This window comes from Chinchilla lanigera, unplaced genomic scaffold (assembly GCF_000276665.1).
Source record: "Chinchilla lanigera isolate Chin_1 unplaced genomic scaffold, ChiLan1.0 scaffold00026, whole genome shotgun sequence".
Classification (NCBI taxonomy): domain Eukaryota; kingdom Metazoa; phylum Chordata; class Mammalia; order Rodentia; family Chinchillidae; genus Chinchilla; species Chinchilla lanigera.
This window is the reverse complement of record NW_004955427.1, coordinates 14,194,299-14,266,387: the sequence shown is the minus strand read 5'-3', so window position 1 is coordinate 14,266,387 and position 72,089 is coordinate 14,194,299. Positions and strand designations below refer to the sequence as shown.

At 40.6% G+C, this 72,089-nt stretch overlaps 1 protein-coding gene and 2 long non-coding RNA genes across 7 annotated transcripts in view; 2 read left to right on the top strand and 1 right to left on the bottom strand.

Moving 5' to 3' along the window:
• The first annotated feature begins 14,209 nt into the window (after positions 1-14,209).
• On the top strand, positions 14,210-46,869 carry Drd3 (dopamine receptor D3). Of its 2 annotated transcripts, XM_013515045.1 has the most exons (7): positions 14,210-14,479; positions 24,790-24,902; positions 32,010-32,152; positions 40,794-40,990; positions 44,970-45,113; positions 45,195-45,252; positions 46,598-46,869. In XM_013515045.1, exons 1-7 carry the CDS (start codon positions 14,210-14,212, stop codon positions 46,792-46,794), a joined length of 1,122 nt encoding a protein of 373 aa, XP_013370499.1. In that variant the 3' UTR covers positions 46,795-46,869. The 2 variants fall into 2 exon arrangements, with proteins under 2 accessions (XP_013370499.1, XP_013370498.1); XM_013515044.1 differs by having other exon boundaries at positions 44,970-45,252.
• LOC102009084 lies at positions 21,990-35,116 on the bottom strand. Its single transcript, XR_261275.2, has 3 exons — positions 34,245-35,116; positions 23,547-23,820; positions 21,990-22,049 (listed from the first exon to the last, which is right to left on the bottom strand). It is a non-coding gene; the product is annotated as an uncharacterized LOC102009084 (long non-coding RNA).
• Positions 46,870-59,405: 12,536 nt separating the features above from the next.
• LOC106148687 overlaps positions 59,406-72,089 on the top strand; it is a 32,164-nt gene continuing 19,480 nt past the window's right edge. For all 4 annotated transcript variants that reach the window (XR_001234339.1, XR_001234338.1, XR_001234337.1 and 1 more), the window contains exons 1-3: positions 59,406-59,595; positions 71,139-71,221; positions 71,763-71,832. This is a non-coding gene — a long non-coding RNA (uncharacterized LOC106148687). The remainder of the gene's footprint in view (positions 59,596-71,138; positions 71,222-71,762; positions 71,833-72,089) is intronic.

Sequence of the window (72,089 nt, the reverse complement as noted above, 5' to 3'; positions counted from 1 at the left end):
GGGAAAACAGTCTTTGTTCCTCTCCATATAACCTCTCCACAAGCTCCTTAAGCTTTCTCATAGCAAGTGAGTGAGTTCCAAAAACAAGTATCTCAAAAGAACACTGGGGACACATGACTTTTTTATGACTTGGCCTTGGAAATCACAAAGGGTCATTTCTGTCATTAGTTAATACAATTACAATATGAGGCCCACCAGATGCAAGAAAAGAGGTCTTGATGGTGGAGGGTCAGTTAGAGAAGAGAATAAAGGATGTGACATATAATTGAGGTTATCGCTAGAAAACACAACATGCTATACCTATCAATATCAAATGCTTTTTCAACAAATGAAAAATAAGATACAAAATTGTCTTGTTCTAGCCTACCCTTATTTCCATTTGGAGAAAGAAAAGAAGTAGAAAAGAGATTCAAATAAATTGAGTAAAAGTTAGAAGAATGAAATATTATCTGATAGAAGTAGAAAAAAACAAAAGGATATAAACTGAAAATGAAAATGAGAGGAGAAAAGGTGAAATGCAAGCACACAGAAAAGTAGATATAAATATGAAGATGAATATCATTTACTCATTTCCTTCCATACTATTATCCTGCCACCTATAAAAGAGTGAAGTGGGTACAAATCTGGTTAGTTGAGACGCCTTCTTTGTTGTTTGCTGCCAATATTTGGTAGAAAGGAAATGAGATTGGAGCCTGTTACTAGACAATACGTGAGTTGAGCAATTTTTCTTTCAAGTACTGCATTCCAGCAGCAGAATAAATTCAAATGTAAAACATAGGCTTTCTCAGGCAGTTCTCATCCATCACAAGATCCCACTGTGGAGGAACGAGGGGCTAGAACTAGGAAGAAAAAGCCATACCACCTGGTTCACTAGTTCACATTTGCCCTCTTAAAATTTAAGGTGTTTTCAGTAAAGCACACACTGAGAGATATTCTTCAGGCTAGATCAGTATTCCTGCCAGATAAGATCACCATGATACTCAAATCTTCCAAGTCACAGTGAGAAATCCTACTTATAATGACACAAGGAAACAAAATATTTCCATGTTCATATATTGTCCTGCAAACTAGCTCCTGACACTGGTTCCTTTGGTCTACCTAGTGTTTGGAGAGGTCTAAAGTGAAGTGAGAAAGTCACGTTGCACTCAATGGCTGTTGTTCAAAGCATTGTTTTCTGTGTTGTTATCCTGGAGCAGCATTTCAAAGATCAAAAGAGAGTAATTCCATCACAAATTGCCTTTTGAACAAAGGTACTGAACATGGCTGTGAATCAGCCACTTCTCCACTCCTGCTTTGACCTCCCACTTCAGGTTCCAAAGTTAAAGACTTCTTGGATGCAACCCCCTTTGGGTGGTACTTGAGATGCTCCTGACATGCTATTGAGGTGTGTCCTTGGAAGAAAAATGAGGTAAAAGGTCTGTATTTCTTTTTACTTCTGCCCAGCCATATCTGTTCTGTAGACAACCTGGAGTTCCTCCCAGAAAAAAAATCTCAAAATCTTCAATGCTAATTATTAATAAGAGCTTCATTTATTTAAAAGAGTGAAACCTAGTCAGTGGGATTAGTATGAATTAAAAGTATCAAGTTAAAACAAGCAATTGCTGATCTAAACCAACTCTAAAGTCCTGAAAGTAAACCACCTCATTTATTCCCCTCCCCTTCTATTTCCTATACCGATCCCTTTTCATTCCCCAAGGAGTTTAGATCTACTGGAGAGGTAGCTGAGTAGAGATTTAGTTGATTTCTTAGTTGTATGACTTTGGGCATGGCAGTTAATTCCCCTGCCTGGTGCTTCCACATAGAATTAGAATAAGATTCTTTATCCCTCTTTATCTTTCTTTGAACTTTGCCCCTAAAAAAGCACTACAAAAAAATGTAGGGAAATTCTGCCAGCATTTAGAGCTGCCCCATGAGGATACACTGTACATTCTCTGTACAGAAAGTTTAGAAATTGGGTCCTTCCTGTTATATTCATGCATTATATAGACAGTATTATCATCTGACAAAGTATCTTCAAATATTTTTTAAAAATCTAAGCTACTGAACCTATGATGTTGAAAATGAATGATATGAGTCCCTGAACTTGCAAGAATCCCTCCACTTCACTTTGCCTGCACACTACCCTCCCGTTACTCCCTGCTTTTATATATTAGATAAGCCTGGCTCTAGCAGTGGTCTTCTAATACAAAGAAAGAAGAGACTGGAGTTCACATTCAAATTGGAAGTTCTAGTCTCAGTATCAATATAGTTATGCCACATTTCCAATACATCTGTGCCCAATAAATGGTGAGAAACCTTGGATATAACTCTCTAAGCCTCTGTATTAGTTTGGTAAGGCTGTCATAATAAACTACCATGGACCAAATGGCTTAAACAAATTTATTTTCTCACAGTTCTGGAAGTCAAAGTCCAAGATCAACATGTTAGTAGATTTGGATCTTCCTAAGGCTCCCTTCCTTGGCTTAGCTACCATCTTTCTGTGTCTTTGTGGCCCTTCCTCTGATCATTCCACTTCTTCCTACTAGACCACCAGTCCTACCAGACTAGGGCATATTCTGTCTCAGTTACTTTTCTCTCATTGCTGGGACAAAATACCTGACACCCAGAATTAAAGAAGGAAAGTTTTATTTAGCTCACAATTTGTGGAAGTTTCAGTCCATATTTGCCTGGCTCCAAAGCAGAGTGGCACATGGCAGAGGGCAACAGTTCATGGTGGCAGAAGACAGCAAAAGCAGCAAGAGCAAAAGGGAGGAGCAGCAGCAAGCAAACCTATTTCCTTCCCTTATATTGTATGCAAGCTACCCACCACATGGTGGACGTAGCACTCACACCCATAATCCCAACATTGGCCATGAATCAACCATAAACTCTAGAAGCCTGCCCCATGACAGCATAAGGCTTTGGGGGGACATCTAGGTACAAACTATACCATTGCACCCTCTGACCCCTCAAATATTTATGTACATCCCTTTATGCAAAAGATATTTTAGTCTGTCTCTAAGCGTTGCCAAAGTCCTAACAGTTTCAGCATTGCTGAAAAATCCAAGTCCCAAGTCTCCTCTGAGATTTAAGGCAAATTCTTAGCTGTGAGCCCCTGTACAAATGAGAAATTAAACACTTCCACCATTCAATGGCACAAGGTAAATATTACCATTCCAAAAAGTACAAACAGGGAGATACAAAGCATTGAGACCAAAGTAAATCCAAAATCCAGCAGTGCAAATATTAAGTCCTGTAATTTCAAGTTCAACATCTGAGGCAATCTGTGACAAATTGTAAGCTCCGTGTGGCTCCACTTCTATGGCACTTCTGGTGGTTGTAGCTCCCATGACTTCTCTCTTGGGCCTGAGTTGCTGCCTCCCTGCAGCTTTCCTCTGACAATGCATGTTCCTGGCTTCTCCAAACTTCTGAGGTCTCCACTGCAACTTTGGCTTCACCCTCATAGGTGCACACATTGCCCTCTCAGAGGCACATTGCCTGGCCTCCCAGGCCTTCTTCTGAAATCTGGCTGGAAACCTTTTTAACCTCAGAACTCTTGCATTCTGCATGCACCTAAAACCAGCATGACATGGATGATGCCAATGTCTGCTGCCACCTGGAGCCAAGCATCCCTCTCTCTGGGCTGTAGGAGTCAAGAACCAGGATTGCTGAGCACTCTCAACCTGATTCTGAGGAACAAATTCTCTGTGCCACTACCATTCTGGAACCTCTGGTGCAACCCCTGCCATTTTGGAACACGGTTTGGTCTCTGCCATTCTGGAGTATGGTACTCTGCGGCTTTCTCCTCAGAGCAAAGTCTTTCACTTTTGCAACTTTGAGACTGCAAAGGGTGGAGACTTGCTGCTTTTTGTGATGCCTTCAGGCCTTGTTCTCCTGTTCCTTCTCATCAATAGAGACCTCCTCCACTCTATCTTTGCAGTCCACAATTTTACTGGAGTTTCCCACTTGGCTAAACTCACAGTATTTTAAGTCATCATTCTAGGCTTTTTGCTCTTGATTCTCAACATAAATTTGGCTCTAAACCCTCAACAATAGCCATGCCACTGCCTCCACATTCAACTACCTTGAAATTTCTTTGGTCATATTAATCAGTCCAAAACTCTTAATCTCAGTCTTAGTCTCTGGACATGAGCAAAATGCAGACAAACTTTCTGCCAAGGCATAACAGACATCCATCATCTAGAGTGCAACAGCCCTCACATCCATCATCTAGAGTGCAACAGTCAATGCAGTCCTTTCCAGCAGAAATTTTCGGAGCCCAGTCTTTACTGGCAGGATTTCTATCAGCCTTCTGATCTTCTGAGCTCTGACCAGAATCTCCCATACAGAACAGCCAAAGGCATTCTAGCACTTCTCTTTCAGGCAAAACAACCAAACCTTGCCAAACTCTTTCCATGAGCCATTCCCAAAGGCTCTTCAACCACATGGTCAGGCAGTCAGAGCAATGGCCCCACTCCCGGTACCAAATTCTGTCTTTGTTACATTTCTCTCATTGCTGGGACAAAACACCTGACTTCAAGAATTAAAGAAGGAAAAGTTTATTTAGCTCACAGTTTGTGGAGGTTTCAGTCCATACTCAGCTGGCTCTAAGGCAGAGTGGCACATGGCAGAGGGCAATAGTTCATCGTGGCAGAAGACAGCAAAAGCAGCAAGAGCAAAAGGCAGGAGCAGCAGCAAGCAAACCTCTTTCCCTCCCCTATATTGTATGCAAGCTACCCGCCCCAGGGTGTGTGTAGCCCTCACACCCATAATCCCAGCACTGGCCATGAATCAATCATAAACTCTAAAAGCCTGCGCCATGACAGCATAAGGCTTTGGGGGGACATCTAGACACAAACCACAACAGCTTTCTTTTAACTTAGTCAACACTGTAAAGATCAAATCTTCAAATATAGTCACATTCACAGGTTAAGACTTCAATATATTAATTCGGGGGACATACTTCAGTCCATAACAGCCTCTATAAAAATCAGCATCATGAAGATTGAAGTAAGATACTGCCAAGAACATGATTTAGAAAATGTTTTCTAAATAAATCACATACACGTTGTATTGTAAATATCATTATTATTGGCATTGTCACTACTAATCTTTCAGAAATAGATTCAAATGCTGGCCTACTTGTTAGCTGTGTCACCTTCAGAAATTATATTAACTTCACTAAGCCTCATTTTCCCTATCTTAAATTAAGGAAAGTAAAATAGTACCTACCTTGTACTAGTTCTGAGGGTGGTCAAAAGAATTGATACAATACATTAAAATGACTGGCTAATAGTATATCCTCAGTAAATGACAGGTGTTATTAATATAGTGTATAGATCTTGTTATTACTGCTGCTGCCTCTTTCTCAATCAGCAGAGGCCCCCATCAGAATCAGACGAAGACTAGCTTTTGTGCGGCTATAAGCATTGCCACTGCCAATCTGATCTGCTGTTGGCAGAGAAAATAGTGAAAGAATTACTGCCGTTTCTGAAGTAGAGGAAGTTTAAAACAAGAGAACATGGAGTAGTTAAGATTTCATGGTAAAGTTAAATTAACATTGTCTAAGTTCTAATACTGACTTCCATTAACAATGCCCTTGGTTGTGCATTTCTTTAGACTGTTCTAAAACTAAGTTAAAAAAAAAATCTCATATATCACAGAAGAGAAGTAAGAAAGAATAGATCATTTTTGTCAAGTTCTCTGAAAACAAGAAATGCTTCTATATAAACATTTAATATTTCTCATAGTATTAGCTTGTTTCTTTTATCACTAGTTATATTCCATGCCTCAGTTTTGCTTCCACTGTAATATATTTCCTTTAACCTTCTTTTCCCAGACAGCATACACCTCCAAGTTCAATTATTCTGTCAATTGTATTTTAAATCGTACTGATTTCCATTAACCACTTGTGATATCAATTTCTTGATCTGTTCCTTCTTTTGAACCAATCATCTTTACACCCACCAAAAGCTGGAAAGGCAATTAAGTTGAGAATGGTGAGAGTTATTCGAGAGAAATTAAAGCATAAAGACAAAGAGAGTGGAAAATTGAGATTAAAAAGAGCACTAAGGGAGAATACACATGTACTAAAAAGCACAGTAACGAAGCAGATAGAGACATAGAGGGAAAAGAGGAGAGCAAGGTAGAAAACGGATCCTGCTTATGCCTACTCCGTCTCTCTTTCAGCACCAAGGACAGAGCCTCTGAACGGCTGACCCGAACAACGTTCAATTTAGGGTCCTTCCTAAATCCTCTAGGGAAAACGGATGCATTGGAAAGCAGCTATGGAACGTGCAGTAAGGTCTAAGAGTGAAGCTGGAAGAGCAGCATACAAGTAATTTCAGTTTAGAGACAAAAATGAGTGATTTTACTTCTGTTCATTTCCATAGTTTCTGGGTCCTGGGAAAAGCTAAGTTTGCTTTGCTTGGGTACATCTGTTGTCAGTAAATGGCTGCAAGAGCTGAGGTGCTAAACTCCACAATTTCCAGAAATCAGAAGAAATTTTCAGGGTAAGTAGTTTTTCTTTTCATTTCTAATTTAGTACAGATTGTTTTACTGGAAGATTATTTGATTAGGTTGAAGTTCTTTGGTTCGAAGCAAATATGTATTAAAATCCCATGCCACTCTGATTTAAAAACCTGAAGAAACTGCTTTCATTTCTCCTTCAGTAGTTGGACAGTCTAAACCTATTCTTTTATTTTCTTTTGTCCTTCTCCCCCCCAAAAAATTCCCCTGTGGGCTATAGAAGCTATATCAAGGCAGAAATAAAAGATAGAAAATAAAAAGCTGTAATTATTCCTGGGATTTGTATGAAAGTTGACTGTATTTCTCTTAAGTGTTTTACTTAATTGTAAGGGTCTGTTATTTGAAGCTCCCCAATTCACCAGCCTGGTAATCCAGGGCTGAGGGTTTGGAGAGGCACTATTTTCAATGGTCTATTTAAAGTCAGGCTGTTTCTAAGTCAGAATCCAATTATTCCCAACAGAGATATGCAGTACTTGAGATGATGATTGTGTATATTTTCTTCAATGATGCTATATGATTTTGAGGGCATTGTTGTTGTTTAATTGTGGAACATCCATTACTTAATGTAGCTTACAGGGACAACAGAAGTTACTGCAATTAGTCACATATTCCAATTCATGCATATAATTTCATCAAAATGCATGAAGAAATAGTAATGCAGCAATAGTAAAGTGGAACTTGAATTCTAAACTTATTTTGCATGCTTGTTTGCACTTTATAAGTGAAGCCCTTTGCTTACTGATACTAACAGGTCAGTAAAATATCTCTCTTTGAGTAAAAGTGAAGGACAGTTGCTTGACATGGCCTTGGAATCTCTCCTAGGCAAAAATAAGGAGGGACAATATAAAAAGAGTCTTACTTGGGTGACTGCTTATTTGTAGCTAAATATTTTCAAAAGTCTGTATGACTAGTACTGAGCAGGGATATTGAAGAAGAAAAATACAGACAGTATCTAAATGGAAAGGTTCTTACAAGGGCATATACATGAAAGCAAATGCCAGATTGATTCTACCCAATATTAACTTTAATTTGTAATGCATTGAAGTTTTTCATCCATTAATATTTGCTTATTGGTTGATCTATTGAGTTCCTCCATTTTATATCTGATTAAAAGAACAGAAAGCTCAGTCCTGAGAGAATGCCAAGGAAAGTAAAAGTGCTCAGCTTTACTAAGCAGATTTAATGAGAAAAAATGATATTAACCTTTGATCTGAGTAACTAACTATAGTTTTTCTCTGTACATTTACTACCAACAATGTGAATGCACCCAAATATATAAATATGCTATGTATTGCAATGCACTTGTGAATCTTTATTAGGAAAATAAGGTAGGCAGCAATTTGCAAGAATAAAGTGCCATAGAAATGCTAAAGACTACCTCCAATAATAATGACAATATAACTCCCACTGGCTCTATGAGCGGTGTGCACCTGCATTCACTTCAAGGAGCTTATGCCTTGTGCATAGATATTCTAAAAAAGCAAGATCTTAAAATTAGTCCCTGTTTGAAGTTTGCCTGCCTCATGCAATGTTGGACTAGTTAAGAGCACAAGCTCTGGACTCGGACGCATCTTGGGCTGAATCAACTCCTTCATTTACTGGTTTATGGCCTCAGCATGATACTTAATCTTTCCATGACTCGCTTTCTTCATCTGCATAATGAGGATAATAATAGCACCTGCTTCCTTCATCAGGTGGTTGTGAGGTTTAAATATGATAATGATTATAAGTTTAAGCTATTATAATTATTCATTTTATCAGGCAACTCAATATGTCTGAATTGAAGCCCAGACCAGAGAAGCTCTGGAGATACTTGTGTTTAGCTTTGAGTGAGCAAAAGATTACAGATGGTAAGATCCAGGGCCCTGTGATAAGGGAGAAGAGGCGTAGTGGAACCTGCTGCCAAGATGTCCCATTCTGGGTTGAAGAAAATCTATCTCAGCTAAAAAATGATCAATTTCCACCAGCACAATCACTTTAATAAGTTGTGAGTTTTGGATTTAGGGAAACCTGGGATCAAAAACTGACTCATATCAGCCCCTATGCATTGTGTAATCTTGAGAAAGTTACTTAAACTTTCTCTCTCCCTTTTGTTTTTTTAAAGATAATTTTAAAAAACGGTAAAATTGATAAGAAATTCCAAAACAAGGTGATAGGAAATTAACCATGGTTATTATATTGCTATTGTCCTCTTCAAAGTAGTTGCTCAGATTACCAGACATTATACCCCTATTGTCCTGTAGGGATGCTACATGTGACCTGCGAGTGCTGGCGCACAGAAGTAGCCTGGAAATGCTTGTGTTTAGAAGGAGGGTGAGGACCCAAGGTGTTTTTTGATTCTTGCTCAATTCAAAATCCTTAATGAAAAGGAACAAATAATTAAAGCACTGTAAATCTTCATGAGTATGCAGATGCCAAGGAGATGCCCCACAACTGTTTCGGGGAAGCCTTCACTCTGTACCAAGTGACTGACCATCATCAGCACAGCGGGATGTGTGGTGGGGACCTGGCCACTGCCTGTCTCTCTGCTTCTTAAACTAAGTTATGCTCTCTGAGAGATGCTAGAAGACACTATAAAGAGATAAGTCAGTCATGGGTAAGAAACTTAAAGGCCTCTTAACAGTTATTAGTAATTCTATATGTAATGTGTCTTAACGGCCACTGGGAATCTAGCCCTTGCCTTTACTTTCCCATCTCCTAGCAGTCTTTGCTGAAACCACAGTAACCTCCCAATTTCCAAGTCCTGCAGACAGTCTTCAATTGTAGCTTCACTCACTGACCACTTCACTCATTCATACTTTCCTGTTAACAATAAAGATAACCACACTTCAAGCGCTATGGTTCAGACTTTGTGCTAGAGCACTGACTCTCAGGGGGGACAGCAATTTTGCCCTTTCCCCCAAGGGACATTTGGCAATCTCTGGAGATATTTTTGATTACCAAAACTTGGGGGAAGGGTGTGCTACTGGCATCTAGTGGGTAGATGCCAGGGACGCTGCTCAACCTCCCACAATGCACAAGACAGCTCTCCACAAGGAAGAATAATCCAGCCCAGGAGTGCTAAGCCTTTACATATATAATTCCATTTAGTCTTCACAGTAACCCTAGTTAGGTTGGGATGATTTATCCATGTTTTGCTGATGAAGAAACCAGCCTATCGTTATGAATTACTTAGAGAGTGATTATTGAGTTAATGAATTCTTCAGCCTCTCTGCTTCTTCCTACCTGAGACCAGTTTACTGTCTGCTAGGATATTTATCAGAGGGAGAAGGAAAAAAACCTTAGCCCAGCTTTGTGTTATATAAGCAGCTCTGGGTTTAAAAAAAAAAAATCTAAGGAGGAAAAATGTTGAAATAATTAGCAGAGAGGTAGGAAGCGGGCAAGCATCTCATTCATTTCAGCTTTCATCTCTCACACCCACAATTCATTAGGAACTGTCTGGACAGCCATGGCTTACCCACCTGCTGCTGTAAAGAATCTAAGGCAACACAATATCTCAACACAAAAAATAAATCAGAAATTCATGCAATTGTAATTTCAACATCAGGCTCAGAATCAATGTTCCAAGCTGAGGATTTCCCTTCTTATAATTAACCATCGACGCTCATTTGCGCTATGTTTAAGCAGCTGTCAAACCTCTTGGCAGAGTTTAAAAGTCCAGCAAGGTAGTAACAAACATCCTAAGGTCTTAGGCATCCTTCTTGCTTGACATCTGAGATGCGGCCAAGACATCATTAGCCAACTACAACCTCCAGGAAGAGTGATTCTGGCCATTGCTTTCCAAGGCCCTGTTGCAGATGGGAAGGTGTTCTGGGCCTGAGCCTTCCTTTGGAGGTGGAACTGTGGTGAACAATCAGAAAGCATTGTATTTTTCAAAAGCTCTTGGCAGCAGAGATGTTATCTACAGAATAGTGGCTACCCTTCTCTGAATAATGAGAAAATTATAATCATTATCAAGAATTATTATTATGTTTTAAAATATATTGAATGCAAACAATGTGCCAAGAGAAAGAATATTTTTTAAACAATTCTCTGAATTCATTCCAAGTCAGTCACCCCTTTCCAATCATTTGTTCATTTTAATGCTTTCACATTCCAGGCTGAAACACTTCCAAGTGAGGTACAAAATAATAGTCATGGTAAGGCCAATTCCTTAATTCAGGGAAATCTGCAGATACCAAGTTTGAAAGCAAATCCTGGCCTCCAAGCCAGCCTCCACTTCTGCTAGGTCACAAAACAAGAGATCCCAGTGGCCCATATATACCACATCTAAGCATTTTAAAACCATTACCAAATGTAAATATGTTGCAGTGTGGAAAGTTAATCTTGAGTTTACAATTCCAGGGCCCGTGGAATTCCATAAAAAAAATGTGAGAGTGTAACCCTGCTTGGGGATTCTGTCTTCTCTCCTCACCTTAGAGGCATTGAAGCTATTTGTCTGAGCTTAACAAAGAGTACCACATGGGCTCAGGAGCCCCACACATGTGTGGCAGTCTACTGTCAGGGTGACAGGTCCATAGTGAGGCCTAAGATCACTTAGAAACAAGTGCCAAGCAATTGAGTAGAGAATTCTGTGATCTTTGCACCAACAGTGTGGTCTAGATGGGGGTGTGAGGACTCTTAGTGAACTTGCTCCTAGGCACTGTCAGTAGGGTATGATCAGAAGAAGGTAATCTTAGTCCATTCAGGCTGCTCTGATTAATACCAAAGACAAGGCAGACTACAAGCAACAGAAGTATATTTTTGATATTTCTGGAGGTTGAAAAGTCCAAAGTCAGGCTTCCAGCAGAATCAGTGTCCGGTTCATGGGTGGCTATCTTCTCACCATGTCCTTACATGATAGAAGAGGCTAGCTACCCCTCTGGTCTCTTTTAGAAGGGCACTAGTTCCAAAGCCCTCACCAAGACTCCTCCTCCTAATATCATCACCCTGAATGTTAAGATTTCAAAAGATTCATTGTGGGGAGACATGAATATTCAGCCTATAACAGAGGACCAGAGCGGGGCCTACAAACGTCCAGAGCCTGAGACAGGAGTAAGTCTTATTTGAGTTTTAGAGCTACACAGAAAGATGCAGGCCACATTCCTTCCCCAGCATGTGACTTTAACACACTGCTACCCTTGGCCCAAAGGCAATTTCTTCAAGAATGACAAGAGTTTTGTGCCCCTCCACAGAATATACAGACCTGGATCTTTCTTCAGAGCTGGAACCCAGCAGATATGTTATGGGTACAATTGATGAATCCTGGTACCTCTCCTACTCTAAACCCAAAATCTCCAGTTTGAGAGTCAGTTCTTCCCAGTGGGATGGTGACATGGCCATGGCTTTCAGATGCCAAAAGAAATACTGAAGAGCTGTATGCTGGTTCTACCACTAACAAGCCATAGAACTAAGACATGTTACTTATTACTCTGGGTCTTAATTTCCCTGGTTGAAAAGCAAAGACATTTAGAGGTTAGAGGTTGGAAACTAGTGGATCACTGACCCTCAGATGTGGGATTTTGGAGAAAGCGGAAACATTACCCATTTTAGGGGCGCTGATGTCTCCTTCTAGAGGTGGTTTGTAAGTTCTTCCTATCCTGAGCAAAGAATTGGTCAAGACAAGCAGAAATGAGAACAAACTTTCATTAAAGCTAGGAAAAGAAAAAGGCTCTGCAGAGTGAGTCTGGGCCAACTAAAAGTAGGAAAAGAAGTACACCCTACAGCATGAGGACAGGCCACCATGCATGAGCAAACACAGTGGCAAAAACTCAGTGGTGACCATCCTTTTTGTATCATTTACTCCTCAAGCGGACATCAGGCCTAGGCTATCCTATGGAAAACTGTTCAAGTTCTCAAGAGAAGTTCACGTACAGGACTTTAAGAACCATTCTGCACATGTGTCCTGGGATTTTGTCACTCCTTCTTCTCTAGCTAGCTTTGCCACACCTTAATTTCCTGTCTCAGAGGGGAGAACTTCATAAGGCTTAAATGTTTTAGTTGGTAACAAAATCTTTGAAAATTAGGAAGGTTTGCCATGTGTGGTGACACACAACTGTAATTCCAGCACTCTAGAGGCTGAGGCAGGAGAATCTGAAGTTCAAGCCCAGGCTGGGCAATTTAGGTGACTTAACAAGGTTGTTATGGTTTATGTCTAGATGTCCCACCCCCACCCCTGAAAAAACCTCATGCAGTCACAAGGGGCAGGCTTTTCAGAGGCGGTTGAATCTAGAATTTGTGAATGGTTCACTGTCTAGTGCTGGGATAGGAGGTGTGAGTACTACACTTTCCCTAGGGTGGGTATCCTGCGTACAATCTAAAGGGGGAAAAAGGGTTTGCTCCGTTCACTATCTTCTACCACCAGGAATGGTTGCCCCTCTACCACACCTTCCTGCCTTGGAGCCAGCTGACTCTGGACTGAAACTTTCACAAACTATGAGCTAAATAAACCTTTCCTCCTTAACTTTGGATGTTGGTTATTTTGTCACAGCAATCAGAGGAAAGTAACTAACACAAAGACTCAGTCTCAAAATAAAAAATAAAAGGCGAGGGCTGTGGCTCAGTGTAAAGACCCTGGGTTCAGTCCCAGTATCGCCAAAAAAAAAAGTATAAAATAAGAACATTTCAAATGAATCTCTACGTGTGGATTTTCTCTGAATATAAAAAGCACTGTATGAGACTGCTATACTCTTCAGATTTTTCTCCATAATCTAGTCTCCCAAACTCACCAGTCCTTTTGTAAGATATACAGAGAGAGAACAGGAGATTCAAGGAAGTAAAGAGAGACAGATGAAGATGAAGGAAAGACAAACACAGCAATAGAGGCTGAGAGGAAGGAAACAAGGGACTGGGGAGAGGAACCTAAGAGAGACAGAATGATAAAGGCAAAGTGGCTAATGAACATGTATACAGCATGCTAGGTGCAAGGTATGGCTTTCAGTCTTGCATATAGAAAGGTTCATTTAACCCTCTCAAAAACCCTATGAGATTCGTTCCATTATTCCCCTATGTAATAGAAGAGGAAGCTGGAGTTCAAACAGGTGAAGTAAACTTCTCAGGGTCACACAGGCAAGACACAGCAAAGCTAGACCTCTAATCCTGCAACAGCTTCCTGTTTCCCTCAGAGTTCAAGCTCGGTTCTGTCCGTAGCCCCACGCAATCTCTCAGGCTCACCTCCTTCCTCTACTGCTGCCGCACTGGGGCGCAGCATGGTGGCCTCCGTATGATCCTACTCACATGCAGCCGTTCCTCTTGGCACCTGCTGCTCCAACCACTCTCCCACCAGATGGTTTCACGGTCTGCTTCCTTACCTCCCTCAGGTCGTGACTCACTTGCCAGTAGTTGCATGAGGACTTCTTGATCACACTAATTAAAATTACACTCAAAAACCTATTTACATATACACAATCCTCACGCTCCTCCCTGATTTATTTTTCTACAGAATACATGCCTATCACTAAGCACACCATAATTTTTCTTGCCTATTACCTGCCTTCCCTCTGAATATAGACTTCATGAGGGGAAGAATTTTTATCTTTCATTCGTTACTGTATCCCAAGTTCTTACAGCAGTGCCTGGTATATAGGAAATGCTCAATAAAGATTTGCTTACACAATAAATTTTAAAATGTATGTAAACATCCAAGCATCAGAGATTCTGATGTTCCCACATTGTTTTGTCTCTTCCCAGGAACTCTTTTGGGTCAGACTGCTCCCTGTGGACTATGGCACCTCTGAGCCAACTGATTAGCCACATCAACTCCACCTGTGGGCCAGAGAACTCCACAGGCACCAATCGCGCCCGCCCATATGCCTACTACGCCTTGTCCTACTGTGTGCTCATCCTAGCCATCATCTTCGGGAACGGCCTCGTGTGTGTGGCTGTGCTGAGGGAGCGGGCCCTGCAGACGACCACCAACTACCTAGTGGTGAGCCTGGCTGTGGCAGACTTGCTGGTGGCCACCTTGGTGATGCCCTGGGTGGTCTACCTGGAGGTGAGTGGGCCCCACATGCATGCTGCTCTCATAATTGTGCTTGTCTGCCTTCCCTGAGACCCTGGGCTTTAGAGCTCAATGTACTCTGCAGTGGTCCAGGAACTTGGGAAGAAAGGAACATGCCTCATATTCTCCCTTTAATGATGGATGATACTCTTGAAGACAGTCACCATCCACCCACATCAGAACCAGGCAATGTGAATGATTCTGTCCCAGTGTGTCTAGAATCCAAATGACTGGAACTGACTCAGAGGACTTTTCCTGAAAAGACTCTGGGGCAGTCCCATCTCAGTGATGGTGGCGGGGAGGGGGTCAGGGAGCATCTTCATCTATGTGCATCTGTGTGCATCTTCATCTAAGTTCAATATATCCAGGGTAAGAGTGTGCAGTAGGGATACAGAGCCAGGGGAAATAACTAAAAAATAATGAATGGCAGACAATTTAGAAAGAATAGTCTACTAATATATTAAACTTCTCTTGATGGTTAGGTTGCTTTCTGTCTTAGTTGTCTCTTCTCTCCCCTGGGTACTAGTTCTCCATAGTCTCTGCTACTGAAGGGACAGACTAAACTTTCAAATTTATATTTTTAATGCCTCTATTAATAGTACAGACCCTTCACTCAGATAACGCAGCAGACCCAGGAGAATTGTTTTGGGGAGAAACATTTCTTAAATTTGAAAGTATTTTCCTTTGAAAGTGCAAAATAGAGTTAGTAGGTGATCAAGACAAAACACCCATTTGCTAACAAGGAAATCGGGGTGTCTATATCAGTTTAAGAAACAGATACTCCTACCGGGAAAACACACAATTACTGAAAAGTTTTTTTTAAACACCTTAATATGCTATTAATATCTCTCCTCTACACTGTGTGTCATTCTGAAGAGATATCCAATGAAGGATTAAAGTGATTCTATGATTAAGAGAAATTAAGATTCATCAAATTAATATTTCAGTTAATATTAATAGTGAAGGTGACAGTTAATTAAGTATGACATATCATGGGAGAGGAAAAGCCTTGAACATAGGCTGCCTGTGCCAGTACCAGTATTAAAGAATGATTGAGAACTAAAATTAGACTTATGATCTCAAGGAGGGTACATAAAGGAAAGAAATAAATAAAAGAAAGAAAGAAATGAAAAGAGAAGAAAAGAAAAAAGCAATTAGGCTGATTGATGTGGATCTAAAGGCTAAGAGAATACTTGAAGAAAATATGTATTTATTCTTCCCAGTAAGTATAATTCTGATAGTGAAAGATTTTGTAATTATCTTGACTTTTCTGTAAACCCAATTAGGTGGAGTTTCTGTAAACCTAATTAGGTGGAGTCATCCTTGAAGTCAGAAGCTACATCTTTGTTCTCCTCTTCCTCTAGTCCAAACTCACTACCTGACATATAACATGTGCTAAATATCTGATACATGAGTGACTAAATAAATCTGCTCTGTAATGTATGGGCAAATCCTGCTGGTATCATCTCCATCTATGCTCATTGTTATAGGCAGACCTTTAGGGTGAAGGAAGATAAACTATTTATAATTTTATATCCAATAATAATAGGAAAGAGAAACGTTGTATTTCTGTTCAAGCATGAAACACTTTAGGTGCTGCAATCCAGTGTGGGTTGTTCAGTGATTCATAGCTCCACTGCCACCACCATAAAATGTTCCCTTCCCATCCCTATGCATTACAAAATTGTTTAGCTCTCCAGAAGGATGTCAGAAATAAATGCAGGCAAAGGACATTCACTCTACTGAGCATTTCCCTCCCTAGCATACTCCCTCTGAATAAAACCCAGACATTTAGTATCTGTAATAAAGCTACTCAGGGCCACTCTTTGGCTATCCATTTGTGATTGCTTTTAGATTCTAGTTAGACCATATAGGAAAGCCTTCAAATCTATTTGTTTAGAAGATAGATAATGTAACTTTTCCACACTAAAAACCCATGCATTATTTTCTAACCATACCTGCCAATATAGATGATGTCCCCGCTATCCTGGTGAGAATAGAACAACTGAGCTTGTGCAGAGCCACATTAAATGTGGCCAAGAACTTTAATGGAATCTGAGTAGTAATGTCCATGTTCTTGTGAGAAAAGTTCTGATGGAGGTGTTGGTTCCCCTCAAAAAAAAACCACCAGCGGGTTATTTAACATAGGTATTCAGTAATGAAGAGCATAGCCCTCCATCCCCAACCCCCCCAAAAAACCTTCTATATTCAAAAAGAGAAGACTTGGAAAGCAGAGACATCTGTCCACTGAGACATGAATTGGGGGGGCGGTCTCTGGTCTTACAGGTTGTCTCAAGGCCTTCGTCAGTGCAGCTCAATATCTCTGCATCACTTTCTGTGACAGTCAACGAAGAATCTGCCTTGATAAAAGATAGGATACAGTTGAAAACAGCCAGCACAGTAGATAATTAGTTAAGATATTAGAAGTTTCTAGTTCAGAGGAGTAGACCTTCTATCCAAATCAGTCTATATTTTTCTTAGTCTTGAGTGTTTCACTGTCTTCTTTAGGGCATGTGAGGTACCTTAATGGAAAACAAAAGAGCACTTTAAGTCCTTCCAAGGATTATGAGCATACAAGTCTACATGTCTCGGAGAAGAGCAAAGAGCTATTCTTAGAGTATTTGTTCCAGTAACTTCTTCTTTATACCTGAGAGGAAAAGATACAGATTGAACACAAAGATTGTGGTGAGATTGAGGTCCCCAACAAAGACAGGACACACGTGAGAACAGCATTTGAGGGCTGTTCACCAGGTCCATAGTCCCGTGTACTTTGATTTGAATACATCCATCTTCCCTGAAGGGAAATTGATTCTTTTTTCCAGATACTAGTATGTATGAATTAGAAATGTTTAAACTGTAAATATTGGAAAACTGTACTAGCTATGATTTAACCAAACAGGGATTATTTTTCCCACGTATCAGAATTCTGGAGGTAAGTGATTTTTTTGGTGTGCTGGTGTTAATCCAGCTGTTCCACAGAATCATTGTGGATCACATTTTTCTATCCTTTCTCTTCACCATTCTTGGCAAGCTGGTCTACCAAAGCCCTCAGCATCATGGTACTATACAAAAATAGGATGGATGGGGGCAAGAGTGAGGGAAAGAGAGAAAGTGATATAGAGAGAGACAAACAGAGACACAAAGAGAAAGACAGAGACATTTCCCTGGTGTGGCTGGGTTGAAAGCATTCTCTAAGGATTTCATTTAAATCTAACTGGCCAGACCTGAATCAGCAGACCAACTTTAGATATGAAATTAGCAATAAATTGTCACATAACATTGCTGCTATTGGAATTTACTGGGATAAATGTCATTCCAACACAGGGTCATTTTATGGGCTTAGTCCTGAGAGTCAGAAGACTTGTAACTAAGTAAACATAATGGAGAAGACAGCAACACCTTCTATGGTGGGCTGATGCTAGCTTCAACTCCTATCAGCTGAGAGTACTTTGACAACAAAAATATCTACAAATCTGTAAATATCTGTTTAGACACTTTAATTCTAAATAAAAGAAAACCTGATTTCAACTGGCTTGAAATTCTCATGACTTTCAATTTTATGATGGTGTAAAAGCAATATGCATTCAGTAGACACTTCAAGTTTTGAATTCTGATCATTTTCTGGACTAGCCATACGCAGTACGCTACTCCCATGCGATGTTGGGCCTCATGAGCAAGCTGCAGTTCCCAGTCAGCCACTGGATACCAAGGGGGAACAACAGCCTGTCCACAGTGCACTGGGTTGTTAAGCCATGATATTCTGTGGGTTGGTTATATTAAACACATTTTCAACTTCCGATCACCTTGGGGGACTTAGTCCATCACAAGCTGAGGAGCAACTGTACTAAACTCAAGGGTACTTGGGCCCCAGTATGAACACATGAAAAGACAATCAATAGGAAATGCAGGCAAACAAAACAGAACAAGGTTCTGGTCTTTGGCTCGTTCAGTAAAACACACCACAGAAAAAGAGATCAAGGTCAGATGGAAAGGACAGGAAAGATGAACATTCTTTTTATTTTAAAGATTAAAAAACTAACAAAACAACAATGAAGACAAAATCAAAACAACACAAAAACAACAAAAATGATACATGACCTCAAAACAATATGATAGGGATTAAGAATATTACTACATTACATACTGTTCTCTTCAATGAAATTGCTCAGTCCATCCATCAGATATAAGAATGTAAGACTGATCAAACAAAGACAATAACTAGTAATAAAAAAATTGGAAATGATGCAGAGCTTCAGCATACAAGATGGTAGGCGTTCAACAATGAAGAGCAGCGTTTTTTAAGGGAGGTTTTTACTGTAGTTCCAAAAATCCCTAGATGATAGCAACTGAAGACTCCTCATTGGAGAACAAAAGCAAGAGATTCTCACAAAGTCTTCACCAGTCTCTAGATTTTGATAATTCATAGGCTGCTAAAACTAGAAGGGTTTAGATATTATTCTACCATCCTTTCCAAAGTGTGACTCAAACACAAATTCCCAGCCTTTTCCTGGAGACAGGTTTCTCCGGGGATGTGCTGTGGAGACTGCATATTAAATGAACTCCTCCAGAAATCTTATAAACCTAGATTTTGAGCTGCTCTGAGGTAAACCTTCATGGGAGGCAGGGAGGCTGCTGCTTCTTTAAAATACTAGCTGTTGGGTCTACCTCAGACCTCCCTAACAGGAATTCCCACAGTGGGCCAGAAATCTGAAGTCATTGTAATAAGCCTCCAGCCCCAGTCCCACCCCCAAAAAACGTACAGCTAGCTTGTCACCTCTCACACACTTGGGAACCACTAATCTAAAAAACTCCATTTGCAAAGATGAGGAAATTGGGAAGCAAAGGAGTGAAAAATCCTTATTTATTAACCCTATCTTTCCCCACAGCAAACCCTTCTCAAGGCTACAAACGTGGCAAACAAAAATGAAATGAAGAAGCTAATTAGAGAAGAAATTCCGACGTTGCTCTTGAATAGCTCCCTAAAACAATGGAAAATCCATTGCCTCAGACCAGGAGTTCTTAACCTCAGGATTCCATCAAAAAAATGAAATTACTTCTTTCTTCACTAAGCTGGAATTAAACACTTTCTTTAATTATGAATGCAGTCATCAACCCCTAGCAGAAAAAAATCCTTAAGATCACCAGTGGAACTCATAGACGTGTATTTTCAAACCACAGTATGGTTGTTGGAGACATGTTGAAATATTGTTTCTATTCATCACTCCTTTGAAATTAGAGGAATGGTGGGCCTGCCCCTATATCTTCTTACTTAATGAATTATTAAAGAGGTACTTGTTTTTAAAACTTTGGTGACTACATTTCCACATAATTTGTATCCTTTGTGACCCATTGTATTTTTTTTGCCTTATGCGTTTCAAAACACTCCTCTGGAAAGGTGACCATACAGCCAGAGACCCATGGCATAACAAATGCTTAAGGAGCTCTGTTTAGGACATTTCTGAAGATAATGTCATGCCCTCCCGACCAATGTTTCCCCAACCGCCAAGGGTAAAAATCACTTACGGGATTTACTATTTGGAGTGGGGCCTGAGAATGATTTGTTAAACAAGGGCCTCGGGTGATTTGGGAAACGCTGCCTTATGATCAGTAAATTTGGGAAATGCTGCCTTAGGCTGCATCTGCGGAAAATCAATAGCCAGCTTCAGTACCTGAAGACACTTTCTTGCTTACTCCCACCTTCTGTATTGCCAAAGGGAGTTCTATTCATTAGCAAGTGAGAGTAACACCACCTGGCTGCCTATAATTCTGAAGTGAGTTATTCATTAGAATTTGGGAGAAAGAATTATGTCTCTAAAGAGCTTAAATCAATCAGCTTTCTTTTTTTACTTTTTTCTGCTTTAATTTCAAAAATCACTTTACCTTTCATGATCTCCCACACTTTGTACTTATCTTACTGTCAGCACTTACCACATTATATCATAGTTATTTTCTTAGTATCTCTCTTCTGGGTCCTGAGCTCCATCATAGCCATACACACGTACACACACACACACACACACACACACACACACACATGAGTATACTGAGGTCCTAGGAACAAAAAGGAGGTTTATAATTCATTTACACATACGCACTCAAGCCAAATATCAGGCATATAATGGGTACTCAATAAATAGCAATATATGGGTAAACATATGGACAAATGTCAGCTCCTCTCCCTCCTATGATATTAGAATGGAGTTAAATTGTACTCTTCTCAGAAATGGTGTGCCAAAATACTGACCTTCAAGAGATAGAATAATGGTTGATATTAAGGGGTTTAAAATCCATTTCCTTTTTCTAGCTGTCTTTAGCCAAATAATCCCTATGTCTCCATTTACCTATAAGTCAGAAATCTTATTTCCTTCACTGGGTTGCTGTGAGATTATGTGTGAGGGTTACTTGGCCTGTTCTTGGTATTTTGGTGCTCTTTATTGATCCCTTACTATTATTTATGTGGTGTGGAGGGGTGCACCACAAATATATATGTTATGTATTTTATATATAAATATATGTTAAAATATTTATGTATTTGTACTTGAAATATATACTTATATATAAGAAATGAACGCTTTAACATTTCCATTACAAGTCCCACCAATTAGAGAATCATTTTAATGAGTAAGCTCCAGGGATGGCTAAGTGATGGCACCTTAGTGGGAATTACTTTAATCAGCTAATCAGGTTGTTTTCTTCTTGACACTCAACTAAGATCAAGGAGAAAATCGGAATTTTGATGGCAGATTCTGGAGAAAGGCAAAGAGGAAGGAGAGAGTGCAGCTGCTTCCAGTGGGTGTCTGGAATTCAGAGGACAGCTCTAAGGCTTTGGCTCCTAAGGGCTGAGCAGAGGGGTAGTAAAGAAATCCACCCTGTGTGCTCTTTCTCTTAGGCCCCCAAGGCAGCAACCCGCCTTGCCTTTTCCACTGTTTTTTGTAACCCTGACATAAAGGCAACCAGGCAAGTTCTCCTTCTCCAGAAAGGAAATGACACCGTCTGTCACACAAAAATCTCCGATGAGCACCTGATTGTCTCTTTCCCGTGGTGTCTACTCGCTTCCATCTCTTTCTAATAGATATCTCTCCTTGCTTGGTCCCTCCCCATAGCAGGTACAGATAATCTGCATTCTAATGTTTGTGCCTCTGCTAGCCATGTGACCTTGGACAATGTGTGAACCTAAGTTTTAATTTCTTTCTCAGTGATGAGGGTAATGATAATCCTGTCAATGTAAAATAACAACTCCGCTTTATAGAAAATAAGGAAATATTTTATTCTGAGCCAAAAATGAGCGACCACGGTCGAGGAACTTATTCAAGTCACTCTGAATGACATGTTCTGCCGTGGAAGAAGTTACATGAAATTTTGCAGCATACAACAAAGCAGGCCATGAATCAATACACTGAACAAATGTATTGGTGGGGGCATCAGGTGAGCAGGCTACAGCCAGGTGGGGTAAATCTCTTCTATGTATAGTCTATAACTTTTGAATATTATACAAGATTCTTACCTTTAGGGTAGATGAAGGCTGGAGCTGTCTGACTTTAGTGATACATTCCAAGAGATTTACCTAATAGTCATGAGATTGTTAGGTCAGATGCAAGGTTAAAAGTAAATAGCTGTTTTTCTAAAGGTTCTAAGGATAGCCCAAGATAATTTTGGTCTCAGCCTGCAATTATTGAGTCTCAATAACTCAGCCAAGGACAAACAATCTGTTGACTCTTTAAGATATATGCAATTTCTTCAGAGACCTCTCTTGGGATTATAATCAGCATTGGAGGTCATGTATGTAAAGTGCTTAGCAAGACACCAGACATTTAGTAACCGTTCAATAGATGTTAGCTCTTAGTACAAATGCAGAGTGTATCAGGCACCATTCAATCTTTCAGATATACTTGCATGCCTGGGCCCTCCTGAAGCAAACAAGTGAATATCCTTGCTATTATCCAGGTGGTTAAGTAACAGTCATTTAATCTGCAATCAAACTAGACATAGACACTCTTCAAAAACTCTAAGAGCACATACAGCAAGAAACAAATTCAGTTTTCAAGATCTGAAGTATCAAAGTTATAGAAATTCCTGGAATGGGTCAGGTGGGTGGATGACCCATGTGGAGTAGATTTTCAATAAATGCTAGTTTGTATTAACAATATTAGGCTCTCATCCTGATCTTTATTGTATTCAGGAACACCTTGCTTCTCTAGTTATCTTGTGACATCTTCAAAAGTAGACCCTGCAAGTACTTTTTGTAAAACCTCTTAGCACACATAATATACTCTCCTTTTATGGACTGAGTACGAGGAGCTTCACAAGTACTTGCTTTATGATTGCATGATTGAATGAATCAGCACCCAGCAAGCAGCAGGGTTGGCTGTTGTCCTAACTATCCTCTCTCACCTCTACTACCTCCAACACACCCACTCACTCACAATTATGCAAAAAAGTAGTTTGTCACCAATTTAAGAAACAGTTGCACAGTAGACATATGTGGAAATGAAATTTAGTATATAAAATTCTACTTTGGGGAGAATTTATAGCACACAGTGGTCCCATGTAATAATAAGCAACACTATCTTTCATTCTCCTGTCTCCCTTAAATCATTGTGATTATGACTCGTTAGATCAGAATGCTTGTGTCTCCTTTTTAAGCTTCTCATTCTCAAAATTCCTATAAGTTCATTTTAGGCCTTTGTTTGCATAGAGCCAAATGTTTGAGCTAAAAGAAAGTAAACCCACAACCAAGTGAACAAAAACGATGGCTTCCTCACTTGTCTTAACGGCTCATTATGGCTTTGAAACAAACAAACAAAAAAATCTTTGGTCAACATATCTCAAAATAGAGTCTGGAGATGACCAAATATAGGCATAACATGGGAGATTAAAAAGGAAATAACTCCAAGGAAAAGGGATTGTTAGGGAAAGAGAAGAGGCAGCCTTTCAGGTCCCCGCTTTATTGGAACAGAGCAGGGATGAACAGCTGGTCATACTGGAGGAGTCTTGGATGAAAAAAATTGGGCAGTGGAGTAGCACTGTCTTTTGCACATAGCTGTTGTACAGGAGAAGATACCTCAGAGGCTACAGTGCCTGTTTTCCATTCTCCTTCCTCTGAAATAGCCCTTGGGCTTGCTCAGGAGAGACATCAGGAATACACAGCCACAGCCTGAGGCGCAGAGCTTCACACGTTTCTCCTTGAGAACCAGGGTCTCCAGAACGGCAGCCTCACCAGCAAGAAGCTGGCAAACGCCCAAAGCCTCAGGGCCCATAAGTGGAGTTCTGTGGACATTCTGAAAGTGACAATTCCTCTGACACACCTTCCCGGTCCAATTAGGTTATGTAAAAGCCTAAGAAGTAAAACAGAAATGTGCTAGAATGTAAATTAGGTTCCCTGAATCCCTGACTTTTTATAAACGTTACTCAGAGGAGGTGATAGAGCTTGGAACGCATGGGTCAAGCCAAGAGGTCAGGGCCAGCCTCCCTCGTTCTGAGAGTGGCAGAAAGAACTCAGGCTCCTCCCCGGTCCCCTGGACCCAGCCTTTCCGTTGGCCATTGGGACATGAGAGGTAAGGGATCAAAATCAGTCACACTGGCACAGACTTATTTTACGTAAGTTCTTACAGATGTTGTCTCAGGGTATTTTCAAGCTTTAAAATCTGAAGTCAGATAGACTTTTTTCTTTGGAGTTATCTTTTATGAGAAATGTGTTCTTAAATTATTTCCTGGTTACATGGTGAGCTTTCTACTGGGTGGGGAGCTTGAGAGAGGCATTTTTGGCACAAAACACACATTGGGCAGTCACCCAAACTCTTTTACTACCAGCTGCGCATCTGTGGGCCAAAATGCATCTGCAGGCATTGCATCAAATGCATCCACTGACCATTTAGTCACAAGGAGCGTCCCTGAGTTTGAACCAGATCCGTGATTTTCAAACCTTAGTATGTCTAGAGGTGTTTCTTTTTAAGTGAAGATTCATGGGTCCCAGATCCGGAGATTCTGGCTCACTACGTCTGCAGAGGATTCAGCATTCTCCATCTTTAGCGAGCACCCCCACTGTGGACCACTCTGAGAAACGCTGCACTAACTGATTTGGAAGATCTCTTCCAGCACTAACACTCTGAATTTGTCCTTTCTTTAGCAACACGGCTTGGACCTCCTGGTCTTCCCTCAGGGTCCATCTCCCTATGGTAATCACAGGAGCAGAAAGAGTGTGTCGGTGTCTCTGCTGAGCTGCATAGGGAAGCCAGAAAGATTGACGGGGTTTTCATCGCTTTGCTAAGAGAAACACTAACACCCTTCTTGTCTCCAATACCCAGGTGACAGGTGGAATCTGGAACTTCAGCCGCATTTGCTGTGATGTTTTTGTCACCCTGGATGTCATGATGTGTACAGCCAGCATCCTGAACCTCTGTGCCATCAGCATAGACAGGTAGGGCTGGGATTCTCCTCCCTGGGAGAGAGATGACCCAAACGGGACGGGGGAGGCACAAGCTTTGCCTGGGAGGCACTGGGACCACCTCTAAGTAGGACTTGCTGCAGGGACATTATCTTTCCCCTTTTTCTTTTAGACTCTGGTCTGAGAAAAGCCCATGTGACAGGAGAGAAATAGTAATTCTGTAAGATTTCCTAGGTTTTCCTCTCCTCCAGCCTTCTCAACAGGATTCTGGGTTTGCTTTTCCACCCTCCTTCGGGGGTTTTTGTGATTTGTAACTGGAAGGAAAGTGGGGAGCTCCATAGGTGAGCTGACTTGGTTGGTAGGAAATTCTATACTTGTCTTACTGGTTTGTTTCTTTTTTGGTGAAGAGAGGGAAGGAGGGTAGGAGAGGTAGGAGAAAGAAAGGCACAGGAATGAGTGTATTTTCCAGGCAGGAGAGAAGAGAAAAGAAATTTTAGAAAGCATGGCTATAATCTATCAACTTCCCATATAGAGTTTAAGAAAAACAAGTAAAACTTTTAAAGTTGCTGTTGGCCTGCTGAAATGGATTTCTGTGATTCTGGCTCTGCTGTCTGTGTTCCACACAAAACAATCTCACTTTCTATCCTTAAAAGTACCCCAACTCTCTGACCTTGGCCTGGGCCCTCTTGTTTGTCTTCCTTTTCTCTTTCCACTCTGGCCCTCCTGAGCCTGAAAGAAAGCACCCTGAGGCAAAGAAAGATCCCTGGGGGTCCCTGGGGAGCCTATGGCCTCCACTGCCAGCCCAGAGCTTTCCACCTGTTCGAATCCTCAACATCTTCTTCCCATCTCTTCTCTTTTTCCAATAATATTATCCGTGCAGGTGATACCTGAAAGAGGTGATTCCAAATAAGGTCTCCTATTTACTGAGATTTACCACATTGGGCTAAGTTTTGACATGCACGACCTCATTGCACCTTAGCAACTCTTAGGTGCTATTATAATTGTTATCTCTGTGCAGAACTTACCTAAGTCACACAGCTAGTCTGGGACCATGCCAGCATTTGAATTCATGTCTATTTGACTCCAAATTAATAGTGTGTTAAACTTACCACATCTCCAGCTATTCCTACCTTCTCCCCTGAAATACAGATCACATTACTGCCTGCACATCCTGTTATAGCTCCTACAATGCTGTTTAAAAGTTTAAAAATCAAACTATCAAAACACCAAACCATCTGGATTTGATGACCTCTCACAGACACCATCTTTGTCCTAGAACACTGGGTTTTATACGCCTCCTCCTCTGCCTTCCTAATCTCCCACACTCAGACAATCTGTGCCTACAGACTGTACTTTCGTGATGCTTTCAGATCTGTCTCTCTTTCCTTACTTGCTGACCCTTCTTATTTTAGACTTCCATGACCTCTCCCCGAAGCCCCCACAGCATACTGACTGGTCCTTCACGTCATTAGAATTGGCCCACCAGGACTATAGCCCTGATGTCCACTGTCCTACTCACAATGCTTCAGTGTCTCCTTGATCTATGGAATGAAAGTTAAAATTATCTTTACAGTCTGGGATTCAAGATTTTCCACCACATGGCCTCAGTTCACCTTTCTAGCCTCTTCTCTTTCTGGGCTTCCCTAAGACCTACCTTCTCATGTTCGGAGTCTGTCCCGAACCACTGTCCCAGTGGCCGCCTTTCCCATAAAATCCTTCTAAATTCCTACAGTGTGATTCTGTCAGCCATGAGCCAGCACGGCGCGCTCCTTCTCGTAACTCTCGTAGAATAGCCAGCTGCCTTTGCTCACACAGCTCAGTGTCAGGCCCTGGACAGCAGTGCCCCAAATTTCTCCTCTACACCGAAATGGGAGTGTTGAAAAATAGCCAAAGAGTGAATGTGGAAACTCTTTCCGGTGGGGGTGTTGCAAACCAAGCAACCAACTGGAGGGTTTTTATTGTATCACTTGATTAGCTCTCCAACTGAGAAGGCAAATTAAAGAACATGTCCACAATTCTGGAAATAATGCCAGTAAAGAGTGTGTTTAAAAATAGAGGATATGGTTGTGTAATTCTGTAAATACAACAAAAAAAATTAAATTATACATTCCAGAGGCTTGTATGGCATGTGAATATTTCAATAAAATTGTTTTAGAAAATGGAGAGATAGGCGGCCCACTTGGTGGTACACTGCCGTAACCCAGGAACCCTAGGAAGCTGAGGCAGGAGCATCCCAAGTTGGAGCCCAGCCTGAACAAGTTAGTCAGGGAGACCCTGTCTCAAAACAAAAGTTCAGGAAAAAAAAAAGGGAAGAAAGAAAGAAAACAATGATAAGGATCTTGTAACATTTTTAGCTCTAACATCTAAGCCTGTTACTTAATTTCTGGACTTTTAGTACCTGTTTGAAGACTATATATCGCTTAAGGAAATACTGGGCTGCAATTGGTGCAGCCTCCAGCACCCCAGATTCTTACATCAGACCTAAATCCTTATCACCAGTGCATCTCTTTGCTGTGCCCATACAATCTTTAAACAAAAGACTGAACTGAATTCACTGGTCCTTCGCTGAGGGCAGCCAACGGTTCCTAAGACAAATAAGAATCTTCAGAAAAGACACGAGAGGGTGGGGGAAGGTTAGCCCTGGATGGAAGGAGAAGAGGGCACAGGGAAAGTCTAGGCGAGGGGCTGGGACACTCCCTCCCAGCCCTCCTCTCTGCCTTCTCCGAGTGTCTGTGTCCTCCATGCTCTCACCCACCTTCACACACCTTCACACACACACACAGGAGCTGTGGGAAAGGCTGAGGAGGAGGTGCCCTGCGGAAAGGTGGGGAACAGAACTCAGCCAGCACTCGGTTTGCCAAGCAAGCCCTGAGTCAGCCATGAGAAGATGACATTTTGCAATTTGCCAGCCAGGAAGAGGCATCTTTCTCTAATTTGCACCAGAGGACCATTTTCCTGGCGGCAGCCATGCTTATCATATTGCTTCTCTTCCTCCACTTCAAACACAACCAACAATAAAATGTGAATCAGCCTCTGTCCCATCCAGGAAGACCCCCCACATGCTTGAAACCCAAAGGGACCAGCTTAGCCTTAGTTCCCAGGGGAGAAGGATACTTCTCTGGGCTTGTATTTCAGTATGGACCAATCCTCCTCACACCTCAAAATGGAGGCCCTTGCCTATTCTAGGAATGAAAATAGCCCTCAGAAAAAACACCGCCATTATCCTTCACACAGTATTAAAATCTGTTCATGAGATGCCAGCTAGCTGGTCAGTTCATTAAAAATGCAGTCGTTCACACAGACCTTTGGTCTTCACACAATACCAGTCATCAGTCTGACAAACTTGACCAAATGGATTCAGGATTTTTTGGTCATGAAGCCCTGATCTGTAATAACAGGGAGGTAGGAGATAGGAAAGAAAAGGAAATGATAAAAGCGTTTTTGAAAGCAAGTAATACTATTGTCATTAGATTCTGAGGCACAGCTCTGGATGCTTGGATTAAAGCCGCCTTTTCTTTTTTAAAAAGCAGAGCGGGAAGTCCGCGGTGCAGGCCCCCACACCGTGGCCAGCCTTCCCAGCAGGTCAGCCCCCTCCCACTGCATCCCGGGTCAGCGCTAACTCAGAGACGGCTGGGAATGTGTCAGAAGACGGGGACACAACCAGGCGGTGAAAATTAGAGTCCTCCAAGAGGAGCCCGGAAATAATGCAACCAAATTCATTCACCAGGGAGTTCTTTAAGTGGCTCTCAAATGGCACCCATCATACAAGCAAGCCTCCGCGCCTTTGCAGGGAGCACAATAGGTACCAGATGAGTCACAGGCACCTTGGGTTTTTAGTTTGCATCTAAATAAGCACTTTATATTTGCAAAGGGCTTTCCAGTCATTTGCAAAAAGCTTTCTCCTTCAACAACTCCACGAGGGGAGGCCACGGAACTAAAGATTTATTGAGCCCCCTGTCTGACCAAATAAAAGGTGCTGAAAGCAGCCTCGCAGAGCTCGGGGGCTCATTAAACCCAGGCGGGGAGTTAGAGTCAGGCCTTCCCACCCAGGCCAGCCTTCCTCCTCCCCTCTGTCAGCTTCCTCAATGGGCACCCTCATCGCCAACCCCTCCTGCCTCCCACTTCGGGACAGGGATTGGGTGGAAAGCTAGGGCACCGAGACCTTCAGTAAAGTGACAAGCCACACAGACCCGGCGGGTGGGACTGGGTGTTGGAAGGCACAGCATAGTTCACTCCCTTGCGCACAGATGCTGCGTAATTCAGTCTACAGCCGCTCTTCACACGGCTGGGATTAGAAACTGGGCCTTCTGCCTTCCCAGGGCTCTCTGAATTGCAAGGAGCAGCTCCCTCTCTGGTGGAGGTAGGGCTGGGGTATGCAGGGCGAGGCTTTGTGTCCCAGCTATACTTGAGCTAAAACTAACTTGACATTTGTCTAGAAGCCACAAGAACAATGAAAAATAGCTACCATTTATTTAGCGTGTACTGTATGCCAGGCTCTCACAGCTGTTCACTCATTACCATTAATCTCACAACTACCAGCAAGGTGGATGTGTTGTCTCCACAGTGTAGATAAGCTGGCCGCGATGGCACGGACAATAGTGCAGGAGAAAGGACGCCGTGGGCCTTTCTACCATACACCCCGCCCTCCTCAGGCACTGAGCTGTGGGCTTCACTCTCAGCCACAGTGCCTGGCCAAAAGTTCAGCTTCTGGCACCGAAAGGCCAAGTGACTCCAGCTAAGTCAATGAACCAGGGTCTCCGTTTCCATATCTGTCAAGTAAACATAACAGCAACAGCCCCAAAGAGTGCTAGAACTCAGTGAATCACTATTTGTAAGGCACTTGCAACAGTGCCTGGCACACGGAAAATGCTGGACTCTTGTTTGTTTGATAAATAAATAAACTGAACGTTCCCTGAGAACCAGGAGGAAGACGATCACACACTCGCTGAAACGAACAACCGCTGGTCCCTTGGGCTAGCACAAAAACAATGACAATAACAACATCCGTAATAATCCTGACATTTGAGTGTAGAATTCGCACTAGTCGTTGCGCTGAAGAAGTAACCTCATTCAGTATTTGTTAATATTCCTGTAGGGCGGGTACCGTTGTCCCCATTGTAGAGACTAGGAAATTGAGTCAGAAAAGTCAAGCTACTGGCCCACAGCCACTCAGCTAAGTGGCAGAGCTGGGATTCCACAGGTCCATCTCCAAAGCCCACGGATTCACGCCGCGCACACTGCCAGCGTCCGGGTCTGTGGAGAAATCCTCCCCGGAGGCCCCAGGGAGCTCGCATCTCCAGCACAGCGGGAGACCCCAGGTCCACCGCGGGCGGGCTTGCGAGGTGGCCCCGGTCCAAGGCTCCTCTGCGCCCCAGCCGAGCCGGCCCTCGCGGTGCTCGCCTGCTCTCAGTCATCTGCAATCGCTGGAGAGGAAACCAGAGGCTAAACATCGGCTGGGGTGGGAATTCGGGGTCCCTGCAGGGCTCCAGGAAGCAAGGGGCAGGGTTTTCCCTCTCTGCCTCCTCCCAGAGCCTGAACAGCCCCCGGGTGAGCCGTGAACTTCTCACCCCGGCGGAGCTGGCGGGGCTCTCGCTGCATTATGGTGCCCTCCGCTGGCGGATGCTGGGACAGCTCCACGCCTCGCTCACCCACGGCAAGCGGGGGGATGGGAGCGGGACTCATTTCCTCTTAACAGTTTGAGCATGTTTTTTTAAAAAAGAAAAAGTGTAATGTGAAAGTGGTACTTCCTAGTCTCGTCTCTCACTTCTCACCCAAGTTAACAGGAGCCTTTGACAGAAATGTTGCCGACGGAAGATTTTCTCAAGCTTAGCTAAGAAAATGCACTTGCTTGTTCAAAATGCACATTTCTGGGTTCCACTGAAAAGCACCTAATCAAAATCTCAGAGACGTGGCCCAATAATCTTCATTTTAATAGGACACACACAGAGCAATTAACAGAACCGAGCTAATTAAGGAAAGGAAGCTGTTCTCTGGCACCCACAGTGTTCCCCAAGTACAAACCACCGTTTCCACTCCAACTTTCCTGGGCACTCCCTTAACCCCTGCAGGTGTCAGAGACCTACCCATGACCTTGAGAAGGAGCGGACACCCTCAGAGAGACACTGGCTGGTGAGGTGAGAGACCTGGCTCCGCACCACCCACACCTTTGCTGGACTCCTTATCTCTGATGCCTCATTTATAAAATGGAGCCCAGAGCTCCCTGTGTTTGCTGGGCCTGCAAGAAGTTGCCGAACAGTAAAACATATTTCGGAGAACATGCCACTCTCGGTGATCTGCTAGGACCAACTGAGAATGACTAGCCGGAGCTGGCTGGCAAAATTTTAGGCAAGTCACAAGGCCTGAGTATTGAGGATGAATGTCTTCAAGAGGACAGAAAGTGGAGCTAGGTTAAGAGTTGTCAGGAGCTAGCGGCATCTGTTCCAGACATCTTACGTTTGAGAGAGCCGTGGAAGAGTTGTCCAGGTAAGTCCCACGGCAGGTGGAAACGCATGTGAGAAATTCCCGTAGGACATGGAACAATACCCAAGGGGAGTGAGGGATCTCCTGTTGGCATGATTCTAAAATAAGCCTCAACTCTGTTTGCAAACCCTTGTCTCCTCAGAATGCTGTCACACTGAGGGTTAGGATTTTCGTTAGGATGCAGCCGAGGAGTAAACCTCTTTGGGTACAGTTCTGCTATTGTCTGGAAGGCCAGCGCCAGAGTCTTCAGAGTGAAGGCTGCAAGGCTGCTTACTCTGGACAGTCAGGCAGAAACGCCCCAGCCCCCCGCTGGTGCTGCATTTTAATTCTTCCTCCCTTTGCTCATCCTTTTCAGAGAGTTTCTCGACTCTCCATTCTCAACCTTTCTACCATTTTTACACAAACACTTTTCTCCCTTTCTCCAATTAAATCATCTATCTCCTGCCAAAGTACCAACCTGATCCTTTCTCTAGTAACCTTCTTCAACTTGCCTTTTATTATTCAGTTTTGGGGAGGGGCGGTACCAGGAATCGAACTCAGGACCTCACACTTATCAGGCGGGTGCTGCACCGCTGAGCTATATCTCTGGCCCCCAACTTGCCTTTTAAACAGTCCCCGGCCTATCTTATTGCGTCTACCTTCTGTCACTTCCTCTTACAGGTACACTGCGGTGGTCATGCCAGTTCACTATCAACATGGCACGGGCCAGGGCTCTTGCCGGCGTGTGGCCCTCATGATTACAGCTGTCTGGGTACTGGCGTTTGCTGTGTCCTGCCCTCTCCTCTTTGGCTTTAACACAACAGGTAACATTGACACCGTCGCATTCATCGCCTATGGGTGGTACCCACCCCGATGTTTCTGACCCCTAATCAGTGTACTTTGAAATCAAATGAGGATGCTACAGACTGCAAAGTTTTGGCCTTTGTTGTTCACAAATAAAATACAGAGCAAACATTGCCAATTATTGCAACAAGGGTAAAGTTCTTCCCCAATTAATGAAAAATCTGACTCATTCTCTTTTGAAAGAAATGTCATTGTACTTATCTGAAGAAATGTAGCAGTTTTAAAAATTTTATTAATAATTCAGATGAGATTTGCTAATGAAAAGATGATCATATATAACAGACCTACAATGCAAAAGGACATCATAAAAGTTCTGGAGTAGGGCACTTCTAACATTTTTCTTAATAAGAAACATTTCTGACACTACTTGGAAATTAGTATAAATTCCAAAATTACTGACATGTTTTTTAATTTTTAATGTGCAAAACTTGCGGTTATAATGGTAGATACATGGTGCATCTCCCACTGGATAGATTAGTGGATGGATGGACAATGTGTATATCTGTGTTGTTGGGGATTTTAAGTATATGACAACAATCCAAATTTATACATATATGGATCAGTGTCTCTGTGTCTGTCCGATGTCCAGCTTTTAGCTTTAGGCAATGCGTATGTCGAGTGAAAGTTGTTGGAAATACACACTAAGTATTTGCTAAGAGGTAACTGAATGACTAGCGTTCCACTGTTCTTTTGCATTTCTTATTTTGCCATTTGAATGGATTAATTCAATTCCTACTATGTTCCAGATTTGTGAGTTTGTTTTATGCATACTAATCACATAGCCATGTGCTTATGTATATACAGATACTATATGAAACATATTACACATCTTATGAAGTAGGCAAATCCTAACTCATGACTGTTCTTCTAAGTGTCATGTTCTGGGCAATGATTTAGAAGTCAGAACGTATTTTGGAAGACAGAGGCCCTGGAATCAGAAAGTCTAGGTTCAAACAATACTCTACTATTTAACAGCTCCACTTCCTTGAACAAGCTACTTAACTTTTTAAAGTTTAGTTCCCTTATTGTTAAATTTGGGCTAACATAATGGGTTATGAACTTAAGCAAATTCAAGTGTATAAATTCAGTCTGTATATCCAGTTAGGAAATTTTCAATATTTATTTATTATATATGGTCCCCTACACATAAGCTCATTGACTTCATGTCCAAATTTACATGCTCTCAGTGGTGTGAAAGTGCAAGCCTGCAACCCCAGTGCTCTCAGAGGCTGGGGCAAGACGCTCATGAATTGGAATAAACATAGCAATTTAGCAAGACCCTGTCTCAAGTAAAAAAAAAAAAAGAAAGAAAGAAAGAATAAAAAAGAGCTGAGGATATAGCTCAGTGTGAAGGCCCTGGGTTCAATCCCTAGGGCCACAAAAATTAAAATGAAATAACATCTTCCCTTTGAGTTCTATAACATATGATATATTAATATATGTATCATATGTCTTATTACTATTCAAGGTTATCACAAAGCCATGCATATCTTTATGTGTGATATAGGAGATTTTTCAAAGCAAATTTTGAGTCCATATAATTTTTACTTTATTAATCAGTTAGGCTCTAACCCTTCCTGTATCTACATTCTACCTCCTTTCTAGCTAGAGGCTTTTTGCAATTAAATCAGGATTATATTGGGATAACTTTCAGAGATGTGCCAAGCACATGCTACATACTCAAGGCCAGCCTTCTATCTCTGCCACATTGAAGGTTAGGTAGCCAAGTTATCAACAAACATTTACCTAGTTAACTTGGAGTATTCCTAACATGTGATGCTGTTGTCATCTTTGCACTGCTCTGTACCATTTGCTATTTTAATTGAGATGTCATACACACAAGCTCACGTTCATACCACAAGGCAGTACTCCCCAAATCACTGACTGCGTGACACTAAAATATCCTTCTTGGTGAGCATTCCGTGTGCTTTATGGGTTGGTCAGATAACTGAATCGCCTTTACCAACCTTGTTTCTGTGTGCAAACGCTTTTTCAGTGCGAAATGGTCATGTGGGAAGCTCACAACCAGTACCGGGCCAAGGCGCTGCTCACCAGTGTCTGCTGGGCCAAGTGTGGTCCTCTTCCCCATGCTGGGAGGCTGGCGGGGGCGGCTTTCTTCACTCTCACAGGTGCGCACAAGCTCCCTGGGAACAGTTGAAACTGTCTCAAAATTAGACATTCGACAGAGTTCCCAGTTAATGTCAACTTCTAAAGGGGAGAAGAGTGATGAGCTAATTGCGGTGTTGTTGCTACCGGTGAGATCATTATTGTTCCAGAAACAAAACTAAGAGAAATCTTTCCAGAAAGATTTTCAAATTTAGAATCGAGAAGGCAAAAAAGGCGTGTGACTTAGCACATGCACTCGCTGCCCTTGCCTCACTCTGTCTCTTTCTCTGTCTCTCTGTCTCTGTCTCTCTCTCTCTCCCTCTCTTTCTCCCCACTATAGTGAACCCTCCAATTATGATTTGTCATAAAAGCCCAGTAGATGTTAGCTGATGATGTCATTATTATTTATTAAAAGTTTTTTGTGCCTCAACATTTAACTACACATCTGCTCCAAGGAAAATCTAAACAGTGGCAGTTCTGCTGGTGTTTAAAAGGGAAATCAGCTCGGGAAATTAGTGAGCAGAACTCAAGGCAGGGAAGCCTAATCATCCTTCTCTGCCTCAGTCTGACCTTCACAGTGTAGCTTCATTATCTTGATAGATTTTGGTTCCTTCATCAACTCACTCATCTATGAGAAAGTTCCATGTTCAGTTGATACCCTAATATACGGGACTTTTCTCTCAGCCATTTTTTGTATTTCCTCTGTGAAAAGTAGAAGAGAAAAGGGGAGGATGCTGCCATACCTGATTTTGGAAATAGCTAGACTTTCACAAAGATGTGTGTTACGGTTTGTGTCCGGGTGTTCCCCCGCTAAAGCCTCATGCTGTCATGGGGCGGGCTTTTAGAGTTTGATTGATTATGGGTGTGAGAGCTACACCTGCCCTGGGGCAGATAGTTTTGCATATGTAAGGGAGAAATAAAGGCTGCTTGTCTCCATTCCTCCCTTTTGCTATCTTCAGCAGCCATGAACTGTTGCCCTCTGCCATGTGCCACCCTGCCTTGGAGCCAGCCAAGTATGGACTGAAACCTCCACAAACTGTGAGCTAAATAAACCTTTCCTTCCTTAATTTTGGGTGTCAGGAATTTTGTCTCAGCAATGAAAGAAAAGTAACCACGACAATGTGCAACACACAAAAAAACTCAGAGTTGCTCCTAATTCCTGAGGAAAGGGCAGCAGGGAGCAGATGTTAGATCATAGAGATTCCAAGCTATAGGTCCTGGCTGACCAGCTTTGCCCTGGATCCCAGCAGAGGCCCAGCAGCCCAGTCAAACGTAACCCCAATGGCCCCTAACAACAGCAGAGCATGGTACGCTGGCACAGAGGCCATCCTAAAGATCCCTGAGTGAGCAGCTCCATTTTTTCATTTCACAGGCAAGAAAAACAACTACCATTCAAATTTCTGCTAAATCAGTTAGCTATTGTGTTATAAAAAAGAATTCTACAATGAATAAGGCATAGATGGTGACAAGCATTTAAGAAACCTTCAAGGGAGGAAAAACTTCAAGTTAAGGAAATCCTATCAGCTGGCTTGATTTTCCTTTGAAAATCAGAAACAGAGGAGTGCTATTTGGTCAGGGGAAGCTTGGTTATTCAAAAAGTGAAAAGAATCGGGGCACACAGTTAAAAGAATAGCGACTTATCCTGAAATCAAGTTCATCAACACCTCCCGTCTTTGGAATCAAGTTGAAGTCAAATCCTTTCATAAGTTTAAAGTTCATGAATCTTCCAAGTCAACTTTCTCTTGGCCTTGTTATTTACATCACCATGAGGCTCAAGTTCCCAGAGTAGCCCACACAGGCCTATTAGACCCCTGGGTAGAGCTGTGAGTGTTTTTTATCATCAGCACAGACTCCATAAAGGTTTGTGGAATAAGTAAGTAATCTTCACCATCATTCCTTCTTCCTTCAATGTTGAAATTCATTGTAACAAGCATCTGTAACGTTAGAGAATGAGATTAGATAAACCCACATCCCACCCAGACTTTCCCATTATCTTCTTGCACCAGGGTGCTTGGGGGCTTACATAAAATGCTCATTTGTATAGCTGGTCCCTTTATCCATCATTCATGTATTCCTTCAATAATTTCCATGTCTGCACTATACAGTTTTGAGATCATCAAGGCAAGGCACCACATCTCCTGAGGAAGTCTCAGCTTCTTGGGAACCTCACTGCCCAAATCACTTCTTCAACACCCAAGAGAGAAGCTCTGAAAATTGCTGCTGTTGCTGCCTCTTCACGGGATAAACGTAAACAGGCCAGGTCTGCTAGGGACTGGGGTAGATCACCATTGCATTAGCCCCTGAAGCCAGGTTACTCTGCCTTCTGTGAATCTTGGGGCATGGGGAAATTCTTGGAGAGACTGCAAAATCTTATCAAAGGGCAGGCAATGGTTCACTTAAATATGAGGAAGGAAGAGATAGCAGTGCAAGTTCAATGTTTGAATATAAGGGCCCTGATTGATCAGCAACCCTGAAATAACCTCTTTCTATCTTTCTCCTTCTGTCTCCCTCTTTCTCACTTTCAAAATTTAGTAAAGGGGGCTGGGGATTTAGCTCAGTGGCACAGCGTCTGCCTGGCAAGCACAAGGTCATGAGTTTGATTCTCGGTACTGGAAGAAAAACAAAAACCAAACAAACAAACAAAAATTTAGTAGAAAAATAATTACCTGCACACCATAAAGTATAACTATATATATGTGTATGTGTGTGTGTATGTATGTGTATATATATATATATATATATATATATTTATATTGATATATAAGTGTCCCTCCTATCCTAGATTGCTACTTCCCTCACCCCCCTTGCTAAAACAAGAAAATAATTTTTTTTTTTTTTTTTTTTTTTTTTTGTCTTTTTGAGACAGGGTCTCTCTATGCAGTTCAAGCTGACCTTGAGCTTCCTCACTTTACAACCCAGACTGGCCTTGACCTTGTAACAGTCCTCCTGCCTCAGCCTCCTAAGTGCTGGGATTACAAGTGTGTGCCACATGCCCTGCTTAAGACACTAATATTCTTAAAAGATAATGCTTGCTACAAGCACACTCATGCATGCATGTGTGTGTGTGCATGTGCATTGTTACATGAAATAGCAGCAGACTAAACTCCTTCTAATGCTGGTTATTTAAAAGTAGTAGTTCGGGGCTGGGGATTTAGTTCAGCGGCAAAAGCGCCTGCCTGGCAAGCGCAAGGTCGCGAGTTCAGTTCCCAGTACCGGAGAAAAACCAAATAAATAAATAAATAAATAAAAGTAGTAGTTCATCTATAAAATGTAGAGGTCATCCTCCCAGGACCCAGGGCAGAAAAGGGTGGTAAGTGTATGGCCAGGGGGATAGATGGGGAATATCTAGGTCACCAGGGACAGCAGCAAGATGAATTATGGGGAAGTAGCCCTGCCACCCCTCTGGCCTCTTGTCATAGACAAAGCTTGATAAGATTCCTCCTCATTGTAGTAAGTATTTAGATCACGGTCAGCCACTAACTGCAGGGGAGTGGACTTCTGGGAAGGGGTTGATCACAGCCAACATGGCTCTCTAGAAATTCAGAAAGACCACTAGCTGCCACCCACTCTTCCTCCACTCTCATTACCCCTAGAATAGCAAAAGTTCCAAGTTTGGTGACCACCACTCAGCTATTTGGTGACCACTCTCTGAGCTGTTTCCTACATGATGCCAACACAAGCTTCTATGAGATGTTGGGAATTTTACCTGCTTCCTGAGAGACTCAGAGAATTTAGAAGTAGCCTACAAAGCTTCTGATGGTAGCTGTATTAGTCACTTTGTCATCACTGGGACAAAATACCCAACACCCACAACTTAAAGGAGAAAAGGTTTACTTAGCTCATGGTTTCCAGTGGGTTCCATCCAAAGTGAGCTTATTCCAAGGCAAAACCTTGGTTGGAAAAGGCTGCTCGCTTCATGGCAGCCAGGAAGCAGAACAGGCAGGGGGAGGATCTGGGGGAGAAAAATATATGCTCAAGTCACGCTCTCACGCGGCCCACCTCCCACCAGCCCCCACCTCCTAACAGCACATTCAGCTACTGCACTCATCAATGATGAGTCCTCTGATGGGTACAGCACCCCAAAAACCCACCTTCCAAAAGCCCCACCTCTAAATACAGGAGACTTTTGGGAAACATTTTAATCTAAACTCTGACATTCCACCCCTGCATCTCAGAAGGTTTATATCCATCTCATGTGTGAAATGCGTTTGGTCCATCCCTAAGAGTTGCCAAAGTCAACAGTTCCAGCATTGCTGAAAACTCCAAATCAAAAGCCTTCTCTGAGATGAAAAGCAAACTCTTAGCTGTGAGCTCCTGTAAAAATCCAAAGGGAAGTTAACCACTTCCAACATGCAATGGCACAGGGAAACATTCCCATTCCATAGGGAGGAATAGGGAAATAGACATAAATCAGATCAAAGCAAGACCAAAAGCCAGTGGGGAAAACATTAAATCCCATAGCTGCATGAGACGATCTGTGGTAAGATGTGAGCATCAAAGAAATTGGGCAGCCCTACCTCTATGGCTTTGCATGCTTCAGCCTATATGGCCTCCCTCTTGGGCTGGCTCCACTTCCTGCCTACAGCCTTCCTCAGCAGACTTTCCACATTCTTGGCATCTCTAACTTCCTCAGGTATCCACTGCACCTTCAACTTCTCTCACACAGCTTCATACACTGCCCTCTCAATACTCTTTGGCTAGCCCCCCAGTCCTTTCTATGGATGATGCCAAGGTCTGCTGCTGGTCTGAGAAGTAGTTGGTCCCCCTTGGACTATGGCTGCAGTGGCCTCTGAGTGCCTGGATGGCTGAGCACAGTAAAATGAATCCTAGGGAACCAATTCCTAAGGTGGCCCTTCTCAAGCCAGGAGGGGGCCCAAGAGCTCTCTTCTCAAATGAAAGCTTTATGCTTCTGTACCTTTGAGCCTAAGATGGGTAGGCTCTTGCTGATTTTTGAGATGCTTTCAAGCTATCTAAACCATTTGGCTTTTTTAAAATACTAATCTTTTCAGTAAATGTTAACCAATCACCTTTCAAAAGCCTCAACTTTGAATATATGACACTTTGGGGGGACATTTTAAATCTAAACCATAACAGTAGAGTTGTCAATAAAACACCTCACTGGCCACTGAGCACATTCTTTTCATTTTAGGTCTTAGACATTTCTCCTTTCCCTTCCCTATGATGTATGTTTCCAAAATTTATCCCAACTTATACCTTTCCTTTTAAGTTCCAAAAGTTCAGGGAGGCAAATAACAAATAATATAGTAAACAAATAATGAAAATAGCTGCTGTTTATTGTAACTAATACAATCACTACACAAGAAATATTTTTATATTTAGGGTGCTCTGGCCTCTTCGTAGCTCAGGTGATAAGAAGCAGAATGAGGGCCCCATATAACCACTGGTTGCTCTCATCAGCTCACATCTGCCCAAGGCCAGATTTTGGGTTGGAGAATTTCCAACACTTGGTGAAGATTGGGCCAGACATCCCAACAGCTGCTGACAGTGCCGGACAGGGTTCAAATATGCCATGTCATAGTGGCAGAGGGAGATGAAGGGTCAAAAATCACAGAACATTGGTTCTACCGTCAGATATGCTAAAGGAATGTGTCTTTCAGGTTGTGTACCTTGGTCCACTTACTGAACCTGTCTGAGCTCCCATCTGCTCATCTGAGAAAAAAGGCAGTAATGGCGCCTGTAGATGATGTGTATAAAGCCACTGGCACATGGCCTGGAAGATACTAGCTTGGTTCCCATTTCCATTTCAAGATGGAGCAAGTTTCAGGCTCTATCCAGGAGATTGGAAGAATTTCAATATCTGCTGGTAAAGAAGGCAAAGCTATAGAAGTCCCCTAAAAAGGAGTGGCAAAAGCCCCTCAGGCCATAAAGGAGGAACAAGGACACTTCTGAGTCCGTACTCTCTACTCTCTACTCTGACAGTCTTCTCGCCAGCTCTCTTCCATCCTGCCCCGGCCTAGTGTTGGGTTTCCCAGTGAATGCCTGCCTTCCATTCAGCCTCCACCTGCCCCACACCCCAAATTCATAAGAAGCCTCTCCTTTTCATTACTTTCCAACAATCCATTCATGCCTCTACCCCAGCAGGCCCTTTTCGAGCAGCTACAACACCCCCACAGGAGCCTTTGCCCTTTCCTCAGCACCCCCAGGCTGTACATGGAAGGGCTCACCTGTCTATCCAGACTCCCCTTCAAGGGCAGACACCATGTCTTAGCCATTTTTGCAGTTCCAGTCAGAGCACTGTCTAGCATATAATCATTGGTAAAGTTTTTTTTAAGTGAACTGTAAAAAACACAGAGATGAATTAACCTCTTATCCTCCAGAAGCTGACGGCATAAGTGTCTGAGACTGTACGCCCTCCCTGACCCGTGGCATTTGGAGGTGGAAGCCTCATGTGCCACATGGGCTGTGCTCCAAGCTCCCCGCTGAGATCTAATAGATGGCAAAATGCATTATCTTCTCCCCTTCTCTCACCCACAGGGGACCCCAACGTCTGCTCCATCTCCAACCCTGATTTTGTCATCTACTCCTCAGTAGTGTCTTTCTATGTGCCCTTTGGAGTGACTGTCCTCGTGTACGCCAGGATCTACATGGTGCTGAGACAGAGGAGAAGGAAACGGATCCTCACTCGACAGAACAGTCAGTGTATCAGCGTCAGGCCTGACTTCCCTCAGCAAGTAAGCACCAAGGAGGGGACATCAAGAAGATGGCACCAACCCCCAGCCTCCCAGCCTGTGTCCACGATGCCCATCATGCCTACACTGCCACTTAGGAAAAATAGATCTGACACTTATTTTCTAAACTGGTAGTGTCTATGTCTTGCAGGTAGGAAATCCAACCTCAAGAGTGCATTGACAGTCTCCTTAAGAACATTAGTTGGCAAGATGTTAGGAGAGTTTCTGGCTAGTTCTGCTTCTTTCAGTCTTATACTTCCTCCAAATGGCCAGGAGTCCCATAAAGTGGAGGTTTTATTTGATTTGGTGAGGTTTTATTTGATTTATTTGATTTGATGATATGACAGTTGTACCCTGCTCTGCTGGTGAGTTCTGAGAATCAACACTTTGTTCAAACCATTAATTCATTCCTGGAATCAGTGGGGTCCAGTGAACCTTTTTTTCTTTCCTGATCTGCCCTTATGGCAAGGCACCAGCCAGCTAATGAAATAGGATGAGTCTTTCAAAGCTCTGAAAAGAAGGGTTGTTGCCTCATCACTGATCTTCCATTCTTTCGGTTTTAAATTCTACTTATCCCAGTACCTGGCACATGGCGATGAAATCAAAGCATGAAAACTGACCACTTGGAATCTACTAGGGAAGGGACCATGGGAATATAATATAGCTTCTGCCTTCATGGAGCTTAAAATTTAAACAAGCAAATATATCTCACCTCCACTCAAAGCCAATGAGCAGCACAGAACTGAACAGAACGCTTGCTATATGTGAGATAAAGACAGTAACGCGCCCAAATGGGAAGTGCTCTAAAACTTACGAGAAAAGAAAGACAGGTGTGCTCAGAAAAAGATTTCATGGGCAGAGTTTGATCTTGAAGGCTGACAAATTTAGGTGTCAACATCAGTCTCTGATGACCTGAGTGAAGGTCAGACTCTCAAAGTTGAAGTCCCAAGGCTTGTGTAGAACACAGCTATTGGTCCCCATTCAATTGGAGGCCAGGACCCAAGGCCGAGGATGTGTGTACAGTGCAGTGTCATGCTCCATGGTTACGTAAAAGATGGCTCAACTCTGTAAAGTATAGCACACAACTGACTGTTTCTCCTTCCACCTCCCTAGTCTTCTTGCCTGCAGCTGCATCCCATCAGACAGTTTTCAATCAGGGCCAGATTCCCATCAGATGCCACGGGAAAAATGGTAAGTAGACCATGTTGTAGATCATAGCAAAAGAGTAAGAGACCTTTACTCAGGATTCTGCTTTTTTTTATTTAACTCCCCTACCACTCCAGAATGGAATCTACTGTAGCCCTGACCCCAGAAACATTTGTAATATGCAACAAGATTTGAGATTCTGCCTGATTAAACTTCAGAATGGGATTTGTCAATATTTAGAATGCATGTGACTATTGGACAGTATCCCAGTGACTGGAGCCAATGATTGGATCCAGGGACTTTTGGGTATGGTTTGAGATTGCCACCCAAAGCCACCTGCATCAGAGGAAACAGAATGTCAATGAAACATATATTGGAAAAGCCAAGAAAATTCAGGGAAGGAGACCTTCAGGTACCATATTTTCCACTGAACGGAGAAGCCCAAGATGATTTCGTGGTCACCCTAAGCCTTGTCTTTCCAATTCAAGCGAGCCCTGTCTCCTTGGCTGGAAGAATGCATAATAGAGCCTTGAGGGGTTGAAGACTAATATTCTTCTCCCTGAACTCCACATTATGATTAAATTGCAAAAACCCGTAATGAAGTCTGAGTCTCATCCAGTCTCTGAATAGTTAATTAACCGCGTTTACACAGGCTTTATATAGCAATGAGAAGCTCTTGGCACAACTTAAAGTTGCCTATGGCATATCCGAGGCCTGAGGAGGCTCCAAGGCCAAAGGAACAGTGTTGACTGCAACAGAAACTGAAGAATTGAGAGGCTGCATTGCTGGAGTGACTGAGAATCAACTCCTGTCCTATCATCTGGGAGTAGAGGTCTCTCCCGGCGAGACAAAGAGGAATCCAGTAGGTCCTTCTGTCGGTTATGGATAAGGACTTCCAGAGAGAGCTGAAAAACACACTCACCAACATGTAACCTTAGAAGAGCCACTTTCCCCCTGTAGGACTGAATATCTACATCTGTCAAAAAGAAGCAGAATGTTCCCCAGTTTTCCATTTCATAAGTACTCCTAAGAATTTGTCCTCACTCTCCTATTTTCACAAATAATACATCAGAAGTTAAATATTGTCATCTTTAGGTCAATATGTGCCAGCTTCTTCATAAACACCATCTTGGTTATAAGTTGTCAAAACAATATGGTTTTATTAATTACTAGGAAATCCTAGGAAAATGAACATCAAGAACATTTTTCAAGTATGTTCTTCTAGAATCTGTAAAAATACCACCAGAGTGGAGCCCAGTTTTAAAACATTTAATCACTGGAAATCCTTTTGCACTCACTTATTCCTTCAACAATGCTTCTGAGTGTGCCCAGTACATGAACACTGTGTATCTGGAACTGTGATTCTTTGAACTAATGGAAGAGAAACAAGGAGTCCTGTGACATTAACTAACTCTTGCAGAAAAGGAATTTATTGGAATCTGGTCAGGCAGCTTCACAGGTTGAGTGAGAAGGCTGAGGAACAGCTACAGAAATGTTGTTCATGCCTCAGGAGTAATCTGGTTAGAAGACAGAGGACACTGGACATTGAATTTCACAACTTAGACGACTTTCAAAGTCTGCCTGCTTCTCTAGTTTCAGTACGGAGTCTCAGATGTGCATCTCCAATTGCCTGGACTTGGATCATATGCCAAAGCTCTAGATGCCTGGGCAGACATGGGAGATGGGGAATGTGGCCTGAATCGCTAGCTTTTATTATTTATGTAAAGGGAGCTAAGGAGTCCTGCCTCCTATTCAAGGTAGACACAAATGTCTGAACCTTCAAACATGGAAAGAAGTTTAGATGTTGGACCCATACATATCCACTTTCTCCCCTGAGCAAAACAGCAGAAAAATTCACATCCCGTTTTCTACTTTCAGAAGTTACTCCTCCCTAACTCATTTTTTTCTGTTTGTTTTTTGTTTTGCAAATGAGGCTTAGAAATATTAGATTAACTTGCTAAAGAAATATATGTACTAAGTAGGAAAGCTGAGATGAAAATCCTGAATCTTCTTTTTTCTTTTCATTTTTTTAAACTTTCTATCACAGAAAATTTCAAAGATAGAAAAGCAGAGAGACGAATATAACAAAACACCCTAGCCACCATCAGCTACTTTCAGCAATTATCAACTTGGGGCTAATCATTTCGTCTATGCTCCCACCTACGTTCACATACCTCCCACTGGGTTATTATGAAGCAAATCTCAAGTACATTATTTCTCCTGAAAATATTTCTATAAGATCCTCTAAAGGATATGAAATCTTTTATAAAGCATATAATGCCAATACCACATCACACTAAAAAATTAGTAATAGTTCTCTAATGTCATTAAATATCCAATCAACCTTCAAATTTCCCCAGTTGTCTTATACATTTTTATGATTAGTTTGCTTGAATCACAATTCAAGTAAGGCCCATATTTTGTAACTGGCAGGTATTGTTGTTACAGTTTAATTGTTGAAAACCGAATCATTTATGGAGTTTCCCACATTCCAAACTTTGCTGCCTGCATCCCACTGGTGTCATCCACCATGTTCCTCTGTAGAATCAGGTCATTCTTTCTAACTCAGAAAGGCTAGGCTATAATCCTGTGCTCCCTCCTCAAGAGACTGCTGTGGTTATCTAATGTACTATATTAGTAGGTGCTTTGGAGTTGTACAGTCAAAAACGTGTTTCATTCCCATAACTTTCCATAATCCTGCCATTTTCTTAGTTCCTTCTTCTGTAGGTTTCACACAATGGTTTCTTACTCCGTCTTTGCATTTTCTTTCCCTTAAAATAACAGAATGTCACAATACTCCCCGAAATGTGAGAACCTTCTCTTTTCACACCCGCAGCCCCTCTCTCCTGGTCAAGCACACACAGAGCTGAAACGCTACTACAGCATCTGCCAAGGGACCACCTTGAGGCGACCAAGCTTCCAAGTAGGAGAAGGAGAACTGAAAAGGGACGAGAGGACTCGGAACTCCCTGAGCCCCACCGTGGCACCCAAACTCAGTTTAGAAGTTCGAAAACTCAGTAATGGCAGGTTATCTACATCCCTGAAACTGGGTTCCTTACAGCCTCGGGGGATGCCACTTCGAGAGAAGAAGGCAACCCAGATGGTGGCCATTGTACTTGGTAAGTCTGAGTGGGCATTAGGTGCGTTAAGTTAGGTTAGGTTCGGTTAGGTTAAGTGGAGCTGACAGTAGAGCAAGTAGCCACATTTGACAGAAATTAGAAATTCACGGACTATAATATTTATAAAATGTTTATAATACAGCTAAAAAGGTTTTGTATAAATATTAACGTGTAGAAATTCAAAAAACCTAGATGAAACTTATGAAGCTAAGCAAGTCACCTAATTAAGCTATATTTTGCAGGAAAAGGAATTATATTGAATAAATCAAATGATTGAATAAAAGTATGCATGTTGTACATTTAATAAATGTTTAATCATTTTAAAATATTAAGTAAAAATGATGATCTAAAACACTATTTTCATATAATGTGATAACAGGTTACTTTAAATACAGAGAAAAACAGATGGAAAGAAATTCAGCAAAATGTCAAAAGTAGTTGTCTTTTAGTGTGGTTGGTTATTATGGATCTTTATACTTTCCCATATTTATCAAGTTTTCCATTATGTATATAATCAAGGTTAATTTTTATAGTTAAAAAAAAAAAGTATAAGGGCTGGGGATATAGCTCAGTGGCATGAGTGCCTGCCTGTCAAGCATAAGGTCCTGAGTTCAATTCCCGGTACCAAAAAAAAAGTATAAGCATTTTTAAATAAAGAAATTAAAATTGATGTCATGGGTGCCATTAAGTTAAGGAAGGTTTGACATCACTGAAAAACCCCAGTGTTCTTGTATATATGACTTTAGTAGCACCCCAAGATGTACCTTTCCAACAGCAGGACCTGTGTCAGTCATGTGTGTAAGGTCTCTGTCCCTATCAGAACCTAGGATCATGTTTTGCATAGGTAGGCACTACATAAATACCTGAATTGAACTGAGGAGAAATGACTGTGAGGAACTACCCAAATGCCAAAGTAGAAAATTGGTACAGTAACAAAGGCCTGAAGTAAATCCAAGCCATTAGCATGCAGTTTTCTCATCTAAACAGAAAAATAAATGTGGTTGATCACACCTACTCATAGCATTGTTGGAAAAAGCAAATGGACATAGTAAACTTTCAGCATCGATGCTGACATAAAGCAGACAGACATAGGTCATTTTCATGTTATTGCAAAAGAGTAAACAAGCTGGGCATGGTGGTGCACGCCTGTAATCCCAGCACTCGGAGGCTGAGGCAGGAAGATTGTTGTGAGTTCGAGATCAGCCTGGGCTACAAAGTGAGCTCAAGGCCAGCCTGAACAGCACAGCAAGACCCTGTCTCAAAAAAGACAAAAAAAAAAAAAAAAAAAAAAAAAAAAAGAGTAAACAAACCCCTTACCTACTTTCTCTCTTCCTTTGCAACACAGGGGCCTTCATTGTCTGCTGGCTTCCCTTCTTCTTGACCCACGTTCTTAATACCCACTGCCAAGCATGCCACGTATCACCAGAGCTTTACAGAGCCACCACGTGGCTGGGCTATGTGAACAGTGCCCTCAACCCCGTGATCTATACCACCTTCAATGTAGAGTTCCGCAAAGCCTTCCTCAAGATCCTGTCTTGCTGATGGAAGGAAGAAAGGAGGCCCCATGCCAACCTCTAACTGCCAGGCTGCTGTGCCCACTGGCCAGGGCCTGCTCAGAAAGACTGTGTGATGTCCTGGTACAAAGATTCCTGGAACGAGATGTCCTTGCATGGCGGGTGTGACCAACTGCTTTCTGCAAAACAGAATGTTCTACCTCCCCAGCTTACATCTGACTTCATTCTGACAATCCAAGGGTTGAAAGCCCTTAAGTGATAAGCAATAATTGAGAAAGAAGCTGATGAACATGACTCTTCACAACACACACACACACACACACACACATCACTGGAGGCGTGATTCATTATAGTGAAAGATAAATGAAAAGATCTTGTCATTCTCAACTTTCCAGGGGTCCTTGAAACCTCGGCCAGTAAACCATCTTGCAGAACAGCCAGTCTCTCTTCCTTCAGACTTTCAACCGTCAGCACAGCTCACCTTTACTCTTGTGGGACCATTCCCTCCTCGTTGCTTTCTTCCTTCAATGTATGCTGAGATACGAAAGGCAAGGCAGTGTTCCTACCTCGCTTTAGAATCGAACTGGCTAAGTTGGAGAAGGGATTCCTCATCCCAGCAGACACTGTCCCACATTGGGACCTGTGTTTTTATTTTCCACCCTTGCCACCCTTTCATTTTAACTGGCTAAGGAGGTCTTTTGATGCTTCCCTTACTCTTTCAAGGCAATCTCAGAGTCTCAATGTCCGGAGTCATTCAAGATGGAGATGCTAAGGAGAAATGACAATTCTCACTGTTCAAAGTTCACTGTGGAACTTTGTGATTCAGTACATACCTTAATACAAGAAGATTGTCCTAGCCAGGGCATCTTCATCCTCTGATTAACAGAGTACATCCAGACCCTAAGACACTCACTAAAGAGTGTGCAAAGTGTCAGCACAGTCTCAGTTCTGAATAAATAGCAATGACTAAGACATTCTTGTCCTCAAGGAGTTCATTGTTCGCTCCAGTTTGCCCATTTGCTAATTAGCCTAAGGGTGGTAGGGACTCACCCAGACTGCCAGAGGACTTCAGAGCTGAGGGCACCAGGTAGAGTGGCTGTCCAAAGCCATCACATGGCACTTTGTAAAATCCTATGGAAATCCTAAACATCAACACTCCAAGGACTGAGATTAAAAGCATAACAAAAATAGTTTGTAAAAGCCATTCAAAACTGTACTTAGGAACTAAAATATTCTCACCATTCACCTTCTCACCACAAAAGCTATTTTTTATTGATTGCATAATCAAGGTAAAATTTATGGATAATTCATGAAATGTTTTCATCTTGAAATTTCATCAGGAAATGTTTTTATCAATGAATGTCAATTAATCAGCTAGTAGTGCAATACTGTTAAAACTTTAAAGTGTGCAATAACTTTACAAGGAATCCAAAGCCTCTCTTGCCCAGTCTTTATTTCTCTAACCCTTAAGTTTAGAACAAGGAAATATATATAATACTAGTGAGTTAGTTTTTATTTCTCCTGACTGCTTTTAATTCCAGCATTTTAAGAAATGTTATTATGCATAATAATATTTATATTGTAAATCAGCAGGAAAATTTGTTCTGCTCACTAATATTTATACCCTGTGCCATCCCGTGCAATATGTATGGTGCAAGCAAAGCTGAATCCTGGAACAATTAAAATCTGCAAAAGTAAAGATTCCTGATTCCTAGATCTTTCTGTGCAAAACAAACAGAAAAAAGGTGATACAGTTGGACGAAAGACTATAGAATTCTGTGTCAACATCGGCATTCTGAAGATAGAAATAGAAACAACATCAATATTGAGCTTTATGAGGAAGAGTGTTAGCAAGTATGTTGCACTCTTTCTTTAAGCAAGTATTCGACCTTTGTAATAACTGTAGGCAAGAGATGAAGAAATAGAGGTAGAGGGAGGTTAAGACACCTGCCCCAAGTCACAACCACAGTAAGTAAGTGGGAGAACTAGGATTCACAAGTATATCCATCCAATCTCCCAGCCGTGCTCTCATCCACCATGGAATACTGCATATCACCACCAAGGTGAACGAAATGCCCTGTACTCCAAAGTTCATAGAACCCAGCCCAGACTGTTAATCTCACTCTCAATCTCTAAGACAGTGGCCAGGGAAATCCATATCTATTTTTGTAGAATCTTGGAACAGTCTTTAGAATATATTTGGTTCTACTCCTCCCTCTATTTATATAATTAGGAACTGAGGCCCAGAACAATTGTCCCCCTCCTCCCCTCGTTAGTTAGTCATGGCAGAGTCACTCAAATGTGTAAATCCAATTTACTGCTCATTCTACTTCCTCACAGTCCCAGGAACCCTGAAAAACTCCATATAGAAGTGAAGTGAAAGTTATATTTCCCTTCCAGCCTTAAAAGAAGCATCTCTTACTTAGATAGTGTCTATTTTCCTAAACAACATCTGCCTCAAAGAACTTTCTTCTGATGCAGGAAGTGTTTCCCCAAGGAATCCCAAACACATCACTGCAGTTTCTTTATCCTGAGACCCTTTATCCCACCTCCTCTATCTCTGCAGGTCCCACCGTGAACCAACACAGTCGACCTCAGGGCTCAATACTTGCAGAATGAGCATGGTCAAAAATCTCAGAAGAAATGTTGGCCTGAACACCACGGAGCAGGGTTCTTGGAGACAATTATTCTACAACAGAGAGAAGTTCCTACTTGCTCACATTATTTGGAAAAAAACACAAATAGTATGAAAATCCAAATAGGTTACAACCAACATTCAATTCTAGACTTCAAGTAAACATTTTCTTCTTCTAGGACATTACTCTCCAATAATTATGTACTACATCAATCATTTATTTACTAAATAATGATTGAACGCCTTCTATGTGCCAGGCATGGTGCTTGCTGCTGAGAAATACCATCCTGGAAGACATGATCCCTGCTTCCTAGAAGCTTTTAGTCTAGTAAGGAGATAGAATTTTTGTGCACAGTGATGGCCTGCCTGTCTATAATAAAGAAGATCCATGGTGTTTGGAAGCCCTCTACTTAGTTTGAAGAAGACTTCCCAGGCAAATTTTGGCGCAGTTGAGCCATCATAATTAAGAGGTAGAGGGCTGGGGATTTAGCTCAGTGGCAAAGCGCCTGCCTGGCAAGCGCAAGGTCGTGAGTTTGGTTCCCGGTACCGGAGGGGGAAAAAAAAAAAAAATTAAGAGTAGAAAGAGTATTGCCTGAAGAGCATCCTTCTGAAGAACTAAATGTAAGAACTAACAAGGGTTATGCAGGGAATTCCAAACAATTCCAACTGGCTATAAAGTAGGGGCCCTGGAGCTAGGATGGGAAAGGAAGGGGCTTTGTTTCTGAAGACTTCCTGCAGCTCTGCTCAGATGACAGCTGAGCTGGTAGTGTCTCTTGTCTCAGAAGACCTCCAGATTGTGCCACCCCTGCCCCACAAGGCACACTGCAGACCACCCATCACTGACTTACTTAACTATTTCTCACTAGCTACATGGGGATCTCAACAAATGCAAGATTCAGTTTGAATTATCTCGTTTCACTGAGAGAGAACAGCTTGTTGGATGTATGTGGCATCAGAGATGGTTAAATCAAGACAGTTGAGAGACTTTGGGGTCAGAAGCCAAGGGATATCAGGCAAAGGGATGTGTTTTTAATAAATGCTTGGGTCAGAACTAAACAGCGAGGAAAAAGGGTTAAGGCATTCACTCAGAACTGTTTTTTTCCTGGAGGTCTTAACTCCCAGATCTGTGCTCTGATTATTTGGTATCTGCTGACATTAGAAATCTGAAAAAGCTTAATTTGAATCAATACACAGAGAGCAGAGAGGGATGACAGGCAATTAACTTGATTCCTCCATTCTACCTAATTGTCTACTCATCAGCTTAGGAAGGGAGTGAGTTTCCATGACTACCTCCTGACACAAAGACTCAGTGCAGGTAAAGCCAGCATCTGCTGTGTTCTGGGGCACATACTGGCGGTGGCAGAAACCAAGAGTTCACACCACACACAAGACCTGGGACCTCTTGTTCCACCCACCCTCACCTGAACTAATCACCCCATCTCCATCACTGTGCATGGAATGCCTGCCTAGAGATTGCAGGTAGTAGGAGAAGCTATAAATCTCTGAGAATAGCTGTCACCAGAGAGGGAGCTCGGCTGAACTCAAGGTGTCTCTAAACCACCTTGTGGGAAAGACAAGGGCTAGAAATGTGTCAAGGACTGGAGCTCTAGTGCTCACACAGACAAGTGACTTTGTGCAAGTGGTTTAACCTCTCTGAGCCAATGTTTCCTCGTGCATAAGCAGGGCCTTGTCTACCTTATTAAACCATTTGAAGATTAGATATAATCACAAATTAGAGGTTGTGTTATCTATTCCTGTTACTGTAACAAAATACCACAGACTGGATAATTTAGAAATAACAGAGATTTATTTTCTCACAATTTTGGAGGCTGGAAAATCCAAAATCAAGGCACCAGCAGACTTGGTCTCTGGCCAGGGCCTGGTTTCTCCTTCTAAGATATTGTAACTGACTGCATCTTACAGATGAGACAGATGCTGTGTCCTCACCTGGCAGAAAGGCAAAAGGCCTAGCTGGTTCTCCTTACCGCATTTATAAAGCACTAATCCCATGCATGAGGGCAGAGCCTTTGTGGCCTAGTTGCCTCCTAAAACTCTCACCTTTTAGTATTGTTGTACTAGGCATTAAATTTCAACATGAATTTTACAGAGGACACGAATATTTAAACAATAGCAGAAGAGCTTATTCAACTGTAAAGCCCTAACAAATGCAAGTGATTACTATCACCACTGACACTGTTAGTACTTGCCCCCTAAGCAACTGTTGCTATCATATCTATCTGGCTCACGGCCCACCCAGAACCTTATCCTCAAGTTACATGGCTGAGTCTTTTCAATTTTCTATGTGAAAATCATATTTTTCTTTTGTCTTCTGTTCCCCAAACATGTCCAGCAATCTTTACTGACTTGGAAGTCTGACTGCCAGAGGAATGAATGGATGGCACCTAACTGGACACCCTTTCCTGCTAACACAGCTACGTGCTCAGTACGTTACAATCGAATACCCAGGTTGATGATGACGATGACATACTTGCTGAAGGCTGCCTTGATTTCTCAGTTCCTCCTCTTGTCAGCAAAGGAGGAGCAGAACATATCTATTCTCGAAGAACTTCTGTCTCTGATCCTCATGATGTCTGAGCTCAACTCCTTCCTCACACTCCATCTCTTCCTGTGTGGGAGAAGTGCCCCGGGTATGGTGTGTTAGTTTCTCAGGGCTGCCGTTTCCAGATCTCACAAACTGGGGAGCTTAGCACAACAAAAACTTCTTCTGTCACAGTTTTGGAGGCCAGAAGTCTAAAATCAAAGTGGGTGCAGGAGCATGGTTTCTTGAAGGCTTCAGGGAAGAATCTTTCTTTGCCGTTCCCTAGCTGCTAATGGTTGTTGCCAATCCTTGCTGCTCCTTAGTTTGTGACACGTAACTACAATCTCTGCTTCCGTCTTCACATGACATTCTACCCTGATATAAAACTTCCGGTATGACTTTATCTTAACTTGATTACATCTGCAATGACTGTTTCAGCATAGGACCACATTTAGAGGTTGTGGAGTTAAAGCCTATAGGGGGAACAAATCAAACTATAAAATATGGTGAGTGTGGTCTGGAAATCAAGAGATTATGGAACACAGCTAACTTGGGAAAAAATACAAAGTATTATGAATTAGAATATATGGTTAGATTCCAGCCTTCATATGTAGTCCCTTTGGTAGTGTAGGTAAGTCTGAAAATTTCCTAAAGTTCAACTTTTTCATCAGTAAAAGTGTCAAGGCTTTGATAAAATAGGTTAAAAAAATTCTAGCAGAATGTTAATGATCTTCAAAACCCTAAAAACCTGTAAACACGTTTATTAATAAAAGCCCGAGATGTTCAAAGACAACCATTTGTTTCTCTGTGTATCAAACTAGGAACTCAACAGCAAACTCCTTGTGGTTAGAGAAAGCTAAGTGGGAACATTATGTATTTATACTGTTCCAAGCAGCGCCACTTCAAACTGACTCATGGTGACAGAGGGTGTTCATACCTTTGAGAAAAACTGAAGTAATTGAGTCTTGCATTGTGCTTGAGCAGATTATTTAAGATGCCATATTAAAAACCCTTGTAAAAGCTTGTAATTTATCAAAACTTATGATCTTGGGATTTGGGAATTCAGAGGACTTTAATTCGGTCATTGCAATATTCTCTCCAAAACACCTGTGATATATGGTCATGTAGCTATATTAAGGAGCTAGCTCCCTTCTTCCCAGTATGTGTGATAGGTTGTCCTTAGGAATCCACCACCACCACCACCACCCAAAATCTGCCTTCTTATAAAAGGCACCTTTTGTTTCCTATACTCCCCTCCAGTAGAGACCTCTATTCCATCTTCTCTATGACAAAGTTTGTGAGGTTAACATAGTTCTCAGAGCTTTCATTCTTTTATCTCTATTTCAAGCAACATTTTCTGACACTATCTCTCATGACTGCTTTCCTCTGAATGTAGCCATTTTATTAGTTTCTCTCAAATAGAACATAATTTTCTAAATGTTGTTTAACTAGTTCAGAGTGCCATAGATTCATTATTCCCCATGATTAGAATATTCAATTTTTAATGACCCAAATCGAATTGCATTGACTTTTTAGGGCTCATATTGAAACTCTGAAGAGAAGATTTGCATACAGAATGGAGAAGTTTAATGGGCTATGACTTAGGGATCAACAGTTATAGAAGGGTGACGGAAGTAGGAACCAGCAGGATCTGAATTGTGACACAGTCACACAAAAACTCAGAGGATCCCACTGGGAGATCTGCAGGAGGGTAGGGCAGGTGTTTAGAGGATGCAAGGCTTAGGTAGAGGCTGCCTTCAGTTGAGAGCGTTCGTTGTCAACACTCAAAGCAACTAGGGAGTGGGGTAAAGTCCTTAATGAGGTCTGAGTGGCACAGTACAGTATCCACCATACTCTACCTTTTATGCCATTTGGTTCTGCTGGATTCTAGAAACAGCTTCATGGGGAATTTAGTTATTCTTTCTCCCTGTGGAATGTTAGTGAGATAACTTATAGTCTGTGCAGCAGTAGGGCTCTCAAAATAATTCTCATCATTGTCCGCTTCTACTATTTACTCCAGATTACCCTCATAGATGATTAGCGCTCTACTGCTCTAAGTGGTTCTTTAGAGACACCAAAGCAATAGTATATATATATTAGATAAAGACACATGAAGGAAAATTACTGTGAGAACTGGCTCACACAATAACAGAGATTGAGCAGTCTCATGATCTTCCAATTGTAAGGAGAAACAAGGAAGCCAGAGGTATCACTCACTTCAAGTCTGCAGGACTGAGAACCAAGGAAACTGAAGCTATAACTCTCAGTTCTAGGCCAAAGGCCTGAGAAACTGTGAGGCCACTGGGGCAAGTCCTGGGGTCTGAAGGCTAGTGAGACTTGAGCGCTGGTATTCAAGGGCAGGAAAGATGGTGAATTTATACTTCCTCTGCTTCTTTGTCCTATCCAGGCTGTCAGCCAACTGGGTAGTGTTCACCAACAGTGGGTGAGATTGGGTCTTCACCCTCTTTTAGAAACACCCACACAGATACAACCAGAGATAATGTTTTACCAGCTGTCTGGATATATCTCAATCCAGTTAAGTTAACACCTAAAAGTAACCATCACAGTGACTTACCTAGTGGAACAGCCTTGAAGGACACAGTGATTTTTACAAATGCACTGCATTTTTACTATTAAAGATGGGTAAAGAAATATAAAAAGACACCTCAGCAGATCACCCAGTAGCACATGCACTGTTCCATATCTTCATGGTATAACAACCTCCCTACCTTCTGCAATTACTTTCCCCAAGTTGTTGCATCAGTTGCTTATTGGTCTCCTGGCATGAGAAATTATAAATGACTAGGTAAAAATCACAGCTTACAGCTTAATAGGATTCTTATGTCCTAGAAGATATATTCCTCCTTTAAGACATGTTTAACCAAAAAAGGTTAAATATAGCATTAATATATTACCCAGAAATTCCACTCCTGGTTATGTATCCCTTCAAATTAAAGCAGATATTTAAACAAATACTTATACACAAATGTTTACAGCAATGTTATTCACAATGGCCAAAAGATGGAAAGCATACAAATGTTCATCAATGGGATAATGGATAAATAAATTGTGGTATATCCATGCAATGGAATATCATTCAACCTTAAAGTAGGATAAAACACTGACATATTCTACACTATAGATGAACCTTAAAGACATTAGGCTAATGAAGGAAGCCAGATATAAAGGTCACATATTGTATGATTTCATTTATATGAAATACCCAACTTAGATAAATCCACAGATGATAGAAAGAAGATTGGTGGTCTCCAGGAATGAGAAGAAAGGGGAATGGGGTATAACTGCTTGAAGATACACAGTTTTCCTTTGTGATGACAAAAATCTTTTGGAACTAGATAGCGGTAGTGTTTGCCCAATATTATTAATCTACTAAATCTCACTGAATTCTTTACTTTAAAATTGTTAATTTATCTTGTGTGAATTTTACCTCAATGAAAAACATTAATCACCAAAATAAATTAACAAATAAAAAAAAATAAGTGCCTCTAACTTCCATCATCTTGGGTTAGAAGATTTTATATATTAAAATGACAATTTTCTCCTAATTGATATGTAGACTTCATGCAATCCCAATTTCATCAGACTCCCTCTGACCCCCCCAAAAAACCTGACAGTTTACAAAATTTATATAGAAAAGCAAGAGACTTAAAATAGCCAAAATGATTTTTTAAAAGAACAAATATCCAGAGTAAGTAAATCCATAGACACAGAAGGAAAATTAGTGGCTTACAAAGGTGTGAAGAAAGAAACTGGAGGTTTACTCACTGATTTCAAAATGTACTACTATAAAGCTACAGTTATCAAAACAGTATGGTATTAGCATAAAGTAGATCAGTGGCACAAAATTAAGAGTTCAGAAATCATTTTATTTATAGTCAACTTGTTTTCAACAAAACTGACCTGTAGAGAACAGAAAATATTTTAAATAAATTGTTCTGGGGTGAGTGGATATTCACATGCAAAAACATGAACTTATACTAAGGGAAAGAAACAAGACACAAAGACCATGTATTCCATCTATATGAAATTCCCCAAAGGCAAATCTGTAGACAGTAGATTAGTGGCTAAGTGGAGTAGGAGGAAGAGGAACTGGATTAACAGAAAATGAACATGAGATATTTTGCTATGGATTCCATAGTGTCCTCCCAAAATTCATTTGTTGAAGCCTAAACCCTAAATTTATTTTTTTGGGATGGAATCTATCAGGAAGTAATTAAAGTTAAATCCAGTCATAAGAATGAGGCTTTCATATGATTAGTGTCCTTATAAGAAGAGATATGTTTCCTGAGAAACCACTTTGAAGATACCAACATGTATTACAGCAGCCATTGATAATTTCCTACCAATCTGTCCATAACTCTGTAATGTTTCTATTGTTCCTATGCTATTTTGTAAATGGATGTATGTTTATAACTATGTGTTTTCAACAACAACCATTGAGAATAGTCAATGATTATTTAATTGATCACTCATGTATAGCTCTATTTGTTTTCTCTAGAAACCACTTTGAAGAAACCAAAGTATAGTACAACAACCATTGATAATTTCCTACCATTTTTGTTTGTAACTCACTATTATTTGTCTATTTGTTTTCCTGAGAAGCTGTCTTGAAGATACCAATAGGTAAAATAACAATTATTGATAATTTCCTACCACTTTGTCTGCAATTTGGTAAATACCCCACATTACTATGTTATCCTTCTTTTACTCTGAAAGAAAGAAAGAAAGAAAGAAAGAAAGAAAGAAAGAAAGAAAGAAAGAAAGAAAAAGAAAGGAGATATGGCCAAGCATGGTGGTGTACACCTGTAATCCCAGCACTCAGGAAGCTGAGACTGGAAGATCACCAGGAGCTCTATGCCAGCCTGAACTACATAGCAAGACCCTGTTTCCAAAAAGAGAGAGAGAAATGAACCCAGTGGAGTAATCCTGTAATTTCAGCTACTTGGTAGGCAGAGGCAGGAGAATTATGAGTTTGAGTCCACTCTGTCTCAAAAATTAAAGGCCTGGGCACGAGCTCCATGGTACAATGCCCAGTAATCCTCCCCACCCCCACCCCAGCAAAACAGAAGAGATATGAGAGGCTTGCTTTTCATATCTATACATTTGATTGGTTGAGTCATCATATATACAGTAGTCATCATTAAGTTACAGTGTGTACTGTTGACTGGAAGCTAGTATCTATCATCAGAAGGTATAATATCCAAGATGACACCTCAGGTGTAACTTCAAAAATGTATGCTAAAGCCCACTAGGCTATGCATTTCTGGGAAGTGTGATATGTGATAGAAGCAGTTGACACATGGTCACGTGCACAGGCACACCACCAATGATATAAGCAGTTGCTTTAGTCTGTTTCAGTGTTTGAAAGGATCCTATTTTAGTGGATCAAATGTTACATTCACACTTCCTGGGATAAGACATTCTACTTCCTGGGTTATGTAGAGTAACTGGTTATTTACTGATGCCCACAAGTGACATATAGCCTTCTCATGTCTCTTCACAGGTGCACTAGATGATGTTTTATCCATTAAAAGGAACTGTTCTTATTTCTCTCTTTCTGGGACATCTCTGAGTGGGGCTGCATCCCTGTTGTATAGCAATAATCTATGTTTTGGCTTGTGATTAGCTACTGATCTTACCCATCCATAAGCCAAATAGCTTTCCCTTGCATTCCATGAGCTCTAAGTGTGATCTAAGAGTGAGGCCTCAGTGCAAGAGTGGTGGATCACATAGGAGTCCCGCCATCTATTAAGTGCAACTTATTTGCACTCTTGGCTCTACTAATGCCTGACCCCAGATATCAAATTTTGCCTTGCAGTTGTTAGTGGGCCTGCTTGACCCTCATGAGTAGGGGTGTCAGAACTTATGATGGGCAGTTCTGGCTGCCTGAACACTTGGTATCCCATAGTCAAGTCATCTGTTTCTTCCAAGAGCCAGTATAACAACTGGAGATACTTATCTAAAGGTATATAGTTCTTTGCCACAGATAGCATGCCTTGCTTTTAAATCCTAGAGGTCTATTTGGGTTTCTTATAGAGGCTTGCCATAAAACCTACACAGCATTTTCCCTATCAGTAATTTCTCCTATGCCATAAGCTTCAACACATGGTATGTTCCAAATCACAAACAGCTTACACTGCAGCCTGGCCCTGCTGCAGAGCTCTTTCCAAAGCTAGTAGACTTTGGCTTCACCTGGTATGTGGGTAGAGAAGCATATTTGAAGGCAAAATGTGCTGCTGTTAGAACCAGAAGAGGCTGATTGGGTGCTGTGAATATTTCCTAGTTACAAAATGCAAGTTACAATAATTTGTAGTTTACTTTAAAAGGATACCCCAGCATTCCCCAGCCCATCAGACATCTAAAAATGTTACTGATGTCACAAGTCCCTTAATCTTCAGTATTCATCATCTCCCAACCTTTGGAGTATGTGTGCCTAACCAAGGCTTTCAATGTGTTTGACTTTCAATGAACTCTCATTAATTGGGTCTGATTTACAAGATGTTATAAATATAGCAAGAGCTCTTTGAGCAATGTTATGCCAACAGATCAAAGAATCTATCTAGCCCTGAGGAAGACTGTAAGTGTAAATTTTTATACTTCTCAAGTAAATATGTTACTGATAAGGATAGAAATGAACACATAAACACACCAAATCAATGGTTTCATACTGTATACTCAAAACCATGCTTATCTACTGTAGGAAAGACATCACTTCTGGCACAGCAGCAACAAAGGCTACTTCTTGGTTGATTGCATGACAGTCCACTGTCATTCCCCAGGTTTCTATAGGGGCCAGATTATGGATTGATGAATATCATTACCCCTGCAACAAACACACTAATCTCTGTCATTCTTCCCCTCTTTTTTAAAATTTATTTTCTGTCCTGACTTGTGACTCGTTAGGCTCTCAGTGTACCTGGGGGGGAGGAATGGCAGAGGGAATGAGGCAAAGATAAACAAGAGCTAAGAACTGAGTCGGGTGGCAATCCTCTCTCTCCTAAATGGAGAAGAACTGCCAAGAATGGTAAAGTGTTTATTTATACCCTCAAGAGGTTGATATTAATTTCAGCCTCTCTACCCAGCAATCAGTTAATAAGATGTATCAGCTTGTTTACATGGTTCAAGGAGCTCCCCATGTTCTTGGGCTGGCTTTGTCCTGCATGCATGATTGATCACCAGCTTCAGATGTTCTCAACAATTTTCTAGGCTTGAAGGGAAGTTTCAGAAGCTCACATTTGGCCTTCCCTAGTATTCTCATTCCCCATCCATAAGTCAATCAAACAATAGATGCTTCTGCCAACTACTACATATGTCCATTCCAGTTACAGATGGGAATGTATACTCTCATGACTAAGGAAATGACCCATTGTGAGTCATACTTAGGTCAATATTACATTTACTACCTGGGTTCTATACTGTCCCACTCTAACAGTAGAACTGTGATGACACTTGCGAGTCCCTAGCAAATACAGACTCTGAGTTGAAGATTCACATGTAGAAAGTTTACTGGAACTTTAGGATCAACAGTTTCAACATCTGTCTGGTTAAAGGAAAACTGGGTAGAGGAGAAGTGGAGCACTGATTCAGTTCTGACAAGTGCTTCTGAGGAGCCCAGAGTGAACCCTGGATTTGAGGTAACCCCTCAGACTTTTCCTCCCTTTAAGCATATGAACCAGTATTTTTATGCCTGTTTTGATTAAACATAAAAAGTAGTTGTCTCTAGGGCACAACTTCCTGGTGATGTTTCTTTTCACCTGAAGGCCAGTCCTAGAGAGGGACTCAGCTGAGAGCCACAATACTTCCTGCAGCTGAAGGAATTCCTGCCTCCACTGTGAAGGGGGATTCTAGGCAGTGAATCATAGTATACATTACATGTACACTACCAAAATTCTCCGTTGCTTTCCATTCAAGTTCTACTAAATCAATCTCCTGTCCCTTGAGTTTTTACAGTAGAATTCTGAGCCAATGTTATGTCTTATATTTGACATCTATTCAACTTGTTGGTCTTATTCTAGCTAGCATTTCAATTTGCTAAATCACTTTGAATTTTAATTCTGATATTTATTATCTTAGACTTCCCTCCAGATTTGAATTATCTTCAAGTGAAAGAAGACATTAAAGGGAATGTTGTCATGTTATTGATAAGTCACTGTGGCCTGGAGTGACTCCTCAAAGTCAGAGTCATGATATTAGTAGGACTTGCACAAGCTATCACTACTCTTCTGCTATCCACATACAATACACTTAAGGGTTATTATTATCTGGCCAGAAGTTACTTTTATATCAAGAAAAATGTTATAGTTAATTTTTTTATAGTCCTCGAGATTATGAAATCCAGGGCCTTCACTCTAGGCTATATCCCTTCTCTTTTTTCTTATTTTTAAGACAGGGTCTCACTAAATCACTAAGTTACCTAGGCTGGACTCAAACTTGCAGTCCTCTTAGAGTGTGGGTATTACACGTATGTGCCAATGGTTCATCTTGATTGTCAACTTGATTGGCCTTAGAGATTAGCAAATACACATCTGTGTATGTCTGGGTGGATTACAGAGGCATGATCTTGGAGACCTTGAGGAACCTGACCCCTTGTCCGGTTCTTTGCAACCAGCTCTGCTTCCCAAATGCCATGAACTGAGACCTTTTCCTCTACTGTACCCTTTTGCCATGATGTCTCTGCCTTGGAGCCAGCCAACCATGGACTGAAAACTAAAACTAAAAGCCAAAATAACCTTCTCTCCCTTGAATCATGGGTGACAGGTACTTTGTCCCAGCAATGGGAAAGCTGAACAATACAAGAATTTGTGAAATGTCTGTCAAATTCAAAATATACGATTGAATTAGTTAGAATCTCTTTACACCAAATACCAAAAAACCTTGACTCAATTTGTCTTAAGCAATTAGATTTATCATTACGTATGAAGAAATCTGTAGGTTATGTGAACTTCAGGCTGGCAGATTCAGTGATTTAGTGTTGTCATCACGGGTTCAAGATCTTTCTGTCACTCATGATTGCCAACCTGGGTGGATTGCTCTACTCTTGAGCCGCTCACCCCATCTCTGGGAGTACAAGGTAAGGATCGGGGAGCAGTTCCAGGAGTCATATCCAAAACGACAATGTCTGTGCAGCAGAACCACTCTGAGTCTTATGGCATTTCTTTGCCTGAAATCCCAAGCAGTATTCCCTTGTGTCTAATTAACCAAGATTAAATCACAGTGGCAAGGTGTGTGGAATACCATCATTGGCTTAGCCTTAATTTAGTCACTGGCAGTGGAATGTATATCAAAGCTTATTTCCTCCACTCTTGTTGGTAGAATCTAATTTGTTCCCCTTTGTAAAAACCCTTCAGTCCTTAGGCATTCCTACCATTTGCTGTGATTCCCAATAGATTACTGATAAAATTCTGAGACCTCCTCTACACTGTACAGCATTTCAGTTTCCTAGCATTTAATTCCTCTGGCTCTAGAAACTCAAATCCACTTTGAGAGGCTCCAAGTTTTCCTACTGTTTTACCTACATGTGGTTTCATTTTCCTTTCAAAATAGCAGGTGTGGCATGGCCTTGCATCCCTTTCCTGTGTTCCAGCTCCTGCATCTGATAGTTGGCTTTCATTTTCCTCAATTCCCCTAAGGGAGACAAAACTGAGCTCCATTTCTTATTTCATAAGAAATCCACTCATACCAAGAAATTAACAAATTTTAGATTTATCTAAAATTTGAGCAGAATGGGAAAGGAGGGGAGGATACAGATCACTATGTTCCTGGTTTCGTCTCTCCTGTGTCTGCTCCTTACCACTTTTCTCTCAAATTTGTCCTGAGAGCTCCTAAGTCTTAATTTGTCTTTGATGACCAGGATATAGTGCTCTTGTCACTTTCCCAATTGGACTAATATTGATATACACATTCTATGCAAATATACTGTCTAAAAGAGATACTATTTCTTCATCTTGTTAAAAAAATACCTTTTGTACCTTGGAGAAGACAGAAGCAAAGTAAACAGCAGGAATGCTAAGAACTATTTCTGTTACCATTACAATTCAAAAAGCAGGTAGCTCCATGTTTGTGTTTTGCCTTACTCTAAGTACAACAGCCTTTAGCACTTTTCAGAAGGCTCAGCTCACTCCTGACTTTATCCTCCTTTATGCTGTTCTTGAAGGTTCATGATAGTCTTTTGTGTTCAACCTTATCTATAATCCCCTCCTTTTGTTCAAGTCCTTTTCAAAGCCTGAGCTCTGCAGAGAGCTCCCTGTACAGCCACCTCTTTCTTTATCTATCTTCCCCCTTATCACTGGAATTATTTCCTATTATATTATAACCAGGATGCTTATTGTTTAAATCTCCCACCTCTCCCAAGTCATATTCTTTTCTGAAATCATGCATCACAAAGTCACACCTGTGGTAAATAATCTTTTGAAGTGAAGAGTTAATTTGTAATGCAAATAATTACTTCTTTATCTCATTTTTGAGTAAGAATTTTCCCATATCAAATTTTCAGAGAGATAAATTGGGGGCAAATTATTTCACACTTTTTCCCTCTCTGTCACTTATTCTCCTTCCCCCTCCTTCTTGCCTTCTGTCCTCACCTCCAGTTGTCTCCTGCCTCCTTCTAGGATTAGCAGCATACCCCTGGGTCCCTCTCACAGACTCTGCTTTTATTGAACTAGAATACTGACTGTTCATGTATTGGAGTGAACTTTTGTTGCACCAAGCAAACCCACCTACCAGCTGCCTCCAAAGAATTCCTTGAATAAAGCCTAGTGAAGAAAACCATTCTCCAGGGAACCGGCAGTTTCTATAACCTCTGCTGGCTGGAGGTTTCCACTTCCTAACTGCATTGCTTCTATAAGCATTGATTAAAGTATATCTTCTTCAGACCACAAACTCTAAGGAATAAATCTCTCTCTAGGCATCAGATTCCTCAGGACTAAAATGAGGACAATAATTGCTGTCCTGTTTACTTTATACAGTTGTTAAGCGAAATTCATACATTAAAGAATGTACACTACTTATGCTTAATTATAGGTACATTGCCTGAAAATATCAAGGACAGGACTTTTGAGTAGAAACTGGGCAAAAAGGAATTGCCATTATGGGGGGATTTTGAACCAGAAACACTGAGGTTTTTAAAATTAAGAACTGTCCTAACCCCACCCACATACAGAGAATGGAAAGTCTAAGGAAGTAGGAGGGCTTTATGACATGACTATCTTCTTAACTAATTTATTTCACTTTTGATGACATCATATGGACAAAACTGTCTAGAAGACTAAGAGGGAAAAGAGTGCAAATAAGTGGAGGCCTTGCTTGGGATTTGCAAAAGGAGATAAGTGAGGGAACATAGGGTCCACAAGATCAATAAAGCTATTCTACATAGAGTAGAAATACAAAGGAAGCAAGAACATGTTCTCAAATTATAGTAAATTAAATTATCCTATAGAAAAAAGGGAAGTTAGCCATGGGATACCAACTAGTGACAAAGAAAGAATGCAATAAGAAAAACCAGGAAAGGAGTAAATCCTCTCAAGAAGAAAACAACAGATTACTTGGTAACTCCATCTCATCCATCTTTCCATTCCACTCTTCACCTTCAAACTTTTATAAGGTTTCATCTGAAGAAATGTAGGAGACATTTCAAAGTTTTTGAATATTTGTTGAATAATATTGATTAATGTGGAAGATCATGGGAATAGAAATCAGAATGTGAATTTTAATTCTTGACAGAATAAAATAAATACAGAGAGAACAAATAAAAGTAGCAGTTGGCCCAGGCATGGTGCCACATACCTATAACCCCAGCACTCAAGAGGCTGAGGCAGGAAGATTGTTGCAAGTTCAAGGCCAGCTTCAGTTACATATAAGTTCAAGAACAGCATGAACTATATGATGAGACCCTGCCTCCACAAACCAAAACAAAAAAGAAAACCAGTAGTTGGTTTTTGTTGTGCTACCCTTATGACTACACAGCTGTAACCTCACATTCATTCCCAAACAGGAGATAGAACACTAAAAAAACAGGACACCCACCCACCACCACCATCACAGAAGGTGACTAAGTCCAGGAAAACCTCAGTGAGCTGCCTGGGAACCCAAGACCCCATGTTCCACCTCCCACCACCATTGTGAGAAGGACCCTGGGATCTGGGAAGCTTCCGTTTGCTTTCTTGGACCCCAAAACCCCACACTCCAGTGCCACTTGCCATCCCAGGAATGACTCTGAATCCCAGGAAACCTAGAAAGATTTGAAAATGATAAAAAGAAGGAGCAAAATGTAACCTCAGACCTCCAACCCAACCAGAACAAGTCCAGGAAACATCAACATGGAAGAACATGGAAGTCACACACCTGAAATTTCTGAAATGATAGCAACTGAAGTAAAGAACCAGCTACATAAGGCTATAGAGGAAACCAGATCAGAAAGAATCACTCAGGTAAAAAAGAAATGACAATCATAATCAAGGAATTGCTCAGCATATCAAAATAAGACATAGATTAAAGAATATAGGAGCACAGAAAAATGAAGGAAACTTGAATGAAAAGTATGGGAAAGAATTAGGATCCATGAAGCAGATTCAAAGAGATATTCAGGAAATTAAAAATTCCATTGAAAGCTGACAAAACTGCTTGAACAAAATGAAAGACAGACTTTCAGACCTTGAAGACAGCATTGCAGCTAGTGATCATGAAAGGAAAGATCTCTTAAAAAAATAGCAAGGAGCCAGAAAATAACAATTCAAGAGCTACAAGGTGAGGCAAAGAAAAATAATATAAGACTGATAGGTTTAAATGAAAGAGCAGGAGGCAACATAAAGGACATAAAAAGACTATTTGCAGAAGTAATGAAGACAAACTCCCAATCATGGGAGAAAAGAAGACATACATTTAAGTGAGGCATATAGAACTCCAATTAACCATAACCAAAATAAATCTACATCCAGACACATAATAATCAAGATCCCAGAAATTCAGCAAAAGAACAAAACCTTGAAAAGCTGTTAAAGAAAAGAAACAAGTCACCTATGAAGGAAAACCCATCAGAATCACAGCAGACTTCTCAACACAAACCATTGAATCAAGAAAAGCTTGGAGGGAAGTATTTCAGGTCCTAAAAGAAAACGATTTCCAACCCAGATTATTTTACCCTGCAAAACTATCTTTCAAAATTGATGGACAAATAACATACTTCCATGACAAAGATCAACTGAAAAAATTCATGACCACCAAACCATCCCTACAAAGAGTACTGAAAGATACTCTAGAAAGAGATAAAATTGACCACAATTTCAAGACCAACAATAGGAAAGAACCACCAAGCAAGATAAGCAATTAAAAAGAGGGGAAAAGTACAGAACCAACAGCAGTAAAATAATATGACAAAGATAAGTCAATACATATCAGTAATAGCCATCAATGTAAATGGCCTCAATTCACCAATCAAAAGAAACGGACTGGCAGTGTGGATCAAGAAATAAAATCCAACAATATGCTGTATACAAGAAATGCATCTAACTCAAAAGGAAATTCATAGACTGAAAGTTGAAGGATAGAAAACAATAATCCATGTGACAGGAGCCCAGAAAAAAACAGGAGTAGCTATTCTGTTTGCGGACAATGTGAACATCAAACCAATAGTGATCAAAAGAGATGAAGAAGGTCACTATACTCTTGTTAGGGAAAAACTACAAGAAGAAGAAATAACAATCATAAGCATCTATGCACCAAATACAGGAGCACCCAACTATATGAGGAAAATTTCAACAGACATGAAAAATCAAATAAGTAATAAGACAATTGTAACAGGGGATTTTAACACCCCATTGTCACAAAGACATAGATCAACTACACAAAAAAATCAGTAAAGAAAGAAAATAACTAAACCAAATTGTGAACAACTGGATTTAGTAAACCTTCACAGAGTATTCCACCCAACAACATTAGAATACACATTCATCTCAGCTGCACACCAGACATTGTCTAAAATAGACCACAGGGACTGGGGCACAGCACCTGCCTGGCAAGCACAAGGTCATGAGTTTGATTCCTGGTACTGGAAACAAAACAAAAATAATAAATAAGCAAAATAAAATAGACCACATACTAGCCAATAGAACATGCTTAACTAAATGCATATTATTATCCCATGCATATTATTGAACTATAGTGCAATGGGATATAAAATTATCCCATGCATATTATTGAGCTATAGTGTAATGAAATTTGCAACTAATGACAGAAGAAACTGCAAAACCTCCATAAATACATGGAAATTTAATAACATCCTCCTGAACAGCCAATGGATCACAGAAGAAACTAAACAATATTTACAATCAAATGAAAATGCAGATAGAAACTACTGGAACCTGTGGGACACAGTGAAGGCAGTTCTCAGAGGGATATTCATGGCAGTGGATTCTCACATGAGGCAAACAGAATGAACACAAATAAACAACCTTACACCACACCTCAAACTTGTAGATAAAGAAGAACAAGTCAAGTCCAAAGACCAAAGAGAGGGGGAAATTATAAAGGTCAGAGCATAAATTAATGCAATTGAGATTAAGAAAACAATACAAAGAATTAATGAATCAAAGAACTGGTTCTTTGAAAAGATAAATAAAATTGATAAACCCCTAGCCAACCTTATCAAAAAGGAAAAAAACTCAAATCCATGCAATAAGGAATGAAAAGGGTAAAGTCACTACAGATCCTTTAGAAATTCAAAAGATCATCAATACATACTTTGAAAATCTTTACTCTCATAGGATGGAAAACACAGAGGAAATGGACAGATTTCTAGACACATATGAATTACCAAAACTGAATCAAGAAGATATAAAAATCCTGAATAACCCAATATCAGACAATGAAATTGAAAATGTAATAAAAAACTTACCAACAAAGAAAAGCCCAGGTCCTGATGGATTCACAGCTGAATTCTACAAGAAGCTGAGAGGATATTTAATACCAATTCTTCTCAAATTCATTCATGAAATAGAAAGGGAATTAATTCTCCCTAATGCATTCCTGGAGGCAAGTATTACCCTGATAGCAAAACCAGAGAAAGCTCCAACCAAAAACAAGAACTATAGGCCAGTCTCTCTAATAAACATAGATGCAAAAATTCTCAATAAAATACTAGCTAATAGAATGCAGCACATCATCAAAAACATAGTACACCATGACTAAGTGGGACTCATGGCAGGAATGCAGAGATGGTTCAATATGCACAAATCAATAAACATAATACATTGTATCAACAGACCCAAAGACAAGAATCATATGATAATCACAATAGGTGCAGAGAAAGCTTTTGATAAAGTCCAACACTTATTCATGGTTAAAAACTGTACAGAAAATTGGAACAGATGGACTTTACCTAAATCTGGTAAAAGCCATCTATGACAAACCAACAGCAAACATCATATTAAATGAACAAAAACTGAAACCTTTCGCTTTAAAATCAGGAACAAGACAAGGCTGTCCACTGTCACCATTCCTATTCAACATAGTTCTGGAAACATAGTTCTGCCAGAGCAATTAGACAAGAGAGAGAAATAAAAGGAATAAGGATAGGAAAGGAAGAAGTGAAATTATCCTTATTCACAGATTACTTGATACTCTACATGGAAGGCCCCAAAAACTCCACCCAAAGACTCCTAGAATTAATAAGCAAATTCAGTAGTGTAGCTGAATACAAAGTCAACACTCAAAAATCAATAGCATTTCTATACATAAACAATAAACACACTGAGAGAAATTAGGGAAAATATACTTCTCACAATATGAAAAGTTGAAATACTTAGGAATCAGTCTAACAAAAGAAGTAAAAGGTCTATGCAGTGAAAACCACAGTACTCTGAAAAAGGAGATCAAAAAGGATTTCAGAAAATGGAAAGATATTCCTTGCTCATGAATAGAAAGAATCAACATTGTGAAAATGGCCATACTCCCAAAATTGTTACACAGATTCAACGCCATCCTGATCAAAATACCATTAATATACCTCAAAGACCTAGAGAAAACATTCCTAAAATTCATTTGGAATCAGAAGAGACCCAGAATAGCAAAAACAATCCTGGGCAACAAAGGCAAGGCAGGAAGTATCACAATTCCTTACTCGAAATTATACTACAAAGCTGCTGTGATAAAGTCAGCATGGTATTGGCAAAAAAAAAAAAAAAAAAAAACCAGACCTGAAGATCATTGAAACAGACTGGAAGATGCAGCCACAACCGCAAAAACACTTTGCCACCTTATCTTTCACAAAGGGGCCAAACATGTTCACTGGAAGAAAGATAGCCTCTTTAATAAAGGGTGCTGGAAAAACTGGCTTCCCACATGCCAAGACTAAAACTAGACCCATGTCTATCACCATGGACCAAACTAAAGTCAAAATGGCTTAAAGACCTAAATATTAAAACAGAAACACTAAATCTACTGGAAGAGAAAGTAGGTAAAAATCTTGAAGACTTGGGGGTAGGCAGACAGTTCATGAACAAAAACCAAACTGCATGGGAAATACTTCAAAGAATCAACAACTGGGATCTCATCTTATTGAAAATTTTTTGGCACATAAAAGAAATCACCAACAGGGTAAACAGAAAGCCCACAAACTGGGAAAAAATTTTAGCCAACTGTCCCTCAGACAAGGGACTCCTATTTAGAACATATAAAGACTTTTTAAAAATCAGGCCCCCAAAATTCAAAGACCCAATCCAAAAATGGCCATCTGAGATGAATATACACTTCTCACATGAAGAAACACAAATGGCAAATAAATATATGAGAAAATGTTCAAAGTCATTAGTCATTTGAGAAATGCAAGTTAAAACAACACTGAAATTCTATCTCACCCCAGAAAGAATGGCTATCATCAAGCGATCAACTAATAACAAATGCAGGAGAGGCTGTGTGGAAAAAGGAATGCTTCTCCACTGTTGGTGGGAGTGTGGACTGATGCACCCACTGTGGAAATCAGTCTGGACATTCCTTAGTAAATTAGGACTAGAGGTCCCATTCAAGCCAGCTATTCCCCTTTTGGGTATTTTTCCAGAAGAACTGAAAACATCAGACCACAGCAATATATGTGCACCCCTGTTTACAGCAGTGCAATTTGTCATAGCTAAATCTTGGAAACAACCCAAATGTCCATCAACTGAGGAATGGATAAAAAAGATGTGGTATTTTTATACAATGGAGTATTACTCAGCTATAAAGAAAGATAAACTTGAGACTTTTATAGGTAAATGGATGTAACTACAGACCATACTTATAAGTGAAACAAATAAGACTCACACATGTAAATATTGTATTGCCTCCCTAGTATAAGAACCTGAAAGTGTAAATAATATCTGAAAGGTACAATAGATATTATGAAAGGAATCAAAATGCTCAAATAGGAAAGAACAACTGGGATGAGGGAAAAGAGAAAATAAAAGAAAAAGGAAGGAAAAAGATATGTCTATATATACACAAGATAGGTAAGATAATTGTACTACTAGTTTCTATTGGTTTTTGTTGTTGTTGTTGTTGTTGTTGTTTTGAGCAGAAACAAATGGTCCATACAGGGATTGAACCTGTGACCTCGGCATTCTTAGAACCACATTTTAACCAACTGAGCAAACCAGCCACTGGTTTATTGAAAAGTTAATGTGTAATTGTTCGATCAGTCTTTCATGCCTGTATCTGGCTGAGTACCACTTTGAAGATAACAATATGTAATATAACAACCGTTGTTAATTTCCTATCACCTTGTTTTGAAATTCTATATCATTTTCATTGTTTTATCTTGTTTTGTTTTTGTGTTTGTTTTGTTATTTTGTTTTTGTTCTTTTCTCTTTAAAATAAAAAAAGAAAAAATATGTATGTAGATGAGGATAGCTGGTATAAGTATATTGCTGATGTCTATTGGTTTGTTGAAGGGAACAGTGAATGCTTAATTTTTTTTTCTTGACCAATTTTGTGTGCTTATGTCTGTTAATCAGAATAGCTAATTTGAAGACAACAATATGCAATATAACAACCGGAATTCCTGCCATCTTGTTTGATGAAGCTCTGTATCATTACTAATATTTTTTATTACGTGTTATCGTCTTTAATTGTTTCATCAATCTTGCATTCTTGCTTCTGGTGGTCTGAGCAACTTCGTTGAAGAAAGCATTGTATAATACAACAACAATTATTGATTCCTATCATCTTGTTTTGAAATCCTATACCTTTTTTTTGTTGTTCTTGTGTTGTTTTGTTTTTGCCTTCATTGTTGTTCCTTTGTTATTGTTCTTCTTCTCTTTACAATTAAAAAAAAAACAACTAAGAGACCAGAGTTCAGACATTCAGCTGTCAGAAACACTAATTCTTCAAGTCTGTGTGATCTGCAGAGTTAGAGATGTCATCTTCTTTATTCAATTTTGGAAAATACAAAATATATCAAACTCGGAATACTTTAAGGAATAATATCTGTACCCGCTGGCTTTATTAAACATTGACGTTGTTATATATACATTTCAGATAATTTACAAGAAAGGATGCATGATAAAAACAGTTAAAGTAATCCTCTTTATATCATTTTCCTTCTTCCATGCCCAGAAGGAATCACTATCTTGCATTAAATGTTCACCATTTTCACAATATTTTATGTTTTGTTACATATTCATGTATCCACATAGCACTAGATTCTGTTTCCAACGTTTATGTGAAGCATGGTTCTCTGAAACAGGCTTTCTCCACAGAAATTGATATATATGGGTTTAGTTTATTCATTTCAAATGCTATATAAAAATATCATTCTTCTGTTGATAATCATGGACTTTGTTATCAAACCTTTATTGTTTTGAAATGCTACAGTGAATAATTTTGAAGATATATTCTTGAGTAAGTGTACTGAATTTTCTCTAAGGTATAAACCTACAATAAGAAATACTAGTAGAAATATTTGTATACATTCTACTTTAGTAGATATTATCAAATCATTTTTCAAAGTCATTGTATTAACTTACTTTCCTATTCCTAATATGCACAGGTCCCAATTTTTCTACATTCTTTCCAATCTTTTAAATTGTTAAGTACAGAAAGTCCCCAAACTGCACTTGTTTTACTTATGGTTTTTCAGCTTCACTATGGTGCAAAAGTTACATGCGTTCTGTAGCTGTCATACTTCATATTTTGAATTTTGACCTTTTCCTAGGCTAGCAATATACAGTATAGTACTCTCCTGAGATACTGGGCAGTGGCTGTGAGCTGCAATTTGTAATCAGCATCCAATTGATGGTAAGCAACCAACAGTTTATAGTGTATTATGTTGCTAAGCTATAATGTTTGGTAGATTATGTGTATTGAACATATTTTCAACTTACATCTTTAACTTACAATGAGTTTACTGAACATAATTTTATTAAATATTGAGGAACATCTGTATTTAATTTGCTGATCTCCTGGGTATGATTTGTTTCTGGGCACTTTTTATCATTGTTGATATCATTATTTTTTGCAATTGCCCACTACTGGTATATAAAAATACAAATGATTTTTATTGTATTGTTCTTATATCCAGCAACCTTCAATGTCTAATTATTTCTTGTAGTTTGTGGATTCTCTTGGACTGTAGTCAAATATGTTGACTGTAAATAAAATCTGTTTTGTAACTTCTTTGTAATTTTTGTAACTTCTATTTCCTCATCTCATTTGACTATCTAGATTATTGTACAGTAAATGTAGGTGGAAATGGAAATATAGTTTAATAAAGTTTTATCATTAATTTTGTGAGATTTCTAATAGTTTTTGACAGTTGACTGTTGTCTTTTATCCACAGGCACTGAGTTTGTTTATTTATGAATTGAAAATCACTACACACATTCTTTTTGTATTTTATGGAAAAAAAGGTAAGACAAAATGTCATAACAAGATGATAGGAGAATAACAATAGTTCATACACTGTATATTGTTATTTCTGAAGTCATTACTCAGAGTATGAAATATGGGCATAAAAAATTCTCCAATCAATATTAGCACAAACCTTCCTTTTGTATGAACTAGGAGACACTAATAGTATAACTAACTTGCATTTTTCATCCCTTTTCCCTTCCTTCCTTTCCTCTTCCCCCCATCCTAGTTCCTTTTTCTTTTTAAACAGTTTCTT

Bases quoted from the DNA above. Each gene is read 5' to 3' on its own strand.
- Drd3 (XM_013515044.1), top strand. From the start codon at position 14,210: ATGGCACCTCTGAGCCAACTGATTAGCCACATCAACTCCACCTGTGGG. The intron at 32,153-40,793 runs GTAACATTGACA...TCTCACCCACAG, and splicing joins CTTTGGCTTTAACACAACAG to GGGACCCCAACGTCTGCTCC. The intron at 40,991-44,969 runs GTAAGCACCAAG...TCACACCCGCAG, and splicing joins GGCCTGACTTCCCTCAGCAA to CCCCTCTCTCCTGGTCAAGC.